Source organism: Anabrus simplex, chromosome 2, assembly GCF_040414725.1.
Source record: "Anabrus simplex isolate iqAnaSimp1 chromosome 2, ASM4041472v1, whole genome shotgun sequence".
NCBI lineage: Eukaryota > Metazoa > Arthropoda > Insecta > Orthoptera > Tettigoniidae > Anabrus > Anabrus simplex.
Genome location: NC_090266.1, coordinates 660,873,107 through 660,945,195, shown reverse-complemented (window position 1 = coordinate 660,945,195; position 72,089 = coordinate 660,873,107). Strand labels below are relative to the sequence as shown.

Sequence of the window (72,089 nt, the reverse complement as noted above, 5' to 3'; positions counted from 1 at the left end):
TATTTTGTCCTGATTTAGGTTTATTAACAATCCCCTGCGGCAGCAGTGGGCTATGTTCTGAGCTAGATGCTAGCAAATCTCATAATTGTGGAGCTAGAAAAGAAATTACAGGAAGTGTACTTGAGAAATGAAGGCACTCATTCATATGAGGAGAATATTAAACCTGTAAATTGTGTAGTGATTGGCGATTCTATTGTATGAAATTTAGGACAGGAAAATAGTTCAGTGAAGGTGATGTGCTTGCCGTGAATTCAAGCGGATCGGTTGAACAGAAAAGTGGAGGACAAATGTGGCAGGAATGAGGAAGTAGTAATTCTCCATGCAGGAACAAATGATTAAAAAAGGCAACTGACTGAATACATAATGGAGAACATTTATGATCTAGTGAACTTGTCTAAGAAAAAGTTCCTGAAGGCAAATTTTGTAATTAGTGATACACTAAAGAGACCGGACATATCATGGAAGAAGTTTGGCCTGTTGAACGAAGATCTTCAGTGGGTGGCCGAAAGTACCAGATCACCCCTTTAGACAGCAACAGTTGAATTGACGACAGGGACTTCAGCGGAGGTGATTTTACCTCAACCAGCGAGGAGAGGTGAGACTAGGTAAACTCCTTTCAAGAGTTATCGTGTCCTTTTCCACCAAACTGGGTGTCTGCGCAGAAGGGGCAATAGAATGATGATCCAAGATGGGAGCAGATTTAATGCAGGTACAGCGACAACAGGGACACCAAGTGTATATTGCGAGAAGCAGTGATACCGGATTGGGTAAATTTCTTAGATTGTTGCAAATAAATTGCAGAAGTATTGGTAATAAAACTGCAAAATTCAAAAACTTAGTTGATGTGAGTGACCCTGATATAATTGTGGGAATGGAAAGTTGGTTACCGGATAATATATAGGCTATAATTCGGAATTATAAATTTCTTACATTTAGACGGGATAGACGGTCGAAGGGAGGGGGAGTTGTCATTTGTGTTAGTTCAGAACTAAGCAATATATTAAAACAGGTTCTGGATGACTGAGAAATATTTCAGATGGAGGTAAATTATGCACCCAGTAAACAAAATATATTCATTATTGGAGCTTATCGCCTTCCAAAATCAGGTTTAAACATCATCACTTGTCTTCAAGAATTGACAAGTGTAAGTACAAGCTACAGGAAGGGAACTGTAATTACAGGGGCTCTAAATCTACCATCTCTAAACTGAGTTGTGTTAACATGGGGGGATGTGGGTGTTATCGCTACAAGCATTTAAGTTATTAGAGTAGAATATTGGCCTTCCCCATGTCGTGATTTAATTAAGGGGATTTAGTGACCACAGTGCATTGGTACACGATCTCCCTTGGGGAACTTTTAAAACCAGGCTTGCGAGAATTTCTAATACTATTTGGTAATATGCGAGAGGAGACTGTATGTTTTCAAAATTATTTGAGGTTATAATGTAATAATTGGCTAAAGGAGGCAAGGGAATGGATGGCATTTAGGAGAATTCATGGAATTTTAAATAGTGGACTGAATAAATTCATCCCCACAAAGATTATGATTGAAAAGTCAGATCCGCCGTACATCCCCACGACTATTAGGAAGGTTAAACATAAGACTAGGAGAGCACTCAACAGAAGAAATAATAATGATGCATGGAAAGAGGAGTAGAGAATTTTGGTGAAGCATTTGCTAGCAGAAAAGAAAGTGACTGAAGAGAGATATTTTGACAATATACTAAATGGAAATCGAAATTCCTGGGACCTTTTTTAAAAATATATACGAAGACTGAAGGGAGAGAACAATTCAATTCCCTCTCTTTGTATAGGAGGGGATTTATTGGCGATAACAGACATAGATAAAGCGGAAGCATTACGTAAACACTACGGAAATGTTTTTGATTTGGCGCACAGTTTTTTAAGGACAGTTAAATGAAAACGATTAATGTTTTCCAAATTAAAGCTTCCTTTGTACATTTTATCAAAAAATACATTTTCTGAAGGGATCCAAAATTTCTTTGACTGCAAATGTCAAATACATTCAACCTCTTTAGGCTTCTATATTTGTGGAATTTACAGCATTTCACCCTACTATGGCAGTGAGCTCATCAGTTGGATTTATATATAGTTCTAAGATGAGGGCTGTTAATGCACCACAGCAAGTCACCCATGTAGGACTATTCAGTAACGGTACACTAAGAGTAGTATGAATCTCCATGTGTATTTTGTGCTTGCCTTTCAATTTTATACCAGAAAATACATTGCCAGAAGTGAACCACAATTTAAATTTATGATTGCAAACGGTACACACATTCAACATTTTTTGGCTTCTACAGTCATGAGACTTCCAGTGTTTTACCTTACTGCGGCAGATTCCAAGATGCTGGTGGGTAATACACTTTTGAGACACAACTACAAGCCTCATCTGTAGGACAATGCATTCATGGTACACTTGAGGATGTATGAATGCATGCCTTTGGCATTTAAATAAAAACTATGTTACCCAGATGAAACCAAGATTTAATATCATCTTTTCAAGTTTTTAATTGTTTTTCAGCTTGGGCTCATTTGTTCAATTGCCACATCTGCACAACTGCAAGTCACCCATATAGAAAACACAATGACAGTGTACCAGAGGAAGGATGTACTCCTTTTACATGAAAACCTGACTTGGATTTCATATTATTACCGGTAATTAGTTTGCCAGCAGGAAACATTAATGTAATGTCATTGATTACAAATTTTAAAACCACTCAACACCTTAAGGCCTTGTCAAATGTAAAATTACCCGCGTTCAATCATAGGATGGCTTGGGTTCAGGAGTTGATTCCCAAAACTTTCTAAGATGCAGGCAGCTCATGTGGTAGTGAGGCAACACTGCAAACCTTCTATCCAGGAAATTGCAGTGGCTGTGCACTAGGGGATGTCTTTACCTCTACGTGTTTCGACTTTTATATTAAAAAAATATGTTTGCAGGATGAAACCGTAATTTAACTACATCCACTGCGAATGTTAATGACATTCAGAACATTCAAAAACATTCAAGGGCGATAGACATAAAGCTGAAAATTACAGGCCAGTAAGTTCGACATGCATTGCATGTAAGCTTTGGGAAGGCATTCTTTCTGATTATATTAGACATGTTTGCGAAATTAGTAACTGGTTCGATAGAAGGCAGTTTGGTTTTAGGAAAGGTTATTCCACTGAAGCTCAACTTGTAGGATTCCAACAAGATATAGCAGATATCTTGGATTCAGGAGGTCAAATGGACTGTATCGTGATTGACATGTCTAAAGTATTTGATAGGGTGGATCATTGGAGTCCACTAGCAAAAATGGGCGCAATTGGACTAGACAAAAGAGTGACTGAATGGGTTGCTATATTTCTAGAAAACAGATCTCAGAGAATTACAGTAGGCGAAGCTTTATCTGACCCTGTAGTAATTAAGAGGAGTATTCCGCAAGGCAGTATTATTGGACCTTTATGTTTTCTTATATATATATAAATGATATGAGTAAAGAAGTGGAATCAGAGGTAAGGCTTTTTGCGGATCATATAATTCTGTATAGAGCAATAAATAGGTTACAAGATTGCGAGCAACTGCAACATGACCTCGATAATGTTGTGACATGGACAAAAGCAATTGTATGTTGATAAACGGGGTTAAAAGTCAGGTTGTGAGTTTCACAAATAGGTAAAGTCCTCTCAGTTTCAATTACTGCGTTGATGGGGTGAATGTTCCTTTTGGGGATCATTGTTAGTGTCTAGGTGTTAATATAAGGAAATATCTTCATTGGGGTAATCACATAAATATGACTGTAAATAAAGGGTACAGTTCTCTGCACATGGTTATGAGGGTGTTTAGGAGTCGTAGTAAGGATGTAAAGGAGAGGGCATATAAGTCTCTGGTAAGACCCCAACTAGAGTATGGTTCCAGTGTATGGGACCCTCACCAGGATTACCAGATTCAAGAACTGGAAAAAATCCAAAGAAAAGCAGCTCGATTTGTTCTGGGTGATTTCCGACATAAGAGTAGCGTTACAAAAATGTTGCAATGTTTGGGCTGGGAAGAAGTGGGAGAAAGGAGATGAGCTGCTCGACCAAGTCGTATGTTTCAAGCTGACAGCGGGGAGATGGCATGGAATGACATTAGCAGACGAATAAGTTTGAATGGCATCTTTAAGAGTAGGAAAGTACACAATTTGAAGAAAAGGTTGGAATTCAAGAGGAAAAATTGGGGCAAATATCCATTTATGGGAAGGGGATGAAGACTCTGACAGCTAGTGCAAAATTCAGACACACCTGCAAGTTTTCTGTATAGGAGGACGCAATGACAATGTACTAGGGGAAGTATGTAGGCTACCTCATTACCTATATACCTACCTTTGGCCTTTATGCCAAAAATTAATCCCTGGCTGGAAGTCATAGTATAAATGCTTAGGTTTGAAATGTAAAAACAGTCCACTTCATTAGGGCTTTTCAATACTGAAATTATCAGTGTTTTTCCCAATTGTCACATTCTTCACATCATTTGGATTGCCACACTTACCCAGCACACTGGACCACAGTTCGTTTGTTCTGGCAAAATATTAACCCCACACAACCTCTCATTGGGAGGCTGTTGTCACCGTATAAAAAAAGGAAGTACCATAGGAATGAGAGACACGGAATTGATGACATTCCCTCTGAATTACTGACTGCTTTAGGAAAGCCACCATTGTGAGGTTATTCCATTTAGTGTGTAAGATATATTAGACAGGAGAAGTGCCATCCAATTTTCATCAGAGTGTAGTTATACCTATTCCCAAGAAAGCCAGTGCTCACAACTCTGAACACTATGGTACCATTAGTTTAGTATCTCACACCCTGCAAAATGTTAACACATATTATTTTCAGAAGAATGGAAATACAAGTTGAAACTGAGTTGGAAGAAGATCAATTTGGCTTCAGAAGAAATACTGGAACACGTGAAGCAATCCTGACGTTGCGTCAGACCTTAGACGCTCAAATTAAGAAGATCTCAGCTAAAACTATAGAAAAGGCATTAGATAATGTTTATTGGACCCAGCTTTTTGGGATTCTGAAGGTTATCAGGATCGGGTAACGCGAATGACACATTACCTACAATCTATATCAAAATCAGTCTGCAGTCATAAGAATTGAGGGCTGTAAGAAATAAGCAGCAATCCAGAAAGGAGTGAGGGAAGGCTGCAATTTGACCCCCCTCCTTTTCAATGTTATCTGGAGAAATTGCTGAATGGAATAGACAGAGATTTGGGTAAGGAGTACAAGGTGAAAATAAACAAGTCTGGAACAAAAGTAAAGGAGTGCAGTCATATGAATTCAGGTGATACAGGCAATAATAGATTAGGAAATGAAGTCTTATAAGAAGAAGATTAATATTGTTATTTGGGTAGTAAAATAACTAATGATGGCAAAATTAAGGAGGACATAAAATGCAGGCTAGCTAAAGCAAGGAAAGCCTTTCATAAGGGAAGAATTTTACTCACCTGAAACATTGATATAGGAATTTGAAAAATGTCTTTCAATATTTTTGTCTGAAGCATAGTGTCGTCTGGAAGTGAAATGTGGACAATTCCTCGCTCAGAAAGAAATAGAATAGAAGCTTTAGAAATGTCGTCTTACGGAAAAATGCTGAAGGTGAGATCGATAGATCGAATCACGAATGTAGAGATACCGATTTGAATTGGTGAGAGGAGATCGTTGTGGCTAAATTTGATGACAAGAAGAGATAGAATGACAGGACACATTTTAAGACACCCAGGACTTGTTCAATTAGTTTTTGAGGAAAGTTTTTTTTTTTTGCTAGTTCCTTTACGTCGCTCCGACACAGATAGGTCTTATGGCGATAATGGGACAGGGAAGGGCTAGGAGTGGGAAGGAAGTGGCCATGGCCTTAATGAAGGTACAGCCCCAGCATTTGCCTAGTGTGAAAATGGGAAACCACGGAAAACCATATTCAGGGCTGCCGACAGTGGGGTTCGAACCTACTATCTCCCTAATACTGCATACTGGCTGCACTTCAGCGACTGCAGCTATCGAGATCGGTTTTGAGGGAAGTGTAGGGGGTAACAATGTTATGGGTAGACCAAGGTATGACTATGACAAGAAGATTAGAGCAGATGTAGGATACAGCAGTTATTTATGTAGAAATGAAGAGCTTAGCACAGGATAGGGTGGCAAAGAAGGCTGCATCAAACAAGTCTACGGACTGATGACTCAAGGAACAATGTGGCCACCTAGGACATATTTCGGCTAACAGTAACATTTGGCTACACTATGGTTAGGGTTCTATGCACTTTTGATACAGCCAACCATGTTAAAACATCATCAGTTAGTGCCATGGGCAGAGAACAGCAGGGTGGGTAGACAGTGTGACATCAATGTTCTTATAACAATACCCTACTCTTAAGTACATATACCACAAATTATCAGGGCTAATTTTCTTGACTTTCATGTGTTGGAACTAGAAAAATCCTACTGAGCTATGGCGCTGTATATGTCTTGCAAGTGATTTCAGTTCACTACTGGCTATGGACAAAAAGGAAGCAAAGCTGCAGTGGACATCCAGATGAACAATGCTATTTATTTCTGTAAGAATGTTACATTTCTAGATAATATCATAATTGTAAGTATTTCATTGTATTTTATATTCTGTTGCATATTAAAGACTGCTATCAATATCCCTGACTTGTGTTCTCAGTCAGCTTTTAAATTAGTAATCACCTAGTTTCTGAAATCAAGGCAAACAGTTACTTGGATTTATTTCACAAGCTGAGGACATTCTTACGAGTGGTCTGTAATAGGAAACTTGAAATAGACATATATGTAATGACATTTTGTTTGGATGTGTAGGGACCTACACAAGGGCCTACTTCACTTCCAATTCTCAGCTCAGTGTTCATAGAATAGAGGCATGTGGGGGCAGTGATGATGTATTCAGCACAATGCTTTGTGTGCTTTTGAAGAGATTCAAGTACAGTTGTCAGGAAGGAAGAAGGACAACAATGAGCATAACATAACTCAAACATACATTCATGCATCTATATTATAAACTGTGTCCAGCTCCATGGCTAAATGGTTAGCCATGGAGGGGTACCTTGTTCGATTCGCGGCAGGCTCAGGAATTTTAACAAACATTGGTTAATGTCGCTGGCACGGAGGCTGATATATGTGTCGTTTTCATCATCATTCCTCCTTGTCACAATGTGCAGGTAGCCGATCATCGTCAAATCAAAAGGCCTGCACCTGGCGAGCCGAACATGTCCTCCGACATTCCCTGCACTAAAAGAAACATGCCATTTCATTTTCATTATCGACTGTTATGCCTTTAATTGTTCAGTCTGCAAGCCTCAGAGAATTCAATCAATCAATCAATCAATCAATCAATCAATCAATCAATCAATCAATCAATGATCTGCATTTAGGGCAGTCGCCCAGGTGGCAGATTCCCTATCTGTTGTTTTCCTAGCCTTTTCTTAAATGATTGCAAAGAAATTGGAAATTTATTGAACATCTCCCTTGGTAAGTTATTCCAATCCCTAACTCCCCTTCCTATAAACAAATATTTGCCCCAATTTGTCGTCTAGAATTCCAAGTTTATCTTCATATTTTGAGCTTTCCTACTTTTAAAGACACCATCCAAACTTATTCGTCTACTGATGTCCTCCCACGCCATCTCTCCACTGACAGCTAGGAAGATACCACTTACAAGTGATAAAAATCATTGTTATCCCAATTGAAGATATGAATGTAGAATGCTAAATAGTTTATTTTGACACCTATTCAATACATATAAATTTTTACATTTAGGAATTTATTTTAATTCCGCTTGAGACATGTTTCGCCCTTCATTGAGGGCATCATCGGTCAAATTACCTTCTCAAGGCATAAATCGGGTACCGGTACCTGATTAGTATTTAACATGAACAAATTAATACACATTGCATGGGAAAATTAAGTAACAGAAACATTGTACATGGTGATGGTTAAACATATAAGTTTGAAGAATAAGAAGTCGGCACCAATGCTTAAAATTACTGGGTAATTATAGCAGAGTTCAGCAGTGGTGCTCTGAAGAATAATTGACGCACTCTAGGAAATTATAAAGTTTATAAAATTATTTACAGTATAACAGTTAGGGGGGAAAGTGTATAGTGCTCGGCGTCAATTCCAGCTGCTTTTCTAGTTTTAAACTTTTGTATCTTACTGTAAATATCATTGCTGTCATAGGTAAATTTTAATACTCCTCTATCTGGTCATTATCCTTGTAACCAACAATCTTTACATACTGCTGACTGAATACTTCTGCCTTTTGAAGATCGTCGTATACACACTCCCCCTGTTCATTAATTATTCCTGGAATGTCCTTCTTGGAACCTGTTTCGGCCTTAAAGTACCTATACATACTCTTCCACTTTTCACTAAAATTAGTGTGGCCACTAATTATGCTTGCAATCATATTATCCTTAGCTGACTTCTTTGCTAGAGTCAATTTCCTAGTAAGTTCCTTCAATTTCTCCTTACTTCCACAGCCATTTCTAACTCTATTTCTTTCCAACCTGCACCTCCTTCTTAGTGTCTTTACTTCCCTGTAATAATAGAGCGGATCTTTACCATTCCTTACCACCTTTAAAGGTAGAAACCTATTTTCACATTCCTCAACAATTGTTTTAAGCCCATCCCAGAATCTGTTTACATTTTTATTTACCATTTTCCACCGATCATAGTTACTTATTAAAAACTCCCTCATGCCTGTTTTATCAGCCATATGGTACTGTCAAACAGTCCTACTTTTAAGACCTTCCTTTCTTTCACATTTATTTTTAATTACCACAAAAACAGCTTCGTGATCACTAATACCATCTATTACTTTGGTTTCTCTATAGAACTCATCTGGCTTTACCAGCACCACATCCAGAATATTCTTCCCTCTAGTCGGTTCCATCACTTTCTGAATCAGGTGCCCTTCCCATATTAACTTATTTGCCATTTGTTGGTCATGCTTCCTGTCGTTCGCAGTACCTTCCCAATTGACATTTGGTAAATGGAGATCACCCACTACGATCACGTTCTTTTCCTTATCGTTTCCCACATAGCTGATTATCTTATCAAATAATTCTGAATCAGCATCTGCGCTACCCTTTCCTGGTCTGTACACTCCAAAGACATCAAGTTGTCCATTATCTTTAGAAATGAGCCTTACCCCTAGAATTTCGTGCTTGTCATCTCAAACTTTTTCGTAGTGTACAAATTCTTCTTTCATGTGAATGAATACTCCCCCTCCTACCATTCCTATCCTATCTCTACAATACACCCTCCAGTTCCGTGAGATAATTTCTGCATCCATTATATAATTTCTCAGCCATGATTCAACTCCTATTACAATATCTTGTAAGTATATATCTATTAAATTACTTAATTCTATTCCTTTCTTTACAATACTTCTACAGTTCAACACTTACAATTTGATGTCATCCCTACTTGATTTCCAGTTCCCTGTTCCCTTAACACCGCTCCCTAGCGCACCGTGTTTCCCTGAACGTACCTCCCTATAACCCTTCTAAACAAATTTCCTAACTTATATGTACCACTGCGGTTTAAATGAAGGCCATCTGAGCGCAGATCCCTATCTCCTACCCACCCATTAGGATCTAGAAATTTCACTCCCAGTTTCCCACATACCCCCTCCATAGTCTCATTTAAATCCCCAATTACCTTCCAGTCAGTATCCCACCTAAACAGTATTCCACTGATAACAATCTACGCTTCCTTAAAATTCATCCGTGCTGCATTTACCAGATCCCACACATCCCAACTATGTTGGTACTTATACCTGCTTGTCTTACGTTGTTAGTACCAACGTGAAACACTACCAGCTTCTCCTTTCCCTCCTCCTCCTCTTCTACTTTCCTTAACATCTGCATTACCTACTTCCTGGATAACACTATACCCTGGTACCCTTCCCTCCACACACTTTCCCAACATGTCTAACGATAGAATCCCCCATGACCAGAGCCTCAACCCAACCTACCTCATTTGATTCCCTCCCCTCCTGGTCAGTCCTATCTTTCTTGACAGCTGCAGAAGCTACTACCTCCTCCCTTTTCTCCAACCCATGACCCTGTTCCACCTGTCTTTTCCTATCCACTACTCCACATTTCCCTTTCCTACCTCTTCCCTTTCTCCTACTACCAAACTTCTCGGCAACAGTTCCCTGTTCCTCATCTTCCCTTGGTTGTTCTACCTGCAGCGACTCGTACCGATTTCTCATCGACACCTGTCCTGAATTTTGACCCTGAATGGAGCCCTTAGCCTGCAATCTCCTTCCCCTTAAAACATTAGACCACCTGTCTTCCACAATTCCCCCATTTCCTTACAATCCCTTTATTACACCTACTGTATCCTGTACATTGTTTGGAGGCCTACTTTCCTTCCTGTCCTCTGAGAGAATCCTAATTATCTCCCTCAAGCTCTCCAACTCCTCCCTCATACTCCTTAATTCCTGGCCACACCCACAGTTCCTACACTCACACTGCTTAGCCATTTTTTACTAAATAATGAAAAGAAAAGTAAAAATAAGATAACTTATTCTGTGCAAAATAAAAATGAAAGGAAAGAAATATTGTCTAGGTTAGTTTAGAAAGAACACACGACAGTAAGTTATTTAATATAGGCTACTACTACACTACAATACTACTTAATTGTACTATTTTTTTATTCCTACAACACTCTAACAAAGTGAAAATTGCTGTTAATTACTGGAAACAGAGAATAATACACAAGAATTACATAATTCTTAACTGCAGTTAAGTCTACCCTAATTACAACAACAGAATTTTAGTAAGGGAGTTACTACAGATACCGCAGAAATGGTATTGAATGCCTCCACAATCCTCTGTTTGCAGGTAGCTCTGTGCCCTTATTTATTTCCATTCATCATATCTTTAAAAAATTCAAAACTGAGTGTAACCATAACCATCTTGATCTTCCTTTATCCTCTTTCTCTCCATGACTGAGTTCAATATTCTCCCATGTAACCTAACCTCCTCCATTCACCTCACATGACCCCTCCACTGAAGACAGTTTATCCAACTTACTCTCAATCATAGATCGCACCCTCCCTTCCAAAATGCCAGTGAACACCTTGTCGGGTATAATGATCCTGAACCTTTGTAATGTCTATTGTTTGAAACTTTTTGTATTAATATTCATGTACTTCTGTCTAATTTTCTTGACTGTGAGATTCTCGATCTAATTCATCTCAGATTTGACTTCTTTATCATATCGCTATCCTAGGACTAGAAATTCTTAGTTCACTGCAGGTCAGACAGTGGTGTGTATCATCAAAAATTTCTTAATGGAATAACCAAAGGATGATCCATCCATTAACATTTCAAGCCTAAATTCATGACTAGCATGGGAATAAGTGTACTTTTGAATTGGGACACTGAACATTAATACTTATTGGTTGGTTTCCATTACAGATGATAAACTCAAGGGAAGGATGAAGCGGAAATATGTCTCGCCAGTGCTGCAGAATACCAATATAAATAGTCCATTATTGGACATTATAAATTTTCCAGCTGGCAGCCAACTGGCACCTCAGTCTACAGTATATGATCGGACCGGAATCTCTACACGTCGACAGTCTTACGTCTACATATCAAGAAGTTTCTGGAAGTTACGCGATGACTCCTTCACCGCCGCCATCACCAACGCGATCACGTTCACCCAGGTCGCCACCAAAGGACATGGAAACTACTCAAACCAAACAACCTCGTCGTTTATCGGAATCTGGTTCTGGAAGTCCTGATGGAGAAAGGAAAAGAATTTGTCCGACACAATCCCTGATACAACGTTCTCCAGGCTCTGTCGAAACCTCACCGGGATCTCATGCTCGTCTGGAATCTTCTGGAACGGACCTTGGGATTCATTTGCTGGGCCCTGGACCTTCGACCGCCCACCAACTGCCCAACCTGTTGGACCAACCTGCAACGTACATGCCTGCACATGTACGTAGTTATGCTCAGGCGGCGCAAAACCCAGCAATACCACCTAATATTCGCCAGCGCAGTATTGTTACTCCAACGCTCCAGCCAACTGTTCAACCGCCTTTCTATCTGATAAAGCTTACAAATCTGGACATCACCAAGGCCAACGTCAGGTGCATCTATCAACTAATTGCAAAATTTACGCCCAATCTTCAGGATTATAAACTTGAAATCCAACGGTCGAGAGATGGTTATAATCTTAAAACCTGCCAACCATTTTACCATCACTTCATGAATAACATCGGAGCTCATCAACTGGGGACACATGCACGGGCCACTAATGTCACCACACAGCGTCCAACACAACGTCCTGCACCGCCCACCCGACCAGCAACAATTCTATCTGTGGTTGCTTATGGAGTCGACCGAGACTACACCGACGATGAGGTGGCTGCTCAACTCCAACTCGAGGGTCACCACATCTACCGAGTCATCCGTATTCGGAACGCTCAAGGACCCACTTCCTTGGTTCGCATTCTATCACGCGACGTCTCGACGCTCGACGCCCTGCTCCGTGACGGCGCCATGATCTACGCCCGGCGCCATCGGGTGGAACCCTCCAGAACATCGCCACCTCAGAAGATCCGCTGCGGGACGTGCCAGAGGTTCGACCACGCCCCAGGGACACCATGTGTTCATCCGGAGGTATGTGCCATCTGTTCACGTGAGGAGCATCCTACTCATGCTTGTCCCAATAAGTCGAATCCAAAATGTGTTAATTGTAATCAAAATCATCCTGCTTTCAGTTATAAATGTCATTCCAAACCTGCTCCTGAACCTGATCATCCTGAAACCGTTGTCCCTGTTCAATCTCAAGACCTACCTACCCCTGCCTCTTCCTCCTTCCTCCTCCCTCCGAGTTCTGAGAACATCATTCGTTTTATTACGATGGTGTTACAGAACGTCCTCCCCTTCCATCGCCCACACATCCTAAATCAGATCCAGCTAGCGGCTCGATTGGTTTTGAACACTCATGTCGACGTGGCGTACTCGGGGAATAAAATGCATTTTGCATTTTTTCCCCTAAGTACTGTTCACTTTATGCGTTAGCGTATTGAAGCTTTACTATGCCAACATAAGATCTCTTAAGTCCAATCGGCCGCTGCTGGACACCTCCCTTTCATTGTATGCCCCGGATATTTTTGTTCTGAATGAGACATTTCTGACGCCGGCCCAAATGCCTCAATTTCCCCGGTTTACTTTCTATCGCGCTGATCGTCCGACTCAAGGCCGTGGTGGCGTGGCTATCGGCGTCAGACGGGATTTTACTGTTATTCAGCACTACTTTCACTTCCCTACTAATTTCTCTGAATATCTAATACTCGAAGTAATTACTCCTCAGAAAACCATTACGGTAGCTACTATCTACATACCGTCTCAACCTTTCATTCCCTCTGATTTTATTAAATACATAGACGCTACATTTTCTGAATATATTATAGTTGCAGACCTTAATGTTACTTCATATACCCCTACTCAAATCTCCGAGTTCACTAATTTATGTACGTCTCTCCGGGGCATGCGCTTCCATTTTCCTTTCCACACCCTCCCAGCCAATAATTCCACCCCTGATGTCCTCCTTCTTTCTCCCTCCCTTGCCACATCTATCACCATCCAGCAGCTCGTTTCTATAGGTAGCGATCACGCCCCAGCCCTTCTCACCTTTCCTGGTGTTCTTCCCCGTCAGACCTTACCCCCTCCTCGCCCTCCCCCTACTCGTCGTTTCAATCACACTAATTGGAATACTTATCGCACTACTCTCACTAACTTACTCAGTGATGCTGTACCGCCTACTAATATTCCCACTCTATTCGCCCTAATTTCTAAAATAGAGCGAGCTATCCTTACCGCAGATTCTCTTCATATTCCTCGTCACTCCTACCACCCCTCTAAACCTCCTATACCCCCCACAGCTCTCCGCTTATTGCAGCTAGCTCATGACTACTTTACTGCATATACTCGAACCAAGGACCCTACTACGCTCCAACAACACCGCCGAACTTTACGCCACGCGCGCTCATATATTAAAGCTATTAAACGTAAAATGTGGATGGACAAGTGTACTGAGCTAGCTGATTATCACGACCCTCGACGTTTTTGGACGACTTTTCGAAAACTAACCAAAACTACCAACCCTCTTCCTCGCTACCCTATTACACATCCCCCCACTCATCCACAAACTGACCAAGACAAGGCTAATCTTTTCGCTGACTATTATCAAACTGTGTTTTCCCCCTCCCACGCCCCTAATTTCCATCATCCTCACGAACCTACCATCATTGCTTACTCTGATCCTAACCTCCCTGAACTTCAACCTTCATTCCTCCATTTTTCTCATGTTGATTATACTCATCCATTAAATGCTCCCATTACACCCACTGATATCCGGCTTTTCCTGAAACATCGGAAAAACACCTCCCCTGGCTCCGATACCATCTCATATCGTCATATTCAAGAAGCCCCTCCTATTCTTTTTTATCTTCTTAGCATTATTTACACCTACATTCTTTATACAGGCTGTTGTGATTATTGGGATTTGATTATTTGGACTCGGAAGACGGCGATAAATTATGTATGTAAAGGATTTATTCAATTGTTTGTTTTGGTTTTCCTCAGTATGTGAATTTTGGAATTGTTTAATTTGTTTGAAGTCGATATGATTTTAAAATTATTTGATTGTCATTGTAATTCTGGTGCATCCTGTACCACACGCGCCACATCGGTGTGGGAGATTTCCGGTTTTGTAAAGTTGCATCAATTTCGTAATTTCTAGAGGCTTCCTAAATGTTCTTTGTCAGCACTATTTTTTTCTGCGCTCCTATTGGAGAAAATAAAAGGAAATGTGATTGGTAGGTGAAGGAAAACATCGTACGCTCATTGGCCGTGGTAAGATTTCATAATTTCCGGGGAGAAGCGTTGTCGCTGGAGCCTTGCTCTGCGAGGGCGTCTTTTCTGTTTGACCACTGAAGGGAACGGTCACCTTCCAAGGTACGGGTCTTCTGGGCCCCGCCATCCGGTAAGCACTGATTATTTTTTTTTTAACTTTTCTGGTATTCAGTTTCAGATGTAGTGTTTCATTTAATTTATCTTGCCGGAGCGTACCCATGTTTCCTTCTGCTTCCAAATGTTATAATTATTGACTTAGCCGTTTCGGTAAGTCGCCTCACTTTGTCAAGAGATAGTTCCCGTTTGTTGTTTTGTAAATTAATTGTTATACGCCTTTCGAAGTAATCCTTATCAGTCTTCCGAGTCCAAATAATCAAATCCCAATAATCACAACACAGGCGCGTACCCCGATCGTTGGGGTAACGCCAATCTTCTCCTATTCCTAAAACCCCATAAACTCCCATCTGACATTCGGTCTTATCGCCCAATCTCCTTACTCCCTGTCCTCAGCAAGATCCTAGAAGGGATTCTGAGTAGGAGACTTTCCTCCTATCTCGACTCTCTAGGTCTTATTCCATCCTCTCAAGCCGGTTTTCGATCCCATCATTCCACTCACGATCACCTCTTTCACATATCCTCTTCTCTCAATGCCTATCTTCGCCCCCGTAAAACTGCCGCTTTAGTTTGCCTCGATGTGAATAAGGCTTTTGATTCAGTCTGGCATGCTGGGTTGCTTTTTAAGTTACGCCATCTTCCCATTCCTATCACTATCATTCGATTTATTTTCAACTATCTTCAACATCGATCAGCACAGATCCTCATCCGTGGTACCCGTTCCTATTCCTTTCGTATGACTGCGGGCGTAGCCCAAGGTTCCCCACTTTCCCCACTTTTATATATTTTATATACTTATGATATCCCACATCCCGACCCCCCTTTAAGACTCTATCAATATGCCGATGATCTGGCTATCCTTGCACTTACACCTACTACTGTTACTCTTACCCGTTATTTACAGACCTACCTCTCCGTTCTAGAATCCTGGTTCGACGCCTGGCATATTGCTGTTAATCCCACCAAGACCCAATTTATTGTATTTCGGAAAAAATCCCGCCTCACTAGACCCCGTCACCGAGTTCTTTTAACGTTGTATAATACTCCACTAACAGAAACTAATACCCTAATCTACCTTGGTATTCAATTCCAGAACAACCTTCATTGGAAACATCATTTAACACAAGTATACAAACGTGCCCTTCAACGCTTCCGAGCCCTTCGTATTCTCACTGGTAAAACGTGGGGCCTCCGTCCTTCCCAAATCCTCACAGTCTATAAATCTTTTATTCGCCCTGTCGTAACATACAGTTCCTTGACCTGGCTCACAGCTGACAGACAACAATACGTGACCTGGCTTAAACTTGACAGACATGCTATGCGTATTGCATACCATCTCCCCTTTGACACCCCTTCTGCTGACTTCCAACCTCTTTATTCTTTCCCCACCATCCTTACTCATGTCCATGATCTTCGTCTCAAATACTTACAATCTGCCCTAGCCATCAATCACTCTGCGATTAAAGAAGCCCTCAACCTTTCTCCTCTTGCCACCGCTATCCTTAATAATGACCGCTCTCCTGCTATCTCTTACCTTTTCCCCACCCCTATCACATAACTTCCCCCCCTGTCCCACTGCCTTTTTATTCTAATTTTTCTTTTACTGGATATTACGATGCTCCTCGCGGCAGTGGTACCGGCCTCCAATATCTGTGTCTGAGTGCTTTACGACACTACCAGTGTCATCTCTATCCGTGTTCATTTTCAATCATTCTGTGTTTTTTGCGTCCTCATTGTTCCACTAGTCTACGTCCATTTCTTTCTGCTTCCACCATAGTGTTTTTCGTATCGTACGTCAAGATGAACTGAAGACATTTCTCTCTCAGTACGATGTGTTGTGCGTTTATACTTTGTGTGCCAATCGACATCAATGAAAAATAGACTGACATGGAAGAAATCACATAATATTTCCTTGTTATATACTTGTTTATGTTTTTTATTTTCTCTGCTTCAATCTGTATTTGATTATGTTTTGTTTTCAGTATGTACGAGACATACTTCTATGTATGTGTTTCAAAATTCTACTTTTATGTACTCACTCACCGGCCAAAGAGCTACATGTTTAGCTGGTGGCCCGCCTGCCCCTTACCGGGCAGGAATGAAATAACTATTTGAATAAAGAATAAGCCAACTGGCAACCAGGAATGATTTAGCTGGAAAATTTATAATGTCCAATAACGGACCATTTATATTGGTATTATAAATTTACTCATTCGGGACAAATATTTCAGATTCCCTATGGGAATCAACATCTATATCATCTGATGGCCAAGCAGGCATCAATTTTTGGTAGTGAGACAAAGTCTCTCATAGTGCATTGGCACTGCCGGTAGCTTCAAGTAGGCCGGGCTGAGTGGCTCAGACGGTTAAGGCGCTGGCCTTATAACCCCAACTTGGCAGGTTCGATCCTGGCTCAGACCGGTGGTATTTGAAGGTGCTCAAATACGACAGCCCCGTGTCGGTAGATTTACTTGCACGTTAAAGAACTCCTGCGGGACTAAATTCCAGCACCTCGGCATCTCCAAAGACCTTAAAAAGTAGTTAGTGGGACGTAAAACAAATAACATTATTATTATTTATTAGCTTCAAGTAGCCTACGCAGTGGCCTCCACGGTGCGCGACACACATACCATCTCTGATTTTGGTGAGATCTGTCTTGCAACTGGGCTTTTCCGACCTCCGACGCAACACTTCTTCATTTTTGATCAGCTGGGTGTCTCTTCATTCATCTTTACTCTCAGCTGCCCGCCAACCCAATACAGCAAATAGGCCGACTCCGCACTGGAAGTTAGCCTCCCCACCATGACCACCACAACTACCACCACTGCAACCAAGACCTCCACTTTTACCTTTCTTCCCATTCCTATCACAACTGTTACGTATTCCCACCCTTCACCTATTGCTACTTCGAAGCTTCCCCAGCCAACATACCCTAATCCACCCAGTTTTCTTTATGTCCCTCCCCGCTACTTCAGTCACTTGCCAACCAATGCTGAAGTAAGCCCTACAACGCCACCAGCATCACAGCCACCACCTCAAGCAGACGCCGCACAACAATTCACAACAATTGCCACAGCTACAACCAGCCCGCATCATCAGGTATAGTTATGTCCTCTGCGGCGTGGATCCCCCTGACCGCGACGTCATCCACGAGCTCAACCACGAAGGTATCCCTGTCTGGCGAGCCTTCTCCGTCTGGAATATCTCAGGACCAACATACTTAGTCCGTCTTCACCTGCAAACAGAAGAGGAAATCCAATGCCTCATCACCAACGGCGCACGTCTCTATGGTCAACAACTCACTGTGGAACCTTCCCGCACCTCACGTCATCGACCCCGTGCTGCTATCCTATCATAAAAGAAAGAAAAGTTCCACCTGATCAATACTTATTTACTATCACTTGTATGATAGAATATCACATGTATAATAGGACCGGTTTCGACCTCCTACAACGTCATCCTCAGCTGCATTAGAATCTTATGTTTGCATTTTTGTATTATGCCTCATATTTGAAAGCTTTATGACATATTCTGAAATTTAACAACATTATGTTGATTACACTTTTGCTAAGAGTTCTTATTTTACAACATACCTAAAATTATAACATGTTAAATACTCTTATTACATAATACAATGACCCAATGTATACATATAATTATAATAAAATGAGTTTGTCTTTTTTCTTTTTCTAATGCGTAAAGAGTATGTAGGAATAGTTTACCATAGTTGTTTGCCTATTAAGTTAAAATAAGCTCCATTCTTATAAATGTTTAGTCATGTATGAGGCGCGCTTTGTTGATACTTGTGAAGTGATTAATGTTAAGCAGTAAAATACGCTAACCAAATGAAATTATATGCTGATAGTTCAATAAAACATATTATATATCTACATTAAAATATTAGCAAACATGGTTAAACGTGCTTGAATGCATTTTTGAAAGTCTAAAACAGCTGATAATAAATCTTACCTTGTTTTGCAGGATGTATTACATTGAAATAATGTGAAATTTGCCCATTATACAAACATATAAACACATTAGAATATTAAAACACTGTAAGATATGTTTAGACACAAATGTCTGTTTGTAGTCTAAATTAACAAGTGACAGCACATTCTTATGTTGTTTTAAAAATAGACTGATGAACATGCGAGTTACAAGCCTGAATTTGTATAAGCTTAGCCGATACACTTTGTGTATAACTCAACCACTTTATCTTTCTAATTTTGTTGTTGTGACTTGAACTTAATCCTGCTTTGAACTATCAGTATATAATTTCATTTGGTAAGCGTATTTTACTGCTAATTTACTGCTATAACATTAATCACTTCACAAGTATCAACAAAGCTCGCCTCATACATGACTAAACATTTATAAGAATGGAGTTTATTTAAACTGAATAGGAAAATACCTATGGTAAACTATTCCTACATACTCATTACGCATTAGAAAAAGAAAAAAGATGAACTCATTTTATTATAATTATATGTATACATTGGGTCATTATATTATGTAATAAGAGTATTTAACATGTTATAATTTTAGCTCTGTTGTAACATTAGAACTCTTAGCAAAAGTGTAATCAACAAAATGTTGTTAAATTTCAGAGTATGTCATAAAGCTTTCAAGAATGAGGCATAACACAAAAATGCAAACATAAGATTCTAATGCAGCTGAGGATGACCTTGTAAGAGGTCGAAACCGGTCCTATTATACACGTGATATTCTATCATACATGTGATAATAAATAAGTATTGATCAGGTGGAACTTTTATTTCTTTTATGACATTTGGTGGCTATCAATACGGAACAAAAATGAAATTTATAAATCAAGATACTGCTACCCTATATCGACCTCCACCACCAGTCAATCAACCCCTTCCTCCAACGTCTTCCTTCATCCCATCACCTCTAACAGCTGACCTACTCCGAATTTTCACCACCTCATTATGCAACATCTCAGCCACGCTTCACCTCCTCCTTTCACACATTGGAACTCCAGTTTGAACTTTCACTACTTCCTAGCCCACATCTTCTCAACCAAGAAGCCCTAATCACTTCTCCACCTAATACCAAATCGCATTACCCACCTTCCTCAATTCTCACACCTCCCAGTTCTCTTCACTTCTCCCGGCCCGAGTGAGAGCGTCACTCACTAGGGGAACCGCCCCGCCCTTGGGCGGGAAATGAAAACGTGAAAACGAATGCCTCCATTGTATGCACTAGCTGTGCGTCTTGGTAGGTGTGCTAGGTACCAACTGATGAGCCCAACCTAGCACACAGGGGCAAAACGCTGGCAACCAGGAATGAGTTAGCTAGAAAATTTATAATGTCCAATAACAGACCATTTATATTGGTATTATAAATTTACTCATTCGGGACAAATATTTCAGATTCCCTATGGGAATCAACATCTATATCAAGTGCTGCATAAGTCAAGTCTTTACCATAGAGACATAGACACACTCCTCAAGGAATCGCTTGTGAAGACTGCAGAGGAGTACTGTGAAAAGTCCAGGAGAATGGCACTGAGGTTCAACAAATTGTGGGACGATTGCAAGGGTCTCCAGGAGATGATACAGGGTCATCTTCATAATTTTTCATGGCAGCCACGTACAAAGAGACGGACTTCTGAAGAGAAAACTTTAGCTTTGGCTGCGTAGAATCGGAGAACAAAAATGTACTGCTTTCTTCTGTGCTTAATGACTCTACCCAGTTAAAGGACTTTACATGGACTCTTGATGAACATCCCATTACAGCGGGGCCTAAGTGAAATTCTTCTTCAACACTTGAAGAGTGTCATGGAGAAGCTACAAGAAGATGACTCCTGATGTTTGATGAGATGGCTCTGCAGCTTGGGTTTTACTACGATGACAACAAGGGATATATTGTAGGATATAAGGATTATGGTACTGTACTTCAGGAGTATGGTACTCCACATACAAACAACCAGAGTGCTGCTCATGCTCTTGTATTCATGATTCAGGGTATCGGACAAAACTGCTTTATTTTCCTTCTCTAAAGGCTGCACAAGAGCAGTAGTGCTTGTAAACCTTATACAGTATGCTGTGAGAACCATATTTCACCATGAGGTTCTTGTTGTTTCTACTGTCTCTGACAAGCACCCTATAACTAATGATGGCAGAAGTAAGGAGGATATAAAATGCAGACTAGCACAAGCGAGGAATTCCTTTCTTAATAAAAGTAATCTGCTCACTGTGAACATTGATATAGGATTTAAAAAGATATTTCTGAAGACATTCATCTGCAGAGTGCATTGCATGGAGGTGAAACATGAACAAAATATATCTCCAGAAGAAAGACAATAGAAGCTTTTAAAATGTGGTGTTATGGAAGAATGCTGAAGGTGAAATGGACAGATTGAAGATGTTCAGCTGGTTTCTGAGAGAAGTGTAGGTGGTAAGAATGGTAGGAGTAGACCAAGGCAAGAATATGACAAGCAGATTAGAGCAGACGATGGATGTAACAAGTTACATAGAAATGAAAATGTTAGCACAGGATAGGGTGACATTGAACGCTGCATCAAACCAGACTATGGACTGATGACTCAAACACTAGCACTGTTACAGGAATGGAGAGACTGTGTTCTTCACTGAAGGTTTCTTTCATGTACATGAACCTTTGGCATTTGAACCGAGATTCCCAGGAGAATTTGTTTGCTGTGGTGAATGGTAAATGTGGTAACAATGATTCTCCAAACTTCATTCACTTCATAGCTGTACTGAAAAGTGCAGTTTTACATGAATTGGGGTCACAACAACTGAAAGGGAAAACTGCAAATACGATAATGGTTTATTTCTGAGCAACCTTCAGACTTTCTTGGGAGGGCCTCACATTCAGCATTGGAGGAGAATCTGAGCAATCTGTGGAAGAATCCATGATTCCTGCAATGAATCAACTAACTAGTAGAAAATTCAAATTGTCCTAAAAGTCCACAGTAGTACATTAGAGTAATATCATATGAAGGTCTACAGACAGGCACCTCCGTGTGAGTGTGTGTGTAGGTGTGTACGGGTGTGTGTGCAAGTGCATGTGTGTGCATGCGCACGCACGCGCGCTTTTGTTGTGAAGCAGGTACTACATGACTTTGAATGCTCATGGTGTCAAGGTTTTTTAACCTGTAGCATTGAGGAAAGGAGCTCGGACAAAAAGGTTATTGAGCTGTGTGAGATGGGTGGTGGAATAAACCATCTTACTTTCCCAAGTAGAGTGCATGAATACCTTTACGATCTGCAAGAGATAATTTCAGAAAATGTGGGAAAACATAGGCCATAAAAAGAAATGTGCAGGATTTAGCGAGTAAGATTTGGACTCTTTTCTTGCTAGTTGCTTTACGTCGCACCAACACAGATAGGTCTTATGGCGATGATGGGACAGGAAAGGGCTAGGAGTGGGAAGGAAGCGGCCATGGCCTTAATTAAGGTGTGAAAATGGGAACCCACGGAAAACCATTTTCAGAGCTGCTGACAGTGGGGTTCGAACCTACTATCTCCCGAATACTGGATACTGGCCGCACTTAAGCGACTGCAGCTATCGAGATCGGTGATTTGGACTCTTTGCCAAAAATTTGATTGAACTAAGGCGAAGGCACTCCATGAAGAAAGTCCACTTTCTGGCCGACTGGAAATACAAATGAAACTTTTCTTAATAATGTCTGGTAACTGGCACAGTTGTAAGTTCCAGGTTAACCATGACAGTGTCACGTATGATCACTGCCGTGGGATTAACTTCTGTATAAAACATTTCTGTGTAATGTGTGTTCAGTGACGCTGGATTAAGTTAGCCATAAATCGTTTCTGTGTAACATGTGGTCACTAGTGTGGGATTAAGTTCTCTGCAAACCATTTCTGTGTAAAGTGTCGTAACTGGCAAAGGATTAAGTTCCTCATAAACCACTCCTCTCTAACAAGAGGTCATTGGCATTGGATTCAATTCCCTGCAAACAGTTTCCATGTAAAATGCAGTCACTGGCTCGAGATTAATTTCCCTTTAAACCATTTATGTGTGTTGTGTCTTCACTAACGCAGGATTATTTTCCCTGTGAATCATTTCTGGGTAATTTGTGGTCACTGGTTCTGAATTAACTTCCATGTAAACCATTTCTGTATAACCTGTCTCATCACCATCATCACCATAATTAAGGTTTTGCCTTGTGTTTTGATATTTGTCAACTTGATTGAGCTTACGTATAGTACCGGTACAAAATATTTTGAACTTCGAAGTATCATTTCACTGATCCTTTTTGTTGTACCTTCTGGATGTTACACGGCAAACATTTGCTTTTGTTGCCTTTTTCTTATATACTGTTATGCGACAGTATTTGGTGATTGTATGAGATGTGAGTAGGTAACTTGATGCTGTATACGATGAATTTCTTACATTCCATGTTTATATTTTTGTGTGTAGGAAGTGAAATCAGAATTATAGGCATTCTTAGTGTTAAGAAATATTATTATGACCATCAATTTCTCTTGTGTTGAACTAGTAGTTGCCAGTATATAACTGTGTTTGTGTTTATGTATTTACGTGCTTCTTACGCGTTCTTTTGAATATGCCGTACATGTGTGCATACATTCAAAATCAAACTGAGTACCTATATACATTATGTTGTGCTTTACTTCTTCGTTCCTTCATCCGTTTTCCATTCCTATATATAAAGTAAGTGGGAAGGGTTCACCGAGAGAATGAGGTTATGTTAGGTCATGAGTTAGATAAGCAAGGGCTTTTGAGGCTTTTATATGATCTGCATTCACATTTTCAGTATTCAGTACTACATTCCTTATTCAACAGATGTTCTTTAAAGAAATCTGACGCTGAAACAACAATAGAGACGAGTTTCAAAAAGGAAGCACTGCCAACACACAAATAATTAAAATATGCTTTTCAAGTAAAATAGGCACGGGAGTAATTTGTGATACCGCTTTCTTATAGAAATAGAATCACCCTCTCCATTATAAATAAGAATTGAACGAAGTAAACTCGGTCTGGACCTAACTGTTATTTATGTTTAAACAACAACCATTGTAGCCCCTGTTATTATCCATTTTATTACGAGGTACAAGCAAATACAGTGTATTTGGTACAAGCTTGTTGATTTTTTTTTCCCCCCTTAATCTGGTCATTGTACCTTCCATTACCTGTTTTCTCAATAACCTTTAATGTACAGGAGTATAATCTACTGCAAATAACTACATAGGACTATGCGTGGAGAATTATAAGATTCCATAATGTATCCAAGTTGTTAAAGATTATAGGAAACTTTCCCCGTTGTGGGAAGTTCTATACGTTATCGCAGCAATTTGTACGCATGGTGTTGGCAACACACCCGATAAGGAGATGATTTCAATCACTATATTCTTAACATATTTTCTCCTTATACAGGTACGTTTAGTCATACTATTATATACCATTTGGTGTACATAAATAAATTCAAAGAAACTGTAGGAATATATCATGTTAAAAATCATTAAGATGTTATCTCGCTGGAACATAGTGTGCTACTCACTCATATATGTAACGCAAATTACATTATTTATATTGAGCCAACACATTAGGCAAGAACTAAATTGCTAAATAAAATAGTCTTCAATAATGTCCGACTCCAGCTAATATTGCATACCCAATGTTGAATAAGATTAATCACTTTGATTGTTCATGTTACCCACACTCGTCTCAATTCCCATCCCTATCCCCAAAATATTAATTTTCAAAAATGCGATTGTCGTTGGAACGATCGCAGTACGTCGGTGGGTGCAGACTCCGGCGCCTAAGAGGCCACGGCTTCTCCGTAGTCCGGCAGTTCTGTACTCTGACCGGCCACCCGAGCAGAGGAAAGGTGGCCACGGGACGGGCCCACGGCCCTACCGTGGCTCTACGCCTCTGCATTCGGTTGGCGGGATCCCACCCGTCGGCTGCCCTGAGAATGGTTTTCCATTCTCCTGCACTAAGGCGAATGCCGGGACAGTTCGTAGTATAGGCCAGGGCCGCCCACCCCCTCACCTTCGCCGTAACAAATCTCCCGGACAGAGAGACGGTGTAACCGGCTAAGAGGCCCGCCTCCCCCTTCAGGGGAGAATTGAAAACGTTTAGTAGTAGTAGTTCCTAGTAGAGGCTACACCTGTCAATCGTTCACCTACTCCACAAACCTTCTGCACCATACCAAATCTTCCTCTAAGCACACCGATTTCCCCTTCAGGGGTTGAATGAAAAGTTGCATTAAGTTAGGTTAGGATAGCAGTAATTCACAAAATATTTCTTTAATTCATTGAGAGTTAAAAAGAATATACCGGTACGCTATATCGGATATTAAGGAGTGGCTTTATAACAATGAACGCTTTGAGTTGCTACTCTCTACTTGGAGAAAGCATGATGTGAACTGGTAATACCTGAAGTGTTTCGGCTAAATTGCTGCCCATACGAGTCAAACCGATGGGAGCGCAAGTTTGTTGGTTTGTTCGTGGTACTCTTTTACAGTTAAATTCCACTGCAATTCTCCAAGTGGAAATCGTAATTTCTTTCATGTAGTTGAATGAATTGAGGTTATACTATCTTACAAATTTTCCAACAGGTGATTTGTTGTTACCGTAAATTCGACAATATTTCTAGTTGTTTTTATGTTGGTATCAATAAATCCTCCTGTCACTGATCATAGAATTTGCAATAGACATCGTCCCATTAAGGCCTAGTATTTATAATGATAAAAATGTAGCCTACATGTATAACCTACAATATTTGTACTTAATATGTACAGTATTCTATGATTAAGTACTGATTAAATCCATTTCAAAAACTCGTTTGTTGAATAAAAAGGATGTTAGAGCAGCTATTTCTTCAATTTAGTTTTAAAGGTCCCTTAATAAATACAGTACATTTGACCAAATCTGATGATAAGATTTATGCATTCATTCCATGTCAGGTTAGCTTCTCCTAATGCTTCTGCTTCTTCTTCCTCTCCTTCTCCCATATATGTACTGATAAAATGGACACTCCCAAGCTTGCTTGTGTTCAGCTCGTCTGATTTGGAGTGAGTATGTCCAACATTCTTCCACCCTATCCAATGACACTTAACTTTTCCGTAAGGCAGCCTCAGCACTTCCTTTCAAGTTTGCTTAGTACGAACTCTGCCTCTCTTCAATAGCTACAGCTTTCTATAATAAATGCTATTATTCATTTCTTATGCTGGGGTGACCATAACAGCAAAGCTGTTTTGATTCCATCTTGTAGCTGATGGGCACAACTTTGATAGATCCTCGCACTTACTCACTGCGCACGTTGTCTTGCAGTGCGACTCCTGCTCTCTGCCTCGGTACGTATCTGTTAGCAATATAGATGCCATCCTCGGAGGCCCGGGTTCAATTCCTGGTACTGCCATATATTTAAAAATGGCAGAATGGCTGGTATGTGGTTTGAAAGGTACATGCAGCTCACCTCTGCTGGGGGTGTATGAGAAAAGAGCTGCACCACCTCGGGATTAAGGAAGTCTAGTTTATTTATTTATTTATTTTTTATTTTACCCCTGCCAACCTAAGCAACGTCCACCATCTCTGTTACATGCATTCGCTGGTCATGTTTTTAGTGCCTTGCCCAACATTTGGAGGCTTACCTTAGGGCAGGCCGGATAGTGGTATTGTTCACTTTGCCCTTTAACTTCACTGCATCGGCATATGACGCGAAACACCAGTAAGTGACCGCCAGTTGATCCATCCAACACTGATTCAGTGCTTGACATTTGCTCAATATTAACATTAGTTGTAATAACTTATCCAAGATGTATAGGTCTTGTCCATTCCAGTTATCTTTACCTTTTTCACTCTAAACACAATATTTTTCCCCTTCATTGCCTCCTGGATGTCATATTTTCAGTCTGCCATTAAAAACTCTTGCTGGCGCAATACTTCTGGAATCTCTCCCACATTTGATTTTGGGTGTCATTATCGTTGTTCTGCACGTCCTGGACCATATAAGCCCAGATATCATCAATGAGTTGTTGTGCTGTCTCTTCATCTCACAGATAAACCAGTTAGGCCCCATTCACAATGCAAACATAACCGTAAACTTAAAGACGTAACATAACAGTTAAATTAACGTAAAATTTGTGGTATTCACAATGGAGGAACGTAACATGGATGTAAGGAGTACACAGCAGCCAATCAAAACACTGCCCTGTTATTTAGCATGGAAGTCGTGTTTTAGGCTATCTCGCAGTTTTGTGTGGTATTTTAATATATCGATGGAATTAAACAACGTGGTAGAGGAATTCATATTACTTCAGACATCTCTTGCTTTGCTGCTGGGAGCTATGTAAGTTTACATGAAAAGGCGAACTAAACAACGGTGCAGAAATTGGGTTCATCCCTTGAATCAAAGAAGGTTATTTCAGGGCGATTTTGGTAATCTAGCGTAAGAAATGACCCTCATCAGTTCATTTTGTACATGTGGATGAAACCTGAACTGTCTGACACTATCTGACGATTTAATTCCCCTATCCTAACAAAAACAAGTGTAAGGTCTTCTTTACTGACATCTATGCGCCTAGCTATATCACACCGATGAGATGTTTGGTTCAGAAAGTTTTCGTAAACTTTTTTTTTTTTTTTTGCTAGGGGCTTTACGTCGCACCGACACAGATAGGTCTTATGGCGACGATGGGATAGGAAATTCAGAGGAGTTGGAAGGAAGCGCCCATGGCCTTAATTAAGGTACAGCCCCAGCATTTGCCTGGTGTGAAAATGGGAAACCACGGAAAACCATTTTCAGGGCTGCCGATAGTGGGATTCGAATCTACTATCTCCCAGATGCAATTTTCGTAAACTAGTAGTCTGTCATGATGTTAAGAAATATATAGGGGGACATTGTTTTTTCTATGACAGGGATTATCTCTCGTTCGGTCACCAGCGCTGCGAGCTTTTCTCCCGCCATTTACCGTCAGATTTAATTGCAACAGCATATTTATTTCCACGTTTTTTTTTCAGTACAGCGTTTTCACAATTTTTTTTCTTTTTATCATACATATGCACAAAGATTATTTTGAAAGAGAACACAAGTATTTCGTCGAAAGAAGTCATTTTATATCGAGCACAAAGTACAATATTTACGTCTGCTCTGATTTGCTTGTTCTTAAACCTAACGTAAAATTAACCGCAAGAGCTTGGAGTTTGCAATCCCTTAATTTTACGTTCTCGCAGTTAAGTTTACGACGGCGTATTGTGAATGGCTACATTAGATAACATGGCTGCTAAATTCTAAGTTAAAGTTAATTTTAAGTTTACGTTACGTTACGTTTGCATTCTGAATGGGGCTTTAATCTTCATAGTTGGTCCGATTCTGTTGTTTAACGGACAACGTAGCTAAAGCTCTCCAATCGAAAGCCCATTTTGAGATGTCAGAGGCTAATCAGGGATGACCTTGCAGTCCATGAACTGTCTCAGCAGATCATTGGTGAAGGGATTATAGTCAGTTTACGTACATATGACTCCCTCTTCCACTTGGTCTTGTACCAATGATAAAGTCTTTCCTCTGTAAGTGATAAGGTGCTCTTCCTTCTTCTGAAAGTATCTGTTGAGTACAGCTAGATTATATGCTGACACAAACTGGAGGATCTCATATCCCTGGTCATTCCTCATTCCTAACCAAAGCCTCGATGACATTCAGAATAATCCTAGCCAGTCTGTCAAACGTGACCAATAAGATCAGCCAATGCAATCTTTTCTCTTCATGTGGCATCTGCTGCAGTAGGTGATCGTAGTCCTCCCAGAATATTGGGTTATGATTCCATCACAGCAAGCCTGTGGTGCATATGAAGAAATCACCTTCAGGCAGGTGGTATCATTCATGGCTAATTTCACTGCCATGTGACGGTCGGTGATCCGTGTGACTGAAATAAGCCTTCTAAGAACATGACTGGCGAGGATGATTCTTACACCATTTCTTATTATTGTGTCACCATTGTAGAAGTTTTTAGCCTTAGCCCCTGTTTCTGGCTTTGCCTCCACTCCACTATGTTTCCTGCACAGCTGCCATGTCCCATTTTGCACCTTTCTAGAATGTCTAATGTTCAAATTTTTTTCCGGTGAACATGCCAACATATCGAGTGCTGCTTCTCAACTCTGGCAGCGTATCTCCTGCTTTCTGCCCGGAGTCAGGTGTCCTTTCTTTTTGCCTCAGTTTTACATCATGAGACAGAATGAGATAGCTTCCAGTGGCATTTACTCCACTGAAGGGACCATCACCCCTCCTAAATGAGTTCATCTGCACCAAGGTGTTGGCACACTTGGGAAGTCAGATTATTTGCCACCATCCAACACCTGGCGTTGACTTTCTGGCTGTACGGTCTACTCAATTTCCATAGCCAGATAACTCTATAGTAATGTAACTTTTTAATCAAATTTGAATGGGACGTACAGTCAAAAGCTTTGCTAAGATCACATAACATAATCTGAGGAAGCCTCTTGTTTTCTAAAGTGATGAACATGTCATCAAGTAGAGAGTCAATTGCTTTAATAGTAGATTTTCCAATTTGAAATCCAGAGCTTCACATTCATACATACATACATACATACATACATACATACATACATACATACATACATTATCATTATAGACTGTTATGCCTTTCAGCATTCAGTCTGCAAGCCTCTGAGAATTTACTAAACGTCGCCACAATCCTCGATTTGCAACTAGTGTTGTGGCTTCATTTAGTTCTATACCTCTTATCTTTAAATCGTTAGAAACCGAGTCTAAACATCGTCGTCTTGGTCTCCCTCTACTTCTCTTACCCTCCATAACAGAGTCCATTATTCTCCTAGGTAACCTATCCTCCTCCATTCGCCTCACATTACCCCACCACCGAAGCCGGTTTAGGCGTACAGCTTCATCCATCGAGTTCATTCCTAAATTAGATTTTATCTCCTCATTCCGAGTACCCTCCTGCCATTGTTCCCACCTGTTTGTACCAGCAATCATTCTTGCTACTTTCATGTCTGTTACTTCTAACTTATGAATAAGATATCCTGAGTCCACCCAGCTTTCGCTCCCGTAAAGCAAAGTTGGTCTGAAAACTGACCGATGTAAAGATAGTTTCGTCTGGGAGCTGACTTCCTTCTTACAGAATACTGCTGATCGCAACTGCGAGCTCACTGCATTAGCTTTACTACACCTTGATTCAATCTCACTTACTATATTACCATCCTGGGAGAACACACAACCTAAATACTTGAAATTATTGACCTGTTCTAGCTTTGTATCACCAATCTGACATTCAATTCTGTTGAATTTCTTACCTACTGACATCAATTTAGACTTCGAGAGGCTAATTTTCATACCATACTCATTGCACCTATTTTCAAGTTCCAAGATATTAGACTGCAGGCTTTCGGTACAGTCTGCCATTAAGACCAAGTCGTCAGCATAGGCCAAACTGCTTACTACATTTCCACCTAACTGAATCCCTCCCTGCCATTTTATACCTTTCAGCAGATGATCCATGTAAACCATGAACAGCAAAGGTGAAAGATTACAGCCTTGTCTAACTCCTGTAAGTACCCTGAACCAAGAACTCATTCTACCATCAATTCTCACTGAAGCCCAATTGTCAACATAAATGCCTTTGATTGATTTTAATAATCTACCTTTAATGCCATAGTCCCCCAGTATGGCGAACATCTTTTCCCTCTGTACCCTGTCATATGCTTTCTCTAGATCTACGAAACATAAACACAACTTCCTATTCCTCTCGTAGCATTTTTCAATTACCTGGCGCATACTGTAAATCTGATCCTGACAGCCTCTCTGTGGTCTGAAACCACACTGGTTTTCATCCAACTTCCTCTCAACGACTCATCGCACCCTCCCTTCCAAGATGCCAGTGAATACTTTGCCTGGTATACTAATCAATGAGATATCTCGATAGTTGTTGCAATCCTTCCTGATCCCTTGCTTATAGATAGGTGCAATTACTGCTTTCGTCCAATCTAAAGGTACCTTACCAACACTCCACGCTAATTTTACTACTCTATGAAGCCATTTCTTCCCTGCCTCCCCACTATACTTCACCATTTCAGGTCTAATTTCATCTATTCCTGCTGCCTTATGACAATGGAGTTTATTTACTATCCTTTCCACTTCCTCAAGCATAATTTCACTAACATCATTTTCCTCCTCCCCATGAGCTTGGCTGTTCACAACACCACCAGGATGATTTCCTTTTACATGAAGAAGATGTTCAAAATATTCCCTCCACCTCTCCAGTGATTCCCTGGGATCTATTATGAGTTCACCTGAATTACTCAAAACACTGTTCATTTCCTTTTTCCCTCCCTTCCTAAGATTCTTTATTACTGTCCAGAAAGGTTTCCCTGCTGCTTGACCTAGCCTTTCCAGGTTATTACCAAAATCTTCCCATGACTTCTTTTTGGATTCAACAACTATTTGTTTCGCTCTGTTTCTTTCATCTACGTACAAATCCCTGTCTGCCGCGGCCCTTGTTTTGAGCCATTTCTGATAAGCCTTCTTTTTGCGTTTACAGGCTGCTCTCACTTCAGCATTCCACCAAGATGTTCGCCTTTTCCCATCTTTACACACAGTTGTTCCTAGGCATTCCCTTGCTGTTTCTACTACAGCACCCTGTATGCCATCCATTCACTTTCTATATCCTGAACCTGCTTTCTGTCTACTGTTCGAAACTTCTCACTAATCATATCCATGTACTTCTGTCTAATTTCCTCGCCCTGGAGATTTTCTACTCTTATTCGTTTGCAGACAGATTTCACTTTCTCTACCCTAGGCCTAGGGATTCTTAGTTCACTACAGATCAGATAGTGGTCTGTATCATCGAAAAATCCGCGAAAAACTCGTACATTCCTAACAGATTTCCTGAATTCAAAGTCCGTTAAGATATAGTCTATTATGGATCTGGTGCCCCTAGCCTCCCATGTGTAGCGGTGAATAGCCTTATGCTTGAGGAATGTATTCGTAACAGCTAAACCCATACTAGCACAGAAGTCCAGCAAACGCTTCCCATTCCCATTAGCTTCCCTATCTTCCCCACATTTACCAATCACCCTTTCGTATCCTTCGGTTCTATTCCCAACTCTCGCATTGAAATCGCCCATTAGCACTATTCTATCCTTGCTGTTCACCCTGTCCACGATGTCACTCAATGCTTCATAAAACTTGTCAACTTCATCCTCATCTGCACCCTCACATGGTGAATACACGGACACAATTCTTGTCCTAATTCCTCCCACTGACAAATCTACCCACATCATTCGCTCATTTACGTGCCTAACAGAAACTATGCTGCGTGCAATGGTATTCCTGATAAAGAGCCCTACCCCAGACTCTGCCCTTCCCTTTCTAACACCTGTCAAGTACACTTTATAATCTCCTATCTCTTCCTCATTATCTCCCCTTACCCGAATATCACTTACTCCTAGCACATCCAGATGCATCCTCTTTGCTGACTCAGCCAGTTCTACTTTCTTTCTTCCATAAGCCCCATTAATATTGAAAACTCCCCATCGAATTCCATTTTGTTCGCCAAGTTGTTTCCAAGGAGTCTCTCGCCTGTCAAATGGGAGTGGGACTCCATTACTCCCATAGGTCCGAGGCTTGCTTAAAGTGTTCTGAGCTCGGTTAATTCATGAAGCAGGATGCTGCCCTACTTGCACATAGTCCAAGTGAGGATCTCTCCTCTAACGGGTTATGGACCACCGTTGAATTGTATAGTCCTAGACGCCTGAGCACAAGGAGGGCCATGACTCAGAATATGTCCGAGATGCCTACTCCCATTCCATAGCAACTGGTATCCCGACTCTCAGGACCACTTACTAGGCCACTCAGCCGTTGCCCATGGTTCACGAACTAGGACGTGACTACAGTAACCCACAAACATGAACCATCCAGAGCTTCACAACTTAAAAAGATTATCAGTTTCAAAAATGTTTACCAGTTGCCCTATCGTAATGAATTCTAGAATTCTACCAAATACTCTGACAGCTGAAAATGCCAGTAACTGCTTGCCTTGCTATGTACAGTACAAACTTTCAGACTGGTACTGCGTTTATTCTTGAATAATTTTGTGTTTTGTGGAACACTCCAGCTTCCAAACTGTTATTAACAGAGATACTAGTATGTTTAATAACCTGATCTACACTCACCAACAAAAACAAAACAAAAACATTTTTCAGATTAAATTAAATGTTAGTCCGTTTGAAACCTAGCCTGTGAATTGGAACTATCTGGTGATTGCATAACATAGAAATAGTGATCTTTTCTAATTCAGGCATGCTGAATATGGAACTGAAGTGTGTTTTCCTGTATCACATCAGGTTTCTTTGCAATATTGAAAAGCATATACAAGACAGTCACGCATATCATATCAACTGTATACATAGAGCCAAATGGTCTGAAATTTGTCACTCATAAACCTGGTAATATGTTGTAAACTGGCAAGTCCACGGTTTCAATTGTATATCTTGACTTATTTTAAGAATCTTTGTTTTGTCCCTTTTCTCTTGCGAGGTGTCATTCTTCGATAACCAGCAGTAATCTGCCAGCATGTTGGAGTTGGTAGGGAATTAATCCACATATGAAGAGAACATGTGCACCTTTAAGCTCATATTTCAGTCTAAATCCTGGAAAGAAGCAGGCATTCTGTCCACCATTTGTTTGTAGTCTGGATCCTCTGTATTGCCAGGAACGATTTTGACTACATCCCGGAATGCTTTCCTTGTCGAACAAACTTCTGCCCACATTGAATCCTCAAAATCAATATCAGAGAACTTCTTTCTGGTATCTGGACGCGGGAAGATACCCTCTTTGATTCTGGCATTGCTGATGCCTGTGAATCGATGACACACAGACTAGAAACATTCACCTTCATTGTTCATAGCATTAATGAATTGTTTCGTAAGTCCGAGTTTGATAGTAAACAGAGGTAAGTGTCTGTACGCATATAATTTTAAAATGGCTATACACAGTGAAATACATTTCTCACTTTATATCAAAACGACAAATAGACAATGTTAGCATAATATAAGGAAGCACAACTGACTTTATTGCACATAGTAAATTGTTGGATGTACCTATATTCCCCTCCTCCACCCGCCCTGTATCACAAATGACCCCTGACATTCTAATCCTCTCCCCTAACCTAGCAACGAACTGTAACATCACTATGCTACCTTCAATCGGCAGTGACCATGTTCCTGCCCTATTAACCATCATAAATGTCCTAACTAATCCATACTAACACACCCGACGTCCTCCACCTGTCAGACAGTAAAATCAAACTAATTTGGTCAGGGGCGAATGCTTGTCATGAAAGTCAGGCTTGCTCTTCCATTCGTGAAAGTTGGTGGGGTAGGACATGCATAGTTCTGAATGAATAAAATTTATAAACCGAATAATCGCTAAATCACATGAACATTTTAATCATCGGTTACATGAACATGCATTCAAACTCGTTACATCACATCTTCAAGAAAGGCAAAAGAAAAACAATCAGATACATTTTATAATTGTTACGGGGATACCCATGGAGCAGAAAAAGGTTAAAGAAGGTGCCGGGGTGATTCGGTATATCTACAGTATCAAGAATTGAATTAAAATTTTAAAACGTTATATTTTTCTTTTAAAACTTCAAACTTAACAATCTTTCACTGAGTGAACACAATAATATATCAGGTACAATGACAAACTAGAAACAAGACAAGACAGATCCAAATTTTAGTGATTTTTACTAATCCTGGGCTTCAAACACCTCGCTTCACAATTTCAGCGCTCCCAGCTCAAGTTTACAAAGAGCACAAATTTATTCAAGGGCAGAAATCCCCTAATTCATGGAGCACTTGCTCCCGAAATACAATTTCTAGCCTTCTAGAGGCACTCTTTACAATTACAAAATTTGAAAAAGAGCTAACAAGCTCTCAGTTCCATACTGCATACTCAAGGCAACATTACATCAATCTGGGGTCTCTCAAACCACCATTTACAAATGGAACTGATTTTTACAGCTGTAATAAATATCCAACCAATGGGCCTTCATGTAATAAGAATAAGAGGTTAAATTAATGGCCCGAACACAAAATGAAGGAGGCGTATACTTGGATTCCTAAATATGAACACCAAAAAGAATCTAAGGGGCTCTAGGCCGATGAAACAGGGGCTATTCCCAAACTACTGAGGTGACTCGTATAGAAATTACTTTAACACATTACAGGCAGAAAACCGTCGCAAAACAAAGTCACCTCAAACCAAGATGAAGGGGAGCTCGAGAGGGTACATCACTCTTTATCCCCGATTCAGAATTAAAGATTGTATGAGATTTTTACATTAGCTGGAAGATGATCTACATTTAGAAAAGTAGGTTACATAGATAAAGATTCGGACCTTTCCCTCGGATTAAACTGCGGAGGTAGCAAGAAGGAATAAAGTTATGTGGCCATTACCTTGAAGATGTTCTAGCTGCCGACGAAACAGGCCGCCCGCCTCCTGCTTAACGCACACACACACTCAGGTAGACGTCGATCAATTGGCCGTGAAAAGCCGCAGTTTATAAACCCTCAGGGAAAGTTCGAGATCATTCAAGAATAAACCAGCCACACCCTCTCAATTTAATTGGTCAATTTCAAAGTTACACTCAGAATCGAACAAGAAGCCTGTGATAGGTTGAAAATTAATTACAGAAATTTTTCATTGGCCAGATTCAAAACTGGCAGAAAGGAAAAGGAAATATTGCCAACCCAAAAAAAATGAACATCAATCAGTAAAAAAAACTACAAATACAAAACTTCTTTAAACATATATGTTCTTTCACTTTGCACCAGGGTGCATGATGATAGTTTTTTGGTAGTGTCGTCTGTGGAGAAAAGTCCAAACTTCTTCATATATAGCAAACAAAACTAGGAGAAATTCAGTCAGTTTAGGAAACTTCACAATAACAAAATTACTCAATATTTTAGTGGTGACGCCTTCTGATTAAAGTTACAAGTTGGTGTAGTTTCAGTTTTACTGTTTTACCAGTAGAGGAGTACATTTAGGCGCTAGTTTTCAATGTGCGGCATTGAGGTGTACCTCCTGGTACAACAATTATTAACAAATCATGACACGCCAGTGATTATAGAATTTAAACAAGTGAACGTCAAACTATGTACACAGAAAAATTGCAACTATTTATTAGATCTTCCTAATTGAAAACAAACTCTACTATGCGGCTTCTTTTTACAAAACTATCAATAACTTCATCATAGAAAGAGGACTGTAATCTAATTTTTGGAAGCAATCCTTTTTCAATCGACAACATAGCTAATAATGATGGCCTCTCCTGACCTTGAGTCGATCTGTAATATATATTAATCCAACTCAGTCTTGAAAAAGAACGTTCTGCAGAGGATGTAGTAGCAGGAATTTTTTCTACAAGTTTGATGAGCTTGAAAATTCCTGGCGTACCCATGTACAATTTATTAGTATGCATGAACTGCATTAAGTCTGAAACACTTTTCTCTTTAAAATCAGAAGATGAATACATCACACTTAATTCGGTTTTTAAGCAAACATTGTAAAAAAAATGACCCATAGGTCTTTTCTAGGGCAGTAACATAACTATCTGGAAGCCTATTTCTGTGCTTCTCAAACAAATCCCAATCCACCAGCGAGAAGAACACAAATTTCTCTATGCATTTAAAATGCTCTCCTATTTGGACAAGTACATTGTAAATAATTTCATTGAATAGACTTTTGTATTTTGATTTTTCTGGTTCATCACTAATTCTTCGATTTTTAGAGCACGGCTGTCCTCCATAAACATCAATTTCAGTATCAACATGTCCATACAAACTATCGAAATCTTCATCTCTCATAGACTGGATATTTAAAAAGAGCTCCTCAACCTTCTTCCCATAGTACTGAATATCCAGACTTTTTGTTTGTAAAATATTGAACACAGTATCGGAGAATGAAAGAATCTTGGAGAAAACTGCCAGCAGAAATCTAGTGTTGAACTTAAGTAGGAAGAACAAAAATCCTTGTGCTTTCAATATAGTGTCTTCATCCCAGTCGTCTGAAGTATCCTGTACATGTTGAAAGAATCTCACCAGCGTATCATAATATTCCTTCAGAGTATTAATAAGAAGTGAAGCAAAATTCCATCTCGTTGGTGCTACTGTTGGCAACTTCTTCTGAACAAAATCTCAAAGAGCAGCTGTTCTCTTTGTAGACTTTGAAAAAGAAAAAAAAAAAAGCAGTAAGTCCTGACATTGTTTGGAAGAAAATTGTACATTCTTTGATTTTTGAAGCAGACTGCGGTAGTGTTAAATTCAACAGGTGGCTATAACAATGCACAAATCTCGCATATGGATACTGGTCTTGAAGTGGTTTATTAAGCCCATTCACATGACCGGCTAAGACAGCAGCACCCTTATATGTATGAGCCACAATTTTTTCCTCACAACTGAACTCTTTTAAAATAGCACGAACATGATTTAAGAGGGCTCCAGCAGTGCGATCTTTACTAACGTCAGCAAAACCAAGAAACCTCTCGAATTTCACCACTGTCATCTACAAAACGGAGTAAAGTAGAGAGTTGTGACTTATTAATAATATTGGACATTTCGTCTAATATTATTGCCACAGAAGTTGTTTGTTTAAGCTCCTCCTTTATTCTTCTCACAATTACTGAACTTATTTCTGCTATTAAATCATTTTGGATTGCAGACAACGTCCCTCTAAAAATCGCGGAGTCTTTCAGATGAGCTGCCAGAAGAGGATCATATTCACTTGTAATATGTAGAAGTTTGATGTAATTCCCTCTGTTTACGGAAGTTGCAGACTCGTCATGTCCCCGAAATGGTAGTTCCTGTTTTGCTAAAAAACACACTACATCGATCAGTCGATTAAGTATGTCACGAATTTCTTTTACCTTTTCATTATGAAGTTGGTCACTGATGCGTTTCTGTTCATCCAGCTGGTGGTCGAACCCTGTAAGCCCAAAGCTATTTAACTGCAAGGAACACTTCATATGGTTTGCAGATTTCTCATGTCTTGTAATGAACAGTGTCAAGGTGTTCAAATTGTCAAAGCCACTTTTAAACCATACACCGATATCAGCAGAAAATAGTAAACACGGCCAGCAAAACAGTCTATTCAGTTTCTTGGACCCTGTCAACCAGTGCGTTATCATATTGAGATACAGAGAATGAACGTACATATTCTCTATTTTTCTTCCTGTGTTGTGTCTTTAAATCTGGCAGCGCTGGACAGGGCCTGCCATTCTTATTAATGTCTGTTTTCTCTTGGATTGTCCTCCGAGAAAATGGATTTGATAACGAGCGTAGCATGCTCGGAGAAATCGCCCCTCGATTGGGTACCATACAGGCAAACAATAACATACATAATACACAATACTGACCCACCTACATCACCGCATGAATTTCATGACGTAATTAAGGCATTAGAATCCGCACTAATTACTGCCAACCGACTCCATATTCCTTGCCACAGCTCCCATCCCTCCAAAGCTTCCCTCCCACACAAAGTTCTCCAGCTATTAAAATATTCCCATGAATTTTACAAGGCATACCTCCGCACCTGTGACCCTAATAACTTCCGCAAACATAGAACTACCCTTAGACATGCTCGTTCATTAATCAAGGGTATGAAGAGAAAAGCCTGGGCAAATACTTGTACTAAATTATCCAACACGACTGATACTCGCAAATATAACTGACACACATAAAGAAATCCTACCCCCATTATCCAGTAATACATAACAAATCTGCACCCAATGATCTTAAAGTAAAGGCCGATATTTTTTCAGATCATTATAGAGTAATTTTCTCACCGTCTTCTGACCCCTATTTCTACCATCCTGACCACGCTGTAATATCCGAATATGCGGATAGCAATCAACCTCCTCTTCGACCTAGCTTTGAACCTCCTTCTGCTCTTGATTCCCAACATCCCCTAAATGCTCCTATTACAGTAAAAGACATAAAAGACGTACTCAGGACCAGAAAGAACACTGCCCCTGGTCTAGATAACATTACTTACCGACACATCAAAGAAGCTCCACATCTCTTCCTACAACTCCTAAGTGCAGTATATAATATAATTCTCCATACTGGATTCTTTCCTGCACATTGGGGACATGCTACTATTTTGTTATTTTTAAAACCTAAAAACTACCATCCCTCCTAAATTCATACCATGCTATCAGCCTTCTAACAGTGTATTCAAAAAATTTTAGAAACCATCCTCGCACGCCATATATATTCCTATCTCAATTTCCTCCATCTCATACCTCAATCGCAAACCGGTTTTCGTCCTCAGCACTCCACACATGATCACATCTTTCATATCTCTGCATCCCTCACAAAATATTTACCTCCCAAAAACCGGGCAGCCCTTATCAGTCTAGACGCTGAGAAAGCCTTTGACAAGGTATGGATTGACGGACTGATATTTAAACTTCGTCACCTCCCCCTACCTGTGACGATCACCCGTTTCCCCGCCAAGTTTCTTAAATCCCACACAGCCCAAATCAATATCCATAATACATTATCTTACACATTTCCTATTAAAGCAGGAGTCCTACAAGGTAGGCCATTGTCACCGCTTTTGTATATCTTGTTTTGTATCGTTATTCCCCAACCTCTTCCCCCACTCAGATTATATCAATTTGCTGATGACATAGCAATACTGGCTCGATGAACTAATAACCCATAACTGCAATCCCAATTACAAACCTACTTAAATGAGCTCGAACAATGGCTGAATATTTCGCACATCAAAATCAATAATTCCAATATAAATTTACTCATTCAGAACAAATGTTTCAGGTTCCCTATGGGAATCAACATCTGTATCATCCTATGGCCAAGCAGGCATCAATCTTTGGTAATGAGACCAAGTTTGTCATAGTGCATTGGCACTGCTGGTGGCTACAATTAGCCTACGCAGTGGCCTCCACGGTATGCACTAGCCATGCGTCTTGGTAGGTGTGCTAGGTACCAACTGATGAGCCCAGCCTAGCACACAGGGGCGAAACGCTGGCAACCAGGAATGAGTTAGCTGGAAAATTTATAATGTCCAATAACAGACCATTTATATTGGTATTATAAATTTACTCATTCAGGACAAATGTTTCAGATTCCCTATGGGAATCGACATCTATATCATCAAAATCAATGTAAGCAAAACCCAATTTATAATTTTCGTAATCGTATACGTAGATGCCATCCTACTAACCAAATTTACGTAACCTTACATGATCAACACCATACCAAAACCATCACTCTTACTTACCTAGGCATCACTTTTCAAAATAATTTAAAATGGAATATACATTTGGACCAGATTTACAAAAGGACATCCTGCAGGTTTCAGCTCCTCCGCTGGTTGTTAGGTCAAACCTGGGGATTAAAACCAACACAAATTATTAATACGTACAAAGCTTTTGTTCAACCTGTTATCACGTACGCCTCCTTATCCTGGACATCAGCCTCCCTTCTCCAATACCTCGACATATTAAAACTAGACTGTCATGCCATCCGACTGGCTTATCGTCTCAGACCAGAAACTAGACTCGAAGTAATAAATAACCTTTATACATTCCACAAAGTCCTTTCCCATCTACATTCTATTCGTCTTCGCTATTTACAGAATGCTGTCTCACGCAGCTCATCTGAACCTTTAGATGCACTTAGCCTTTCTCCTCTCGCCACCGCCACCCTTCCAAACCAACCAACACCTTTTATCAAACCCTTCTTCCCACCATCGACCTCAGCCCACAGTTAAAGCTAAACGCACATAAAGTTATGGGCCACTGCAGATAGCACAATTCTGACTGAGGTTCTTATTCTGGTTATTTTTCCATTGCCACCTTACACATTTAGTGGAATTAATGGCGATAACACCGCCATCTCTTACTACATTTGTGTTCAGTGTATGTGTGACCTCTCAGAACTTATGATGACTTGGCTTTTTCACTTAGACAAGAATTGGTTAATAATATTATGTAATTGCCTGTATATTTAAATTCCGAACATGTTTATCATTTCATTCCATATTCTTTCACTTCAAGAAATCTATGTTCACAGTTCTTATGTTAAGTTTGTAGTGCTTCGTACTTCAAGAAACAGACTTTCATTCCTGATGACGTGTTCTATAAAACAAGACCTTTTTTAACCTTTCGTAAAACATGTGCTATTAACACACACTCATATAAAACATTTCACAACAAATAATTGTACATGTAATCGGCCAAAGTGTCCCTTTGTTGGACTGGAGGCCCGCTCCACTCATGGGGAGAATGAAACAACTATTTGAATAAAAAATCTCAGTGTTCATCTCTCCCTACTCTAACAGGTCTCTTCTCCTAGTGTGGATTACTCAATTCCACACATCAACATCTCTTTTTTTCGCTGTCCTGGTGGTACCTCATCTCTAATTCATACCTAGCCGGCTAAAAAAAAGCATGTAGGCCTGACGCCAAGAAGCCAGTCGGCCTCCCCTAAACCAATATGTATACCTGCATAGTCCACGACATTCCTCTTTCACTTTCTAATCTCGAAATTGAAAGAGAGCTTATCAAATACGGCATATACAGTGCGGGCAGGCTCCACGCAGGCGCAGAACCATCCAGAGACGTTCTGCTAGACATCTCCGAGCCCCGTGATTACCAGTACATCCTAAACAATGGTGTAACGCTCTATGACAACCCCTATAGGACTGAACGGACTCCGCGGTATATCCAATTACAATTAATGGACACCTCACCAGCTCAACATGCGACAGCACCACTATAGGAACTGCCGCAACAACAGCCGCCGCACCCTCTCCCCTACTCCCAAAACAACCACCACTACCTCTAATAAACAAATCTTCTCTCCTGCCCCTAGCACCACAATGGTCATGACCAATCCATCCTCCCTCGTGACTTTCTGGCTCCCCGTACCACCCACCCCTCAGCATCTGACCTCACAGCAAGCACCCCCGCACCCACATGGAGATGAAACTGCCACTTCTACTCGTGACACAGCACCTCCACCATCACCCTCAACAATACCGGAGAACAGCAACAATTATGGCTGCGTTATACGCGGAGTGGATCCCAGCATCCCACCAGAAGATATCGCAGAAAACCTATGGAGAACAGGAATCCCCATCCAACGCGCGTTCAGAATCCGGAACGCAGACGGGTCTAACTTTCTAGTGCGTCTCCATCTTCCAATCCACGAAGTCGTCCAGCACATAGTTGACCACAACTACACCTGCACGGCCGGCACCACCGAGTGGAACACTCCTGTTCCCCTATTCGCACTATAACCCATCCAACCACATCCAGACGTCGTCCCTGGCTCACCCCAGCACCACTAACTAGTTCACATCCTCGCTACCATTCACCAACCTCCCCCCCCCCAATGAATACCAAACAACCACACCCCCTAACTTCGAACTTCTCCATCTACTTCTTACCTCAATTATGAACTTCTCCTCACTATTCCAAATCCTCGCACTCCACATTATTCCACACACCCTTCCCAGACTATAAACACCTTATATATCTTAGCACCATTCTAATCAAAACTGTAAAATCAAATCTGTAATAACTGTATATGTAATCACTGCACATTCCAAAAAAAAAAAGCACAGAGCATACTACACCCCTTAGCTAGGAGGCCAAATCTTCACATCTCCAATAATCTCTCCCCCATTACCTTTCTCCCAACTCCAGCATCCTCCAAACCCCACCAAATCTCCTTGCCAGAGAGAAGGCGTTACCTACTAAGTGGCCTGGGAAGGGGAATGAAAACATCCTCCCCCCCCCACTCTCAGTGTTTGTGCACAGTATATACTATGTCACTCACCACCACCAGCCCTACAAAAACTACAACCACCACCACAGCATCTCTTTCACAATCTAGCTACACACGCATCCCTCCAGCCCATTACAGGGGTGTCTCCTGCCCAAGCACGGACTTTTCACTAACTCATGATACCACCAGCACCTAAATGTTCATCTAGGCCCAGGACTGCAATCAAAGGCCAGAACTCCATCCCGCTCAACACGACTCCTCACGGAGAAAAGCCTTGGAAATCCCTCCAGCTACTGCAACAAGGGAACAAGGACCTGACATCATGGACACAATCCCTCCAACTACAAACATCAATCCTTCAAGCGAATTCCCTGCCATCTCCCATGCTCGTCGCCCTACCACCAATTCCCGCACCCTACGGAGACCTCCAGTTGGCATCCACAGCTTACTCCTACTCAACCCTACCTACGAATTATGTCCACCGGGTTCTCACCAGCGGAGTGTCTATCTACCCTCACATCCACAGAGCGGAAACGTCCCGTGGCCCAGTCCCTCAGTCAATTCGATGTGAACGGTGCCTGGTCTACAACCAGCACACTACCACACACGGCACCGCCAAACATCCGGTGTGTAGTCACTGCTCTGAGTCGCATCCCACTACCTGCTGTCCCAATGTCCAACACCCGCAAAATGTAACACCTGTGGGGAATCCCATCCAAATTAGTCTCGCCAATGTAAATTCCTCCCTGAAACTCCTGAGAATTTCCCCGACATGCTCGCCCCTATCCGTACCATTGATACCCCTACACATCCAACACGCTCCCTCTTTCCACCTCCGACCTCAGGAGACATCATCTCCTTTATCACCATTTCATTCCTCAAATCCATCCAATGCACCGTACCCTAGTCCCTGCTCAGCTCCAAACAGTCGCCAACCAGACCTTAAACATGCACTTCCAAACATCCCATTCCGGCCTCAACACCTACTTCAACTTTATCCCCCTTGAAGCATTAGTTTGATATAACACTAGTCCCTTCCAGAAGCTGGTCCCCTACACCCATCTCCATCATCTTAATCAACATCCAATCCTTCCACTCCAAATGTCTCTACCTCCAAACTCTCACCATATAATACCCCTCACACGTCCTCCTCCTGAATGAAACCATGCTGCGTCCCCATCATTTTACCCACCTCCCTGGCTTTACATTTCTTTGCGCTGACCACCCCCATGACGTAGGCCACGGGGGCTCAGCTATCGCCACTCACTCATCAACCATACCCCTCCTGATCCCCTTTCCTTCCCCGACCCCTTCGCTGTAACCATTTACTTCCGATCCCAAATCTTTCACCTCGCTACAATGCACCATCGGTCACACATTCCCTTACCTCTAGAGTACCTCACCTATCTCTCTGACACCTTCCCCTACTTCCTGCTCTTCGCTGACCTCAACCTCACCTACCGAACCAGCCGTGAACTAAATGACCTCTTGAAAGTTCAACTCCTACCCAGCATTGGCAGCGAACACGTTCCTGTCCTGCTCCAGATTCCCTCCAATAACCACCGTCCTACCCCTCCACCACCAGAGCCCATCGTTAACTTTTCAAAGGTAGACCGGCCATCCTACCGTACCCATCTGTCTCGGGACCTAGATAACCCTCCTATTTCCTTCACTGACCATCAATCCGTCAACACCTCAATACCTTCATCAATACCACTATATCCACTGCTTCTGATGCCAGTATCCCATCCACTCTCAGATCTCCCTCACAGCCCAGACTTCCACCACACTTGTCCTTCTACAGAAGTTCTCCCAGACCATTGTCCGAGAATTCACATCCTCCCGGGACCCATATTTCTCACATCTTCACCACCAAACACTCTGAATCATCTGCAACTCTCTCGCCACCCATTCGCACCATCTCTGGGCCCAAACGTGTGCCACCCCCAATTCTCTTCACACCCATCCCTCTAAATATAGGCAAAAAAAACAATACCTCCCTAAGCTCCAAGTCCACATCCCTATATCCGATTCTCCATCATGGCAAAGCTCTAGCCAAAACCACGGAAAAACTGGATATCTTTGCCGAACACTTTCACAACAGCTTTCACCATCACATAGACCGAAATTCAATCTGTCCTCCCTAAATCCCGGAACACCGCGCAAGGACATGACAAAACCCATTACCTTCACATACTTTAAGCCCCATTACCCTTTCTAACCATCCTGGCTACCCTCTATACCTTCATCCTCAGAACTGGCTCTTTTTCCCAAATCGTGGAAACACACCACCATGCTCCTCTTACCAAAACCAGGCAAACCACTTTCTGCGCTTGTCGCCAATATCCCCATCATTCTCATCACCATCTTTGCAAAAATCCTAGACAAGACCCTAGTCCATAGTCTCCATCTTCACCTCCCCATTAACCATCTGCTCCCCCCTTCCCCATTCAGTTTCCATACCCGACAATCCAAAACTGACCAAATCCTACGCCTTGTACAGATCATTTCAAATGATTTCAACTGCACCTGTCCTGCACTTTTCACTTCCACCTTGCCTTTGACTCCATCTGGCACCCTGCACTCCTGTTCAAACTCCGATTCTTTCCTACATCTGGCTCATTTCGTCCTACCTCTCCAAACGAACCACCCAGATCTCCATCACCCAACATCTCTCCTCATCATTTCCCTCACCCTATGTTCCCCAAGGTTCACCTCTCTGCCCACTCCTCTTCATACTGTTCGTTGCCGACATTCCCCAACCTCCCCAATCGCTCCAATTTGCCGATGACACTGCCATCCTTGCTCCTCTCTATTCCGTTCAATCCATTAACAGTGATGTCCAGCCATACCTAAATTCCTTCATATCTTGGTGTGACCGATGGCACCTCAAACTTAATCCTACCAAAACCCAAGCTATTCTCTTCTGTCCCCGTCGTGGCCTGTCCAGGAGCACCCGTGACCCCAACCAACTTCAAATCCACATCCGAAACAACTCCAACCGAACTCTACCCACGCATAAGTACCTTGGAATACATTTCAAACAATTCCTCACCTTCCGTCCACATTTCGTTCACCTCAAAACCAAGTTTGTCACCTGGGCTCGTCTTGTGCATCGCTTGGCTGGGACCAAGTGGGGTATGAATTCTCCCTCCTCGTCCTCACCTAGAAATCCTTTCTTCAACCCCCTGTTATTTATGGCCTCACCGCTTGGGCAACCGTCGTCCATTCCCATCCGAACGTCTTCCGCACATCGAACATCGTACTGCCCGCCATGCCCTATGCCTTCCGTTCACCTACCACACTTCTGATCTCTACGACATCGTCCCCTTCCCAAAACTAGATACCTACGTCTACATCCATTTCCGACGAGCAATCCAATGACCCTCGCCCGAGATAATCCCATGCCTAACCACCTCCTCCGCGGAACACAGCCTCCCTCGCCGCACTTTGACCAGACCCCTTATCACCTATCCTGTTCTCTCCCCATGAGCTAGGGTGGCAACTATGCAGAGACTGTGACGGATACACTAAAACCGATTCCTGCCCGCACCTACAGTTAGCATCTACACTCGACATTTCATCAGACAGCTCCAACAAGCGGGGTGTTCCAGGATATTATCCTCCACGTTCACCTCCCATGCCAGCACACTATGCAGTTAATTCATTCATTTCAATTATAGGTCCATTCTATGTCTACTCTATCCTCCCCCTCTTCACAGTATCCATCTTACATCTTTCTCCAATATGAATGTGTAATCAGCTTATCCATTATTTCAGTAAATATTAGATAAGCATTCATATAGAATATTAATTATAAACACATTACTAATTTATTCTGGTTTATTATCACTCTTTATTATTATATAATACTATAATTGTAATAATAAAATTTCATATGTATCTATTCTTAACCACTCAATCCTGGGGCATGTGAATGTCACGCGCATGGTAGTCGTATCTATCGGTGGATGCACCTGACATTCATACTGAACGCATCACTTGTTCCAAAATAGTCTAGCTCTCCCATCTCTTGATATTTCTCTGTACTGCGCAACATATGAAACCTTGAGACTCGGTTCTCCCCCCGTGTGTGTTTCCTTTGGCCTAGAGCTGTATCATTGTGATAAGATACGTCTTGTTTCACATTGCCAACTTTTGTTTCAAGTGAAAGCATAGCAGGTCCGAGTACTTCATATAATCTCACGTCCGAATAACTTGTAGAATGTTTAGATGAACCGGGTAATAGTAATATTGTAGTATTTGATAGTGGTAGTGAGTGTGACAGTGATGAAAGCGATGAAGATTTTTTGCCAAAAATAGGCCGTGAAAATTACGACGTAAATCTACACAGTGACGACGATAGTGATGTTGAAAATGAAAAAGTCTTGCCAGTGAAGCGTTAACGTACACAAGAATTCTGGAAATGGGACAATGTGGATGATTCATACACCCCATAAAAAATTCCATTTACTGGAACATGTGGAGTTGTAAACCAGGTACAGTGCGTTTCAGAAGCATTTAAACAATTTTTCGATAATGAGATGTTGCGTACAATTGCAGACGAGACAATTCGCTATACCAATGACTTTATGAATTCAAAGAATGATGATCTGACACCGTGGTCCAGAGTTCGTGACTGGAAGAACATGGATATTGATGAACTGTATGTTTATTTTGGATTACAGATGCTCATGGGAATTATTCAGAAGCCTTCCATAAATTCATATTTTTGTAAAAATCCTATTCTTGACATGCCTATATTCTACAATGTAATAACACAGGACACGTTTCAACTGATAACCAGATGTTTTTATTTTGTTGATAATTTACACCTTGAAAATTATGACGGCAACAAAAAGTTATTTAAGGTAACTCCTATCATCACACACCTAAATAAAAAATACTCTTCACTGTATGACATGATGAAAATATTTGCTTAATGAATCACTGATTTTGTGGAAGGGCAGACTTGGGATGAAAACATACCATCCCTCTAAAGGCTGTCAAATTTGGTATAAAGTCCTATGAGGTCTGTGAATTATCCACAGGGTACTTGTGGCAATTCATTAAACACAAAGGTGTCACAACAGATATACAAACTGATTTAGTATCCATTGAAACATTTCCACGTTTTTCACAATGCCTCAATGAAAACCTCAGAGAGACGGGATAAGGAAATAGAAAAACCCACTGGCATCACAGAATATGATTTTATGGGAGGTGTTGATCTCAAAGATCAGAAACTGCAGCCCTATATCATAGAGAGGAAGCATTGCATGAAATGGTACATAAAACTTTTCAGATGATTATTGAACACAGCCATTTACAATTCCCTTATCAACTACAATGCATCCTGGAATGTGAAAAATGATCACCCACCTCGATTACAGAAGTCAGTTAGTGCAGGAAATCATTGAAATTCATGGAAAGACTGCAGAATTCCGTAAACCTGGTAGACCTTCAAAATCACCTCCTCCACAGAGACTTAATGCTTGACATTTCATATAAACGCTCCCTACCGCAGATAGCTAAACCTTACAAGAGGTGTGTGGTGTGTATGCAAAAAACTGGAAAACGGAAGGAAACACCATTCTGGTGCAAGGAATGCGGCGTTAAGCTCTCTGTAGATGGATGTTTCAAAGTTTCTCATACCGAAGCCAAATTTTAGGTGAGTTAATTTATTTTTATTTTTCTGTAACTGAGTGTGTATTGCGGTGTGTATCTCCTCAAAATATGGGTTATTTATATGCAAACGTTGTCGAGATACAAATGTTTATTTAAAGTACTGTAACTTAGCTGCTGCTTGGCCATTTAAATTACCACTAGTATTCTCTGGCAAGATAATTTTATTCCCGGCTTAAGGGGTTAAGAGTGTTTATATCTTGTAAACATTTTTATTATTCCTACAATACTACACATTTTTGATTCTTCACTTGTATTAAACAAATAATACACATCACTTCAATGTAAATATTATAAATATTTCCATTATGCATGTGTAGAAAGGGGGAGAAAAAGAAAAGAAAAACCCATGTCAAAACAAAATAAATAACAAAAATTAAGAAAAAGATCCTTTGCACACCTTCCTCTCCCTCACTTCAAATTCTCTTCTTCCTAACACTATTGATCATTCCCCATCCTGCCAAAACTCCTGGCCAGGGTGAAGGCGTAACCTTCAAGGTGGCTCGCCCCTACCCTCAGGGAGGGGAATGAAAACGTAGGAATAAAAGACTCCACACCACATCCTTCGCCGTCCAACATTTTTTTATGCTGATACATCAGTCATGTAGGGCATTCCCTATTGAAAATGTGTGCTGATTAAGTGGACTGAAGAAAATCCAGAAGGTTTCACCTCTGGACGAGCCCATCATCGACGACTTCCGCATTTCTGATTCACCGTATTCTGAGTGAACTCCAGAACATTAGTTGCCATGTTTCCATTCCCGTTTTATAGCCTGGTCGCCAGCTCTTCGACGACGAATGTCACCACCACCACCAGCACCATTACCGACTTCAATTAAACAGCCGAAATTGCCTAAAATTCAGCTGCGATGTCTAGCTACGATGCTCCTAAATATCAGCCAGTTATATTCCTGTCACACCAGCTCCACCTATAGATAACTCAAGCCAACAATGTCTCTTTAAGAATCTGGATCCAAGATCTACTCCAGAGTAAGTACCAGCCGCACGGCACCTGAAAGTGGGCTCAGAACGGATCCCTCAACCAGCCACGTCACGTGACCCGCCGCACGCCATGGATGTTAACATGCAGAGAGACCTTCCACCTGCAACTACAACCACCTCCACCAACACCACCACCTCCATGACCACCACCACACCTGCTCCTCTCCAGCTCTCCTTCATTGCTGAAACTGCCACCAGATGCCCTATTATTCACTCCCGTTTTCTTCAACCAACTCGCTCAGGCACTGATTCCTTTTTACTTTCCCATCCCTCCCCTGCTTTCCAATCACCTGACGCCATATTTGCCACTCTGCTTTGCTTCAACACGCGCTGTGAGGATATCGCAGACATCCGGAAAACTACTGCCGAAGTCATCATGCTATAAAGGATATTATAAGTAATATTAAATTAAAAGAAAAAATGAGAAAGAAGCAACATTCTGACTATTGCATGCATATATTTAAAACTCTCTGAGCAAAAAAAAAGGGATAACTATTGCATACAACCAATATGTTCAGAAAATTGAAAATATCTTGAGTAACGGTAATGATTGTAATATATTCTGGAACTTTATTAATAATAAGAGGAGGTGCTTAAAAAATAACCCACAGTTTGAATTTCAAGGTTGTCTGTTACAATCAGAAGATGACATAGCTAATGGATTTGCAGACTATTTCAAAACTACCTGTACATATTCTCAGAAAAACGCTAAATATAATATGGATTTTAGGATTAATGATTATTTAAACATAATAGGTGTACGTAATATACAGCATATAACTATAGAAGAAGTTCTTAAAGCAATTGACAACCTAAAACCAAAGAAATCAGTAGGACCTGATGATATTTTGAAAGCAAAAAAAGAGACATTCCCTGACTTGTGGGAACATACCAAGGTTACTCCTGTATATAAAACTGGAGATATAACATTGTTCAGTAATTATAGACCTGTTGCTATTGATTGTGCACCAGCCAAAATTTTTGAAATTATATTGTACAAGCAAATTTATGATCATGTTAAAAATACTATGTCACCGAGACAACATGGATTCATGGCGAGAAGATCCACAGAAACAAATCTATGCCACTTTACGGAATATGTATCTGCTAGTTTAGATGAATAGCACAGGTTGATGTAATTTATACGGATTTTCAGAAAGCTTTTGACTAGGTTATTCATAATTACTTAATAAATAAATGTTCTTCCTTTGGATTTTCTACTGCATTACAAAACTCATTGAGTATATATAGTTTGTATGTTACAAAGGTCAAATTTGATGTGAATTCTGGAGCTTCTAAAGGTTCTACCTTGGGGCCTTTGCTAGTTCTTATCTTTGTTAATGACATACCGGAAACTATAACATCATCTGAAATTCTTATTTTTGCTGATGATATTAAAATATACAAATCTATTAAGACAGTATCTGACTGTCAACAACTTCAAAACCATTTAGATTCTCTTGTAGACTGCAGCAAACTGAATAAGTAAAATTTTAATATAGGTAAATCGATAGCCTAGCCATGATATTTATTCAGAAGAAACGGAAGATTAAATATAACTATGCAATGGATACTGACATATTAACTCGTGTCAAGATGAAAATGGATTTAGGAATAACATTCAAAGAAGACTTAAGATTTAACAACCATATTCAAAAAATTATGAATAATGCTCTTAAAATGTTAGGCTTCATTATATGGAATTCATTATCATTTCGTCCAAAGACACTATTAACCTTGTTTAACTCATTTGACTTGAGTATGGCTCAATTATTTGGAACCCAATGACCACAAATAATATCAATCTTATCGAGAGTGCTCAGAAAAAGTTTTTAAACTTTATGACTTATAAAATCACATGAAATTACACAACCTTCATAAATTATTCAGGTATACTGAACCAAATGCTGTGAATAGCTTGCCCCACACATGAAGTTGCAAAGATTATAATTTCCTGTATAAAATGATGAATTTTGTAAATGATGACTCATACATATTGAAGTCGATAACATTCTATGTACCACATAAACTAAGTCATCATAGAAATAATTCTTTCCATCAAAGGCTAAGACTGAAATGCATAAGAATTCCCCAATTAACAGAGCAATAAAACTTTACAGTAATATTTATCCCCATGTTCATATTTTTAGTATGACCGACATGTAAGACTGTACTACTGAATATAATGTAATAGATTATGAAGACATTTTTTTTTTTAAGAGGAAAACTGGTAACCTAGTATAAATGTTGTCAACCATGCTTTTAAATATATTCATTCCAAGTGGAAATCATGTTTAAATAATTGTTTTAAATATTATACTAAATTCAATTTGAATTTATTAGTACTGTAATGTACCTAAATCATTTTGTTTTTTAGTAATGTGATTTGTGTGTCACAGGAATCAATTTTTAAGTTTACTCTAGCTATATATTGTTTTTGTTTTAATTTGTAGTTCTAACGTATAAGTAAGAGTTGTCGTGAACATTGTAATTGGGACTCATGACCTGTTATGTTCAAAATAAATAAATAAATAAATAAATAAATAAATAAATAAATAAATAAATAAATAAATAAATAAATAAACAAATCAATCAATCAATCAATCAATCAATCAATCAATCAATCAATCAATCAATCAATCAATCAATCATCCAGGTCAACGGGGATGCTGCTGCCAACTGGCTTACCACAATAGGATCCATCACCTTGGTTTAAGCACACCCCCTTCAACACCTCCCACCCCTACACATTAAAGCTCAGCCTACTCCTACTCGCTATCGAATTCTTACCTGCATAATACAAGGTGTAGACCCCTCTATTACTGAAGATAACATCATAATACCAATATAATGGTCCGTTATTGGACATTATAAATTTTCCAGCTATCTCATTCTTGGTTGCCTGCGTTTCGCCCTCGTGTGCTAAGTTAGGCTCATCAGTTGGGACTTAGCACACCACCCAAGACGCAAGGCTAATGCATACCGTTGAGGCCACTGCATAGGCTATTTGAAGCCACCAGCAGTGCCAATGCACTATGAGAGCTATGTCTCATTTCCAAAAATAGATGCCTGCCTGGCCATCAAATGATATAGATGTTGATTCCCATAGGGAACCTAAAATATTTGTCCTGAATGAGTAAATTTATAATACCAATATAATGGTCCGTTATTGGACATTATAAATTTTCCAGCTAACTCATTCTTGGTTAACTGCATTTCGCCCTCGTGTGCTAAGTTAGGCTCATCAGTTGGGACTTAGCACACCACCCAAGACGCAAGGCTAGTGCAGACCGTGGAGGCTTACTTACATACTTAAACAAGTTATTTCATTCCCCTTGCGAGGAGGGGCGGGCCATCAGCTCTACTAAGGAGCTCTTGGGCCGTAGAGTGGGAAAAGAATGGAAGAGTTATAAACTGAAAAACTTAGGTGTATGTCGTACACACCAGAAAAGGAAAAAAGTTAAGGAATCTGGCGTAAGGGCACCAGCACAACAAGCCGGGACCCAGGGCGAAGCCCCCCAAAGAACCCCGCGCAGGCAAACCCCCGTGAACACGAGAGGGAAAGGAGGGGAGAATTTTATTAAAAGTAACGTATCTCGGGCACGCATTACAGAAAAAGGTTGTTACAGTGAAGAAGTACAATAGTGTTTACATAGAGTGTGGAGGGACGGGGAGGGTGGAGGGGGGGGAAGGTATAGGGAGAAGGACACGGGTAGGATTGGAGAAGGAGATAATAGAGGTTGGTGGTGATGTTAGTGATGGAAGTGGCAAGGAGACGGAGAATTTCCAGGATAGAGAGAGGCGGGAGGCTGGAAGGTGGCGGCGGTGGGGTAGGTGGCGGTGGAGGTAGTGAGCGAGATAGGGTGGGGTGGAGAGGAGAGCGGACGGTGCGGGGAGGGGAACGAGAAGGCTCCACACGATAGGTTCGCCGGTGAAGATGAACGCCATCAGTCAGCAGGCGGTGGACGTCTTCATTGGTGGGCAGCTGAAGGAGAACCATATATGTCGGGCCTTGAGCGTTGAGGATGCGGAAGACGCGCCGTACCGGAACTCCTGCCTGGTGAAGATCGTGCAAGACGTCGTTTTCGGCAATAGCAGGGTCAACGTCACGAAGAACACAGCTGAAAGACGTAGGTGGTGGAGCAGGCTCGGGATCGCCAGACGCAGTTGCAGAGGCCAGCTGTGCAGTGGTGGCAGTATCCATAAGCTCCGGAGGAGGCAGGGAGGGACTGGGAACGGTCGTAGAGAGGGAGGAGGGTGGGGTAGACATGATAGGAGAGGGATGACTGAAGGTAAGAGTGACAGTGGAAGAAGACGGGGAGAGACGAAGAGAAGTGGCGACAATAGTGGTGGTGGTCGTAGACAGTGGGGGTGTGAGAGGGGTGATGGGAGGAGGAGGGGGGGGAGCCGTTACGGTGAGAGGGAAGTCAGGATCGGAGGCCAATTGTCGCAAAATATGATCAGGAGTAGGAAGAGCTTGATACGCGCGACCAAAGAGCAGGAGGTCACCACGGACGACAGCATAATAGGCCAGTTGTGGGTCGTGGAAGAAGACCACAACATCTGGAGATGGCTGGCCAGAGGAAGCATCCTGAAGACGTAGAACCACTCGAACAGCGACCCCGGAGTTACAAAGCCATTGACGGATTGCCTCAGGAGAATATGCAGTGTCCACGTTCTTAACGAGACAGGAAGAGGCCATAGTGGGGAGGCGACAGCCAACAAGGCGTCTGCCCAATTGTACTTGTTGTGGGCCAGTTGAGAAGGCGGAGAGGTGAGCGCCACCCAACCGAAACAAGACGTGGACAGGCGAAGAGAGAGAGAGTCCCGAAACCGTGGAGGCCACTGCATAGGCTATTTGAAGCCACCAGCAGTGCCAATGCACTATGAGAGCTATGTCTCATTTCCAAAAATAGATGCCTGCCTGGCCATCAAATGATATAGATGTTGATTCCCATAGGGAACCTAAAATATTTGTCCTGAATGAGTAAATTTATAATACCAACATAATGGTCCGTTATTGGACATTATAAATTTTCCAGCCAACTCATTCTTGGTTGCCTGCATTTCGCCCTCGTGTGCTAAGTTAGGCTCATCAGTTGGGACTTAGCACACCACCCAAGACGCAAGGCTAGTGCATACCGTGGAGGCCACTGCATAGGCTATTTGAAGCCACCAGCAGTGCCAATGCACTATGAGAGCTATGTCTCATTTCCAAAAATAGATGCCTGCCTGGCCATCAAATGATATAGATGTTGATTCCCATAGGGAACCTAAAATATTTGTCCTGAATGAGTAAATTTATAATACCAATATAATGGTCCGTTATTGGACATTATAAATTTTCCAGCTAACTCATTCTTGGTTGCCTGCGTTTCGCCCTCGTGTGCTAAGTTAGGCTCATCAGTTGGGACTTAGCACACCACCCAAGACGCAAGGCTAGTGCATACCGTGGAGGCCACTGCATGGGCTATTTGAAGCCACCAGCAGTGCCAATGCACTATGAGAGCTATGTCTCATTTCCAAAAATAGATGCCTGCCTGGCCATCAAATGATATAGATGTTGATTCCCATAGGGAACCTAAAATATTTGTCCTGAATGAGTAAATTTATAATACCAATATAATGGTCCGTTATTGGACATTATAAATTTTCCAGCTAACTCATTCTTGGTTGCCTGCGTTTCGCCCTCGTGTGCTAAGTTAGGCTCATCAGTTGGGACTTAGCACACCACCCAAGATGCAAGGCTAGTGCATACCGTGGAGGCCATCATCATCATCACAAGGTTAGTTCATTCCCACTCCTCTGAGGAGCTCTTTGGCCATTAGGAATAGAAAAGAAAAGAGAGCAAGACAGCATTAGAGAAGGTATGTATGGTACATACCGAAAAGGAGAGTATGAAAGAAATGGCGTAAGGGGACCGGGACGACAAGTCGGGACCCAGGGGAGACCCGCAAAGCACTCCGGACGAAGAAGACCCCCGCGAACACCGGAAAATTTTGAGAAAAGGTTTCCTTTATTAGAGATGGTCCTGGGCGCGGATGTGAAGAAAATATTACATTGTATGACAATAGTAAGACTTTACAAAGAAAATGTACAAGAGTATTCAGATATGTTGGGCAGAAACAGGTAGAGAGGACGGGTGGAAGGTATAATTAGACGGACACGGGTAGTGTTGGAGAAGGAAATAATATAGGGTAGTGGAAAGGTTTGTAACGTAGGTGGCCAGTAGACGGAGTAGGTCCAAGATCGGAAGAGGCGGCAGGGGAACAGGTAAGTAGGAAGTAGGGATCGGAGGTTGGTGTAGGGGTGGGGTGGGTGGCGGCGCGCATGGCGAGCGAGACGAAGCGGTGGTAGGAGGAGAACGGACAGGCGATGGTGGCGAAGAAGGGGGGGTCGGGCGTGCCGCGGCGGGGAGCGAGAGGGCTCCACTCGATGGGTTCGGCCGCGAAAGCGGACTCCGGAGGTGATGAGACGATCCACGTCGGCGAAGGAAGAGAGTCGGAGGCGGACCATGAAGGTCGGACCAGCGTTCTTGTAGATGCGGAAAACCTTGCGGACCGGAACACCCTCCATTTGCAGTTCTTGGAGAATATCCTTGTCGGCGACAACAGGATCGATCCCACGGATGACGCAGCTTGGTGATGAAAATTGTTGACGTGGTGATGTAGAGGCATCAGGGGCATCCGGGAGAGGGGGCAACTGGGGAGATGATAGGGGTGTAGAAATGAACCAATGGAAACCACCAGACGACCATCGCTGCCACCGCCCGACTGCAATGAACCTCCGCCACCACCACCGCCCGAGTGCAACCCCAGCTGCGTCGTGAGAGGAGTCAACCCGGGCATACCTCAGCACCTCATCCATCAAGAAATTCGATAGGCCGGAATCCACCTCCTACGGGCTTCCAGGATATACAACGCCACCGGACCCACCTATATGCTGAGGCTACAACTACAAACTCCCCAAGAAGCCCAAACATTGATCGAGCAGGGGATCAGACTATTCGGCCGCCAACATCGAGTGGAGCCATCCCGATCTCCCCCGCAACCCTCCCCCCGCCCATCCACCTCACACAACCGCACCCGACTCCCCAATCCACAATCCCATCAACTAAACTCTCAGACCCGAACCTACCTACTCCAAGTCCTTCTCACATCTTTACTCAACTTCTCCACCCTATACCAACAAGTAACCCAATTCCTTCTACCTAACCTCCAACAATAACATGTATCACTGTCTTATAACAATTGTCTTATACCAATCGTAAATCATAAAGCTCTGTAAACCATAATTGTAAAACCCATGCATATATGTAATCTCTGTATCTTAAACTCAATAAAAAGCACAGGAACAGATCTACACCCTTAGCCAAGAGGCCAAACACCCTAACTCCTCCAAATCCAAAGCTCCTTTATTCTAACTAAAAACCACTCCAAATCCCCGAACCCCGCCAAATCTCCTGGCCAGAGAGAAGGCGTTACCTTCTAGGTGGCCCGCCCCTTCCCCTCAGGAAGGGGAATGAAAACATCCCCCTTGGTCCTTGGCCTCCCAGCCAGCGATTCACGCCAGCCAGCGCTTCCTAGCGACCCGGAGAAGAACCGCCAACCAGCGAAAACCAACCGGCAGAGCATCCTAGCGGAGCAGCAGGTATCACCTCTCCAACACACCGGTAAGCTGCCTCTCTCTCTTTCTGTCCGTCCAGCGAGGGCCCCTACACCGTAAGCCGGTGCGACTCCCCAGTGGAGTTTAAAAAAGCATTCGGACAGGTGGACGAAGTGGCACTTGAGGGGTTACACCCCAGGACTGTTTGGTTTGGTGTAGGGGCCCACTGAGGGCAGCTAGAGGTGTCTCCCGGCTCGACTGGGTGCACCTAGGTTCCTCCAGGTGTACCAACACCAGTTAGCACTCGCCATCAATAGACGTTCATGTTAGAATATAACGAGTGCTACAGTGCTAAAGTAGTGTGAGTGCTCGCTATTACTGTGAGTGAACTGTACTCCGGACAGTGCTACCACCATGACATCAACCAGTGCTGCCACCAGTACCACACCTACCAACACCTTAATCCAGGCCAGTATGGACCTACAATCCAGCACAATCTCCAGCCATGCCTACATACGCGGATAATTTTAGAAACTCCAGCCACCACCTCCCAGTCTCTCCAGCCGCAGACCGCGGCACCTCCCAGGCCGTCGCCAAAAGAGCTCACTCCAGCCCCATGGGAAATGTGGAAGTCAGCCGCGACCAAAAGTACAGGCACTTCAGCAACCACCCAACCTTGACCACGACAACACCAACCCCGCCACCTCACCCAATACCGCATCCAACACCGAGTTCCCCCCCCTCTCCGGAGCCCACCGACCCGTCACCAACCCCCGGTCCCTCCAAAAAAACCCCACCGGAACCCACACCTTCCTAATCGAAAATCCCTCTCCCGAATACAGACAACCCCAGAAAATATTCAGGAAACTAATGCAATTTAACTTCAATAGACAGGAAATAGCCGACATTCGCCTTACTAACAATGGGGTAATTATTAAAGTAAACGGGGATACAGCCGCACAACGGCTAAAGAACTCGGTGGGGACAGCCCAATTTGGGTCAAATAAACCCCTACAAACCCTCTCCCAACGCGCCCTTAAAGAACGACCCCCACCACCCCGCCATAGCCTGTTCAGCTGTGTTATCCGTGGGGTGGACCTTGACATTTCAGAAAATGAAATAATAGAGGAACTGAACGCGGAAGGCATTCCCGTACGGAAGGCATTTCGAATCAAAAACAACTCAGGGCCTACTTATATGGTCAGGATACTCCTCCCCACACCCCAGGACGTAGACAAGCTACTCACGGAAGGAGTCTACATCTACCGACATCATCATCGGGTGGAACCCTCCCTCGCCCCAGGCCCCCAACCCCTCAGGTGTGAGCGGTGTCTGACTTACAATAAACATGACACGGCCCACTGTACCGCCGAACGACCAGTATGTAGTCACTGCACACAATCGCACCCCACCTCCCGATGCCCCAACGCCCAACTCCCACCCAAATGTAACACCTGCGGAGAATCCCACCCAACCTACTCCCTCAAATGCAAAGCTCGCCCCCAACCTCCGGAAAACCAACCTGAGCTAGTAGCCCCATTCCAAACCATAGATGCCCCCACCCAACCCAACCAATCCATCTTCCCCCCACCAACCCTAGAAGATATAATCCGCTTTGTCACCCTCTCCCCCATGAACATACACCCCTACCACCGATCACTGGTAAAATCCAAACTACAGACAGCGGCTAACCAAACCCTCAACGCACACTTCCAAACTTCCCACTCCGGACTAAACACCCACTTCCACTTCACCCGCCTAAAAACACAAGTATAATGGCCCTGAATCCTTCCCGGCGTTCTCGGTCCCAGGAACCCATCTCCATCCTCTTCCTCAACATTCAATCCTTCCACTCCAAACGACTACTCCTAAAATCCCTGGCCTCACAACATTCCACCCACGCTATCCTTCTCAACGAAACCATGCTCCGTCCCTACCAATCCGCCCACATCCCCGGCTTCGCCATCCACCGCGCTGACCACCCCCACGACATAGGACGAGGGGGCTCAGCCATTGCCATCCGTTCCTCCCTCCCCACCCGCCCACACACCCAACCCCACCCCCACAACTTCCAAGAATCCGTCATAACAACCGTATACTTCCGTTCCCGAGTCCTACACCTAGCAACCATATACCACCGGTCGAACATCCCTCTCCCCCTAGACTTCATCACCTACCTATGCGACACCTTCCCCCACTTTATACTCATAGCAGACCTCAACCTAACCCACCGATCCCACCGAGCCATGACCGAACTTCAAAACCTCCTGAGCGACCACAACTGCTCCCTAATACCCTTCCCTGGCCCCACCCGCCCCACCTCCAACACCACACCAGATGCCTTAATTGCCCACAACTCTCTAACCCATCTCATCACAGTACAACTTTTACCCAGCATAGGAAGTGACCACATCCCAGTCCTACTCCAAATCCCATCCACCAATCCACGTCCTCCCCCACCACCCCCTAGACCAATCCTCAACTTCTCCAAAGCCAACTGGCCCGCCTACCAAGCCTCACTCAACCAAGCACTCGAGAACCCCCCTCCATTTCCGACCGACCAACCATCCGTTGATAACATGAACACATTTATCCTCTCCGCCATAACCACAGCATCCGAATCCAGTATCCCCTTAACTCTCCACTCCCCCTCCCAACCCCGACTCCACCCCCGTTTCGTACACCTCCAAAAACTATCCCACTCCTACCACCGAGAATTCATGCGGTCCCGAGACCCCTACTTCCTACGCCTCCATCGCCAAATCCTTCGAACTATCCGCAATTACCTAACAGCCCATACCCGCCGCTCCTGGGCACAAACCTGCTCCAAACTAGACTCCCTAAAAACCCAACCCGCTAAATTCTGGGCCAAACTTAACATCCTCCTCGGTACCAAACCCACACCCAGATACCCCATCATCCACAGAGGCATAGCTCCAGCAAACACCGAGGAAAAACTGGAAGCCTTTGCTCAATACTTCCACCAACGCTTCAACACCCACGGAGACCCCCACTTCGATAGAACCAACACTGATCTATACCTAAACCACGCCTCCTCCCCACAACTCACACCTTCCAACAACCACACCCTCTCGAACCACGCCCTAGACGTACCTATCTCCCCGGCAGAAATACAGTCGGTCCTCTCCAAATCCTGGAACACCGCTCCAGGACCCGACAAAACCCGGTACCCTCACATCCGTCACGCACCCCATAACCTACTATCCCTACTGGCTGACCTATACACCTATATCCTCCGCACTGGGTTCTACCCCACACCCTGGAAACACACCACAATGCTCCTTTTTCCCAAACCAGGCAAACCACCCTCCGAACTAGGCTCCTACCGCCCCATCATCCTTATCACAGTTTTAGCAAAAATCCTAGACATAATCCTAGTCCGCCGCCTTCACCCTCATCTACAATCCCACCACCTCCTACCCACATCCCAATTCGGATTCCGCCCAAAACTATCCACCGAAGACCAACTCCTCAGACTTGTCCAAACAACTGCCAACAACTTCAATCGAGCACGCCCCACCCTATTAATCACTTTCGACTTCCAGCTCGCATTCGACTCCGTCTGGCACCCCGCCCTCCTATTCAAACTCAGATACTTTGCCATCCCCACCTCCTATGTCCGATTCATCTCCTCCTACCTCACAAACCGCTCAACCCAAATCTCCATCAGGAACCAACTCTCACCCACGTTTCCCCTCACATTAGGCGTCCCGCAAGGCTCACCCCTCTCCCCACTGCTATTTATCCTGTTTGTGGCTGACATCCCTCAACCTCCCCCCCCCCCCATCCAACTCCTACAGTTCGCAGATGACACCGCCATCCTAGCCCCCCTACACTCCGTCCAAGCTATAAACCGCACAGTCCAACCTTACCTCAACTCCTTCCTCACATGGTGCGACCGGTGGCACCTAAAACTCAACCCTGAAAAGACCCAATCCATCCTATTCCGACGAAGACGGGGAAAAATCAGTATATCCCGTAACCCAGACAACCTCCAACTCCAGATCCAGAGATCCCCCATCCAAACCCAACCCACCCTCAAATACCTGGGCATCCTCTTTGACCAACATCTCACATTCCACCCCCACTTCCAATACCTAAAATCCAAAACCGCCACCCGAGCTCGGTTAGTGCGCCGCCTGGCCGGGACCCGGTGGGGCCTAAAAACCTCACTGCTCCTGCATACCTATAAATCCCTTGTCCGACCCCAAATCACTTATGTCCTCATCACCTGGGCAGCCGTTGCCAAATCCCACCTGAACCTGTACCAACCCCTACCCTCCATAGAACGCCGCACTGTCCGCCATGCACTCCGACTCCCCTTCCGATACCCCACGGCCGACCTACTTCAAATATTCCCCTTCCCACCACTTGACACCTACGTCCTCACCCAATTCCACCGATCCTACCACCGAGCCCTCGAACGGGATAACCCATCCCTCAACCTACTACTCCGCGGAGACCCACCCCCCAATCCCCACTTCATCCAAACTCCATACCACCTCTACCGATCCCTCCCCCCACCTGATGGGGGCGATGCATAGAGGAACAGGCTATGATGTCTAATCCAGCTGCCAAATCACCATAACCACCCAAAAACCCGAACCCCCTCCCAATTATCGACATCAAGCAAAACCCACGAGCCCCACCGAGCTCATCCCCCCCCCCCCAATCAACAACACCCAAGCAATGTTACTAACTTGTGTCAATTTTGTTACAGAAGCAGGGTATATCAGCAACACGCGACCCCATTGATCGTAAGGACGAGAGGTATAACCCAACAAATATATGTCACCAAACAACTGCAAATTATTCACATTATAAAACCCACAGTAATCAGTTGTACACAATGTAAAGAAGCATATACTGTAAAAAACCACAATAATCAGTTGTAATAATGTAAATAACATTATACTGCAAGAACTTCAATAATTCTGTGTAGATAATGTATCCAGAGCAGGTAAATAATTGTAAAACCTCAATAATCCTGTGTAGATAATGTAACCAGAACATGTAAATAATTGTAAATAACCATATATTATAAAATCCTTGTACAGAATGCATTCAGAATGTAATCAGATCACACACAAGTTAGGAACACACATTGTAAATATCCTTATAACCCCCCAATAAAAAAAATAAAAAAAACGGGGGTTAAGGATATCCTTCAGAACACAAACATACAATCAGACAGGGAAGAAGAAGAAGACAAGAACAAGAACAAACACCATTGTATAAACCAAAGTAAAAATCAATGTAAATACTCCAAATTGTAAAATATGGAAAAATACTGTATATACACTGAAAGATCAATAAATACTTAGCCGAGAGGTCGAGACCCCCTCCCAACTCCTTCACCAATTACAAAGCTCCGTCCCTCTTTTCCAACTCCAGCAATCCCCCAAACCCGCCGAATCTCCTGGCCAGAGAGAAGGCGTTACCTTCTAGGTGGCCCGCCCCTTCCCTTCGGGAAGGGGAATGAAAACATCCCCCTTGGTCCTTGGTGGTCCTCCACGGTATGCACTAGCCTTGCGTCTTGGGTGGTGTGCTAAGTCCCAACTGATGAGCCCAACTTAGCACACGAGGGCGAAACGCAGGCAACCAAGAATGATTTAGCTGGAAAATTTATAATGTCCAATAACGGACCATTATATTGGTATTATAAATTTACTCATTCAGGACAAATATTTTAGGTTCCCTATGGGAATCAACATCTATATCATTTGATGGCCAGGCAGGCATCTATTTTTGGAAATGAGACATAGCTCTCATAGTGCATTGGCACTGCTGGTGGCTTCAAATAGCCTATGCAGTGGCCTCCACGGTATTCACTAGCCTTGCGTCTTGGGTGGTGTGCTAAGTCCCAACTGATGAGCCCAACTTAGCACACGAGGGCGAAACGCAGGCAACCAAGAATGAGTTAGCTGGAAAATTTATAATGTCCAATAACGGACCATTATATTGGTATTATAAATTTACTCATTCAGGACAAATATTTTAGGTTCGTTATGGGAATCAACATCTATATCATCAGAAGATAACATCCTCGCAGAACTTAAAGCCGAAGGCATCCCACCGAAAAAGGTATTCAGGATAAAAAACTCAACAGGACACACCTACATGGTTTGAATCCTACTGCCGACACATGAAAATATAGACCGAGTACTGGCCAGCGGAATTTCAATCTACAGACACCATCACAAGGTGGAGCCATTCCAAGCACCGCCACTACAATCCATCAGGTAAATGAAATTAAATGGCGTATGGCTTTTAGTGCCGGGAGTGTCCGAGGACAATCCATCAGGTGTGAGTGATGCCTCACATATAATAACCACCCTACCACTCAGTGTATGGCTAAACATTGTGTATGCGGACATTGCAGCCGAGAGCACTCTACAAGTTGCCCCAATATCCGTCACCCTCCTCTGCGTCAAACTTGTGGAAACAATCATACAGCATATTCATGCCATTTCAGAAGCTGGCCTGCACCTCCTCAAAACAGATCAGAGCTCATAGCTCCTACAGGACCCATCGACATGCACACACCACTCGACCATTCCCTCTTCCCAACACCTATAGTTGAAGATATTCCCTGCTCTTTAACCCTCTTGGAGCCAAGAGCCGATCTGGTCGGCCGCTCTCCATCAGCTGGAAGAGGCCAGAGCTCCGCCTCCACTCTACTACTGTAAAATGCCAGGCCGTTTTCAGTGGAAATACATGTATTTTAAAATTCGCGTATATCTACCGGTGTATGGCAAATACCGGCATGAAATTTTCTACATATTGACTACGTAGAATTAGAAACTTATTTGGAGTGATATAAAGAGTCAAAGACGTTTTATTGTTGATTTATAGTTGTCGATAACATTTATTTTTAGGAAGAGAAAAATATTTTCGCACTTTCTCTCTCAATATCTACTTTGAAAAAATAATTTACGATACAGAAGAATATATGTAATTATGTATAATGTATTTCTAAATACAATTCTATAGAATAACTAATTTGAACGAGAAAAATAAAAACGTAATAAATAGATAATCAAACATATGTCACTAATAAAAACAAGACAATTTTACTCACCGATAAAATTCGCATGTATGTATCGATGTTTGGCAAATACTGACAACATATTTTCTACGTGCGGACAACACAGTATTAAAATAATTCAGAATTATTAAATAAGTAAAAAATAGTAGTTGATATAATAGTTTTTAGTTTTCAGAAAAATGTTTCTCGTTTTCGGTTGGAGTATATATTACAAAAATAATTTTACAATACAACAGAATTTACAAAATTAAGAAATGTATGGCACTAAACCCGTGATTTGCTTTGACCTACTAAGCGACCGCTGCGTAGTTCGGTACCTGCATTTTACGAGGTGAATCGTGGTCAGTGAGACGGATCCTCTCAGCAATTGTTCTTGTTCTTCCAGACCGGGGTCGCCCTCTCACCCTCAGATATCTCCTCAAATGCAATCACTTAGGGTGACTTAGATTGAGTGAACCTCGAACCAACCCTCAGGACCAGGCGAAAATACTTGACCTGGGCAGAAATCGAACCCATGACCTTCGGGTGAGAGGCAGGCACGCTACACTTGGCCCGCGGAGATCGGCATTTAGGTAATGATAGAGGACTATATGTGACTATAAGGTTTAGCAGAGAGTAAGTGAAAAGTAAATTGAAGTGTGATATGGGCGGAGAATCAGACGGTAGGGCATGCTTAGGACCAAGAACTTCCTTGAAGGAGACAGGAGGTCGAGGAATGTTGTCGGGTTCAGTGCAACAAATTTCCACAAAATGTTCTCCAGAGACATCATCATCATTTGTAAACACAGGAAACGACTCTTGTGAAAGGTATAACACCCTCTTAGAACTGCCAAAGCAAGGCCAGGCACACAATAATGTGTAGCCCCTTTACTACAGGTTGTAACAAAAGTATGCACGTCACTATACGTTGCCTCAAAATTATGTATATCACAGAAATTTAAGCAGGCCGATGTAATCGGCTCTGGCAACTTCCAACTGGATTGTTAACGGCCAACCAGATCGGCTCTGGCAATTTAAAGGACGGATGCTCGCACTACCGCCTGGCACAAAGAGAGTTAACCATTTCCCTACTGAATATTTATCCCATCACAGATCGCTAGTGCTCACTCATATACAAGCTGCGGCGAACAAAACATTCAACCTCCATTTTTCAACCTCTCACTCAGGCTTAAACTCCCGCTTCAGTTTCAGACCTTTTTAAACCCTCATCTTAAAGCACTCCACATTCTCGAACTCCATCCAATAAGCTCAATCTTTCATACATTTCTTCACTCATACTGTAAACGTAACCACTCAAAATTATGATACAAACTTGTTGGTGTGTCAGTGTGCTGGGAAATAAATTATTTTTGTATTTAAATTCAGTTTTCTATTTTCATACAAGTCCTTCCAGGCATAGGATGGCAAGAAAATTCCTAGTATATAATTTTTAAAAACTGTAGATTGCACGTACTTTGTACATAAAAAAAAGATAAAATAAACAAGTATATTGTAAAATCCTTAGGCATAGGCAAAATTCCTCCCCCATCTCCTCCTCCTTCACATCTTTTACCCACCTCTTTTTTCCATCACATCTCCTCAACCCGCCCGCATGCTTTCTCCAGAGAGAGGGCATAATCTACTAGGCGGCCTGCCCCAACCCTTAAGGTTGGGGAATGAAAAAATTTATAAATAGATAGAAGCCTCCACTGTATGCACTAGCCATGCATCTTGGTAGGTGTGCAACTTACCAACTGATGAGCCTAACTTAGCACATTGGTGCGAAACGCTGGAAACCGGGAAAAGTTATAATGTCCAATAACGGACCAACTAAAATTGGTATTACAAGTGGTATGTTCCGAGCTGTCAGTGGAGATATGGCGTGGAATGACATTAGTAGATGAATAAGTTGGAATTCTAGAGGACAAATTGGAGCAAATATTAATTTATAGGAAGGGGAGTTAGGGATTAGAATTACCTACCAAGGGAGATGTTCAATAAATTTCCAATTTCTTTGCAATCATTTAAGAAAAGGCTAGGGAAAAAACAGATGGGGAATCTGCAACTTAGATGACTGCCCTAAATGCAGATCAGGGTTGGTTGGTTGGTTGGTTGGTTGGTTGGTTGGTTGGTTTTGTGTTCAAATTAAGAATACATTTCAGCACATTAGGTGCATCAATAGTAAAATTACAAGTGATTTGCCCTAGTGCCCCAGTAGACCCATCGGTTGGATTGCAGCACATTTCGGAAGTGCTGTCGGCTAGTACCACGTGGGACACAACACCAAGACTCCTATGTAGGACAACACAATGCAGTGTACTAGGGGAAGAATGTACCTCATTTTCTTTTACATCAAAATTTAAGTTCTGAAGGAAATCAGAATTTAAAGTCCTTGACTACTAAAGTTAAAAACATTCAAGCATTCTAGGTTTTAGCACTTTTGTAGCACTGGGCTCATCAGTTATATTACCATATACAATTTCAAGACCCAGGCAGCTAGTGCAATGCTAAAACACAATTGCAAACTAAGTATGCACGAAAAAAACAATGATGATGAAAATATATATCCCCAATTGTATTTATGCCTACTTGGCATTTTGACAAAAATTAAAGTTCCCAGAAGGGAACCAAAATATAATTTCTTTGATTATGCATGTTAAAAGCATTCAAGTTCCTTATGCTTTTTCAAACATATATATTACCAGCGTTCTGCCTTTGTGCGGCAGAGTATTGCGCAGTTGGATTGCTAAACCTATCTAAGATGTCTGAGGTTAGTGCGCAGCTGGGCAAACACTGCAGGTTTCATGATGATGATGATGCTTATTGTTTTAAGGGCCTAACATCTAGGTCATCGGCCCCTGATGGTACGCAATGAAATGACAAATTAAAAGTTTTAAATCATCCACTGACTAAATTTAAAAATATGGAATGAAGAATGAATGGATGGATAAGAATTTAAAACAATCAGTGGATCCTACCCAAAAACTACCATAAAAAATAGTATTACTGACCAAGAGACCCCTTCTAAAGCACAATTCTGAATCAAGAATGCTTGCTGTCTAAAGGGGTCCAAAATACAGGTCAACAGACCCGCATAATGGTACTTATCGCTAGTAAAGGATAACCATGGTTTTAATCTTGTTGCAGTACTAATCAAAAGTAGCTGAGACTCACGGTGTTCCATACATAATGGTACTACTCTCAGGTATTAGACGTCATACAGATAACGCAGACCTATGGTGTTTCTCACATAATGGCGCCACACATAGGCAACGCAAACCGATGGTGTTTATCACATAGGTGTACTAATCACGGGCGCCAGTATTGCCGTGGTGTAGCTCACATAGTGGGTACTAAGCACAGGCAATGCAGACCAACAGGTGCCGCTCACACGGGTACGACTCACGGGTATCGGTAACCCACAGTAACCCACTCTCTGCTGCTACTAATCACAAACCTATTCGGACCCATGGTGTTCCCCGCGTGATGGTACTAATCAATAGTAGTTTATGGTTTCAATAAAATCATCCCTTGGTCGCCCCTGTTAGTCTCCTCTCACGACAGGCAGGCGATAACGTGGGTTTATTCTTCGTCTGCATCCCCCACCCACAGGGGGTACTGCAGGTTTCCAATGTAGGAAAATACAGTTAGGTTTCAAATCAGAATTTATATACCTGCCTGCTTTATCCCCTTAAGTGGGGTGCTCGGTACACTCCTGCTCACTCCCAGGAGGGGAGAAATTTCCCTGATCGATGGAAATATTTACTTACTTCATAAATTTCATTGATTAAAATAAAGTATAGAAGTGGCCTAAGAGAAATATTTACTTGAATATATTTAATTGTTGAAAAATCCTATTATTTCAATTTTCCATACTTTCTGCAAGAACATACTAAGTGCTTTTGCACTGTGTTACCAAGCTTGTTTGTTCCTAATAGCAAAGCTCTGGTTTTCTAATAAAGTAACTTATACCTACACTTTCTGTGCAGTTTACAAACAATCTCTGCCTGGAAATATTTTTTTGTAAAGGTAAAATTGTAGCTTTATGACATTTACATGTACTATGGTAGGTAAGGGTTGTTCTGCCCAAAGGCAGGTCCGAACCTCCGCAGAGGTGTTCCTGAGCCGGAGTTTACGTGCGGTAGGGTGGCCAGTTCCTTTCCGCTCCTCCATTCCCTTACCCCCCACCAACAGCGCGTGGCAACCCATCCAACTCCTCACCACGCCCAATGTTGCTTAACTTCGGAGATCTCACGGGATCCGGTGTTTCAACACGGCTACGGCCGTTGGCACATGTACTATATGATCTCAAATAGGATAAATGATAATAGGAAATTCATGTTAAATTAGTTAGTGCTTTTGAGGATCCAGTTTATATACCTACAGTTCACAGGTGACACACACGTAGTATAACACTAAACTACAAGTAATATTTAGAATATTTACACTTTACACAGTGTTATGTCTTTTACAGCTGTTGACGTGGAAGCAGATCATGCTATATACCGTGTCCCAACTTCGCATAATTTGTATGATTCAATTCCAAAATGCATCATTTTCTTGATATGTATACTTTCCACCCCAGCCACGCTTTCCATAACAAACCGTTCTCATCAATAGAGACTTTGCCATAAGTGTATAAGCTTCCAAGACATTTGCTACCAAAAGGAAAAATACTGCCTTCATCTTGTACATTTTGAGAGAATACTGTGCATTACGTGCCTCATTGTCATAGAAATTTAAAATGTTGTGCAGGAAAAAATCTCTTCTCTGTTATCAACTCATAGAATGTAGGTGTGGTCAACAAGCAATTGTGAGAAATATTATGTCCTGATTTAGGGTTATTAACAATCCCCTGCGGCAGCAGTGTGCTATGTTCTGGGCTAGTTGCTAGTTGACTGTTGAAGGGAGCAGAGACGTTTGTTCAGCGGTGGGTATTTCCTTATCAGCATTGCAAGCAATAACCTTGACATAGGCAAGTAATCAAGGGGTTGTGGAGTGCATGTTGGAATGCAGACCTGCAGCAGGCAGATATTCAGTAAGTGTTAAATCGTTGGCCCTCTTTACTATAGTAACTTTTTATAGGATGCTTGGAGTAAAATTTGGGTCCTGTTCAAGCAGCTTGAGAAGGGGTGGTGTACGTGACCATGAAGTGTATGGGATGTAAGAGGAACTGAAAATCTGGTGCTAAGTATGATATGTGTGGAATATGGTATTTCTATTATGGTAAGCTATATTTCCTGGATGGTGATTAGGAAATGATGACATGTAGCAAGTGTTTCATTAATAGGAATGTGATTAGGAACAAAGCAAAAGTTGACAAAATTCAGCGGGAATTAACGGAAGCAAATCTTATAATTGTGGAGCTACAAAAGAAATTACAGGAAGTGTACATGAGAAATGAAGGCACTCATTCATATGTGGAGAATATTAAACCTCTAAATTGTGTAGTGGTTTGCGATTCTATTGTATGGAATTTAGGACAGGAGAATAGTTCAGTGAAGGTGATGTGCTTGCCGTGAATTCAAGCGGAACGGCTGAACAGAAAAATAGAGGACAAATGCAGCAAGAATGAGGAAGTAGTAATTCTCCATGCAGGAACAAATGATTATAAAAGACAACTGACTGAATACGTAGTGGAGAAAATTTATGATCTAGAGAATTTGTCTAAGAAAAAGTTCCTGAAGGCAAATTTTGTAATTAGTGGTACACTAAAGAGACCGGACATATCATGGAAGAAGTTTGGCCTGTTGAACGAAGATCTCCAGTGGGTGGCCGAAAGTACCAGATCACACTCTTAGACAGCAACAGTTGAATTGACGACAGGGACTTCAGCGTAGGCGACTTTACCTCAACCAGCGAGGAGGGGTGAGACTAGGTAAACTCCTTTCAAGGGTTACCGTGTCCATTTCCACCCAACTGGGTGTCGGCGCAGAAGGGGCAATCGAATGTTGATCCACAACGGGAGCAGATTCAATGCAGGTACAGCGACAACAGGGACACCAAGTGTATATTGCGAGAAGCAGTGATACCGGATTAGGTAAATTTCTTTGATTGTTGCAAATAAATTGCAGACGTATTGGTAATAAAACTGCAAAATTCAAAAACTTAATTGATGTGAGTGACCCTGATATAATTGTGGGAATGGAAAGTTCGTTACCGGATAATATATAGGCTATAATTCAGAATTATTCAGATATAAATTTCTTACGTTTAGACGGGATATACGGTCGAAAGGAGGGGGAGTTTTCATTTGTGTTAGTTCAGAACTAAGCAATATATTAAAAAATGTTCTGGATGACTGAGAAATATTTCAGATGGAGGTAAATAATGCACCCAATAAACAAAATATACTCATTATTGGAGCTTATCGCCTTCCAAAATCAGGTTTAAACATCATCACTTGTCCTCAAGAATTGACATGTGCAAATACAAGCTACAAGAGAGGAACTATAATTGCAGGGGCTCTAAATCTACCTTCTCTAAACTGGGTTGTGTCAACTTGGGGGGGGGGCCTATCGCTAGAAGCATTTCAGTTATTAGAGTGGAATAATGGCTTTCCCCATGTCGTTACAAGGAACACATGTAAACGAGCACTATTAGATATTTTTCTAGTCACATAAGATGACATAGTTTTATCTTGTGATTTAATTCAGGGGATTTAGGGACCACAGTGCAGTGGTACTCGATCTCCCTTGGGGAACTTTTAAAACCAGGCTTGCGAGAATTTCTAATACTATTTGGTGCTATGTGAGAGGAGACTGTATGTTTTAAAATTTATTGAGGTTATAATGTAATAATTGGCTAAAGGAGGCAAGGGAATGGATGACATTTGGGAGAATTCAAAGAATTTTAAATATTGGACTGAATAAATTCATCCCCACAAAGATAATAATTGAAAAGTCAGATCCGCCGTACACCCCCACGACTATTAGGAAGGTTAAACGTAAGACTAGGAGAGCACTCAACAGAAGAAATAATAATGATGCATGGAAAGAGGAGTAGACAAGTTTGGTGAAGCATTTGCTAGCAGAAAAGAAAGTGTCTGAAGAGAGATATTTTGACAATATACTAAATTTAATTCGAAAAATTGCTGGAACTTTTTTTAAATACATACGAAGACTGAAGTTAGAGAACCATTCAATTCCTTCTCTTTGTATAGGAGGGGATTTATTGGCAATAACAGACATAGATAAAGCTGAAGCATTACGTAAACACTATGGAAATGTTTTTGATTTGGCACACAGTTTTTTAAGGACAATTACCTGAAAACGAATAATGTTTTCCAAATTAAAGCTTGCCTTTGCACTTTTTAGCAAGCAATACATTTTCAGAAGGGATCCAAAATTTGTTTGACTGCAAATGTCAAAAGCATTCAACCTCTTTAGGCTTCTATAGTTGTGAAATTTCCAGCATTTCACCCTACTATGGCAGTGAGCTCATCAGTTGGATTTATATACGGTTCTAAGATGAGGGCTGTTAATGCACCACTCCAAGTCACCCGTGTAGGACAATTCAGTAACGGTACACTAAGAGTAGTATGAATCTCCACGTGTATTTTGTGCTTGTCTTTCAATTTTATATCACAAAATAAATTGCCATAAGTGAACCACAATTTAAATTTATGTTTGCAAGCGGTACACACATTCAACCTCTTTTGGCTTCTACAGTCATGAGACTTGCAGTGTTTTACCTTACTGCGGCAGATTCCAAGATGCTGGTGGGTAGTACACGCGAGCACAGAAATGGTGTCGCGATATAAACAAAGCATGGTATACCCCCACCTCCACGCTTAACGCATTGCTGCAGGTAGACAGCCCGCTACAAGACTGTTGTGATCGAAATGGACACAGTGGCG

At 42.0% G+C, this 72,089-nt stretch overlaps 1 long non-coding RNA gene across 1 annotated transcript; it reads left to right on the top strand.

Moving 5' to 3' along the window:
• The first annotated feature begins 20,482 nt into the window (after positions 1-20,482).
• On the top strand, positions 20,483-62,534 carry LOC137498549 (uncharacterized). Its single transcript, XR_011017827.1, has 2 exons — positions 20,483-24,460; positions 61,925-62,534. It is a non-coding gene; the product is annotated as an uncharacterized lncRNA (long non-coding RNA).
• Positions 62,535-72,089: the final 9,555 nt, after the last annotated feature.